The following is a 68,671-nucleotide window of genomic DNA, read 5'->3' on the forward strand; positions in this document are numbered from 1 at the left end:
CCGACTCTTGCAGCCTGAAGCTCTGACTCTGATGCTAAAGCACAATTATTTTTAAGAGATTAACCGTGATACTGCTACTCTGTGTGGCTACCAAGGCTCCTTTCACCATTAGAGATATTTGAATACAAATGTCTACAGACCCCAGCTGGGGTCTGATCTACCTAGTTATACTGCTCTAGCTATGGTAGTTAGGGGTGTGATTTCCCCCCCACCAATATAGTTATACACCACAGCCCCAATGTGGATGAAGCTGTACCAGGATAAAGGTGCCTCACACCAGTAAAACTTATTTCCCTTCCAGTGTGAAGAACAGACACACCAGCACAGGCACTTTTAAATGGGTAGAACTGTGTCTGCACCAGTATAAACTGGCAAATCTTTCTAAGCTACACCAGGCCTGTGTGGCTTTTGTGGAGATGCTGCCGAAAACTAAAGCACATCAAGCTTAAAGAATTCACATAAGCTTTAAAACTGCAATACTTTGTTTTTCGGGCATCTGGGTTTTTTGACCAAATCAAAATTTCCCACAGAAAGTAAATGGCTGAAGATAAAATTCATTTCACTGACAACCTAATTTTCCAGTCAAAAATTTTTTAGGGTGAAACTTTCTCGCCAGTCCCCATTGACACTGTTAGGCCCACAAGTTAGACCATAAGAAAAGCAAAAGGTAAGCGACAGACACGGATTAATAGAAAATGATCGCTCCCTTGCATCCCTTTAGGGGGTGTAACCTTTCCTTCATCCATGTTTTGCCATCCTTGCCCTAACAGCTGATGGCAGGATTCCAGGAGTCTGTGCCTGGAAGTCCCCCCAGTCACCAGGGCCTTGACTTGTCTGAAAAAGTTTTGTGCAGTCCAGGCACAATATGTATGTAACTAGTCCAAGTACCCATCAATCGAAGGCCTGCTTTCCAAAAACCAGTTCAACCAAGGCCTCTACGTACAGCTGTTTCTGTCAGCGTGATGGGTCAAGGAAATAAGGACGTCCTAACATTTCACGGGAACTGGCCATAGACTTTACACAATTAGCGTCTCCTGCAGTAGACTCCGTGTGGCTGAGGAGGGACTAGAACCCCAGAGTCCTGTGCCTTCACCCCAAACCTTCCTTCCCTGCTAAGGGGGGTAGACAATGGCCTTGTCAGTATTTCCATCCCCTCACCAAACTTTCTCCTTTTTCTCCGGCCACAAAAGTCCCTCTTTAGACCTGAGTCGAGGCAAGCGCTGGCCTCCAGTGGGGGACAGAGGCGCTAAGAACAGGCTCCCCCAGCCGAGACGTTTGTTGGGGTGAGAGTTTTAGATTCTGCGTTGGCTTTTCTGTGGCCCGAGCCCCTCCACCAGGGGGTGCCCTTCAGCGTCTAACAGCCTGGACTTGTTGATATCCCCCTGGGTGCAGGGAAATTCAAGTCAGGGCTCCCCTGCTACACCACACCTGCCTGTAGGGGGCACCCTGTGTCAGCCAGGAATGACGACACCCCACCAGCCAGCAAATACAAAACTTTCAAATGGGAGCTTTATTCAGTTCTCTCTCAACAGTTACAAAAAACTATTTACAGGTGTTGGGCTGGATTCTCCTGTTCCCCTCGTGTAAATCCAGAGACCCCTGGAGCCAGGGCAGGATGCTGAGCGCAGTGTCAATCCAGGGCCGCCCATCGATGGCAGTAGAGTCAGGGCTGGATTCTGATCCGGTTGGCCAGTGTGAATCCGGTCACTCCAGTTCCGTGCATAGAGTTGCCACTGGAGCAAATCAGGTGTGACTTCAATTTAGTTACTCCAGATTTACACCAGCTGAGAGGGGAATCAGCCTCACTAACGCCAGTGGGGGTATTCATTTACACCCATCGGCAAAAGCAGGGTCAGTCGCTTTGTCTCTGTCCCCTGGCCTAGGGCAGGATTGGAGCTGGTGCCCCCTAGGGGAGAAAGGCCCCAGAGAAATCTCCTCTGGCTGCTGGAAAGCATCAAGGGGTGGGGGGGCATGAGGAGCATAACCCAGCCCTGGATCCCCCCACAGACGTCAAGGTGCAGAAGACCCACACATCTTGGAAGGTGCATCCAACTCCACCCCCAGCCAGGGGTTCTGGGGTGATCAGCAAAGTAGCCCCTCAAAAACTGATGCAGAGGGATGGGACCAGTTAGCCCCCACAGGGGGGATGGGGGGCATGTCATCATGGAACCCCTTTGCTGCTGGAAAGAGATCTGCCAAAGGAGAGATCCAGTTTGGGGGAAAGGGCGTGCAGGGGTGAGGGGGAGGCACTGCAATTTAACCCCTTCTCTGCTGGAGATGCACTGAGCTTCCTGAGTTAACCACTGGACACTCAGTGCAGCAGGATCCCCCCCTGCACCAGATGTCGGGGAGCGGCAGCCCAGTCCTCAGGGCCGGGCACGGGGTCCCCTCAGGAGCTCTGCTTTTGCCTCTTCCAGAAGCGCTTGACGTCGGAGTGGCCGGCGGGTGTCACCACCATGAGGCGCTTGGCGGGGTTCTCGAAGACCAGCACGCCCAGGTCCCGGGCGTGGTTCCGCAGCAGCTCAAAGTCCACCTGGGACAGGAACTGGTTGTAAAGCACGCCTGTATGGGGGGAAAAAGAGGAAGGGATGGAAGGAAAAGTGGGAGACATGGAGAGATGGAAGGAGAGGGAACAGGGTGGAGGAGGCAGGATGGATGGATGGAAGGAAAGGTCGGAGACATGGAGAGATGGAAGGAGAGGGAATGGGGCCAAGGGGGAAGGGATGATGGAAGGAAGGAATAGTGGGAGACGTGGAAGAAGAGGGGGAGACGAGAGAGGGAATAGGGCAGAAAAGAGGAATGATGGATGGATAAAGGGGGGAAAGGGGTGGAGTGGGAGATGAGGATGGAGAGGAGGAGAGATGAATGGAGGAGGAAGAGGAGGCCGAGAGGAGGATGAGGACAGACAGATGGATAAGTAGGAGGGGAAAAAGGAGGGAGGGAAGGATGGAGGGAGAATGAGGCGGGGAAGATGAATGATGGATAAGTGGGATGGAGGAGGGAGATGAAAGGGGGAATGGGGCAGAGAGGGAGGAAAAAACCCATCAGACTCCATCAGGGCACCATCCCTTCCCCTGCTGCTGGCCCCCCCAGTGTCCAGCCCTTCCCCCACGACACTCACCCTCGGAGAAGCGCAGCCGGTCGCGCTCCAGCTCCCAGAGCCGGATCTGATCCGTGATGGTCGGGGGCAGCACGGGGGTCTGCGGGGGGAGCAGGCGAGGAGTCACTCAGCAGCTACTGGTCCCACGACCAATCCCCAGCTCCCAAGGATAGAGACCATCTAGGCACCCATAGGGCCCTGATCTCTATGGTATCTGCCCCTCCCCTCTGCCCACTATGTCTCTGGACCCTCCCCTGTCTCTAACCCCCGTCCTTCACCTGCCCTGCTCCGTCTATGACCTCTGTCTTCTAGCTCAGCCCCTTTCATCTCTGCCCTGACTAGTTCACTCCAGCCCCTAGGAGTTAGGGAAATATTGTCACCAGTGGGGACCCAGGAGTCCTGGCTCCCACCTCCCACCCCACCCTGCTCTAACCCATTAGACTCCACTCCGTTCCCCGAGCTGGGGATAGAACCCAGGAGTCCTGACTCCCAGCCCCCCAGCTCCTCACCTGTCTCAGCATCACAGGGTGTGCCCTGGTCCGTAGGAAGTGGATGATCTGCAGGCAGAGGGGACATTGTAACCGGCCGGCACCCCCTAGCAGCCACCCACAGCCTGTCCCTCCCCCCAGGGCTGGGGTACAACCCCGCCTTGGATGATCCTTCCCCGTAACCAGACTGTCTCGTCGGAGGGGTGAGCGTGGGTCCATATGATGCCTCAGAGACACCCCTCACCCTTCTCTAACTACTAAACACCACTCCCTTTCCAGAGCTGGGGACAAAACCCAGGAGTCCTGGCTCCCAGCGCCCCCTCCTCTAACCCACTAGACCCCACTCCCCTCCCAGAGCTGGGAATAGAACCCAGGAGTCCTGCCTCCCAGTGGGGGTGCAGAGAAAGGGGCTGGGCTATCCAAAGCAGGAAATGTTTGATCCGTTTCTGCCCCCAAGGGGCAAGCTGGGAGCCCCGTTGCTTGGGTTCGGGGCGATCCCGTCCCAGGTCGGAGCCCTCACCGGGTCTCTGTGATCCCATGGCCCCTGCCCCCGGCTCTCACCTGCTCGGCCGTGATGCCGTTGGCGATGGCCTGCTGGACGCTCTCGCGGGTCACGTGGGCCACCACCAGGTTGGGGAAGCGATACTGCATCTCGGAGAACAGTGCGATGAGCGCGATCTGCAGCTCCGAGTCTGGGGCGGGGCGGGGCACAGCAGCGGATAGGAGACAATCAATCAGGTTGTGGTCTTATCTAGGGAAGCCCCGCCCCTTGGAGGCATGGCCAGCACCATCCCATGGAATCAGTGCTCCCCAGGGAGTCATCACCCTTCGCAGCATATGGGGGATCCCACCCATAGATCTCCCTGCATTTACACACTGGGGTCAGGATCACTGACCCTGTGTTGGGGGGGGAACTGAGGCACGGGAAAGGGCATGTGCCCCTCAAGGTCACAGAGATCTGGGAACGGAACCCAGGAGTCCTAACTCCCAGCCCCTGTCTGCTCTGACTCATTAGACCCCACTCCCCTCAGAGCTGGAGATAGAACCCAGGAGTCCTGGCTTCCAGCCACCCCTTCTCTAACCATAAGACCCCACTCCCCTCCCAGAACTGGGGATAGAACCCAGGAGTCCTGACTTTCCCCCCTCCCCCCATGATTCTGGCCTGTGAAGCAGCAGCTGCTGTTCTCATTTACTCCCACACTCCCCTGTGCTGACCTTGGGCTCTGAAGGAAGCTGCAGTGAGGAGGGGATAGGGGGTCGGAGACTAGCCAGGTGGGTGACCCCCGGCCCTTGACCTCTGACCTGTGTACGCATAGACCCTGTAATTGGTCTCTACGACAACGAAGCCCTGGTTGTGGGTGTCCGTGGTGGTGCCGGAGATTCCTGAGGACAAGTTAATGGCCAGGCGGGTGGGGTAATAGCGCCGCGACTTCCTCTGCAAGGGGGGGAACGCAGGGTGTCTGCAGAGACTCTCAACCCTGACCCGCAGCTCCCCCCAGTGCCCTTCAACCCCGACCCACAGCCCCCAGATCTCTCCCAATTCCTCACAGCTCTGCTGGTGCCCCTCAACCCCTACCCGCAGCCCCCTGCTACCCCAGCCCCAACCTCCCCGCACCTCCCCACAGCTCTGCTGGTGCCCCTCTACTCTGACCCACAGTCCCCAGCGCCCCTCAACACCGACCCACAGCCCCCAGATCCCCCCCCCAACTCCCCACAGCTCTGCTGGTGCCCCTCAACCCCGACCCACGGCCCCTGCTAGCCCAACCCCCAGCTTCCCCTAGTGCCCCTCAACCCCGACCCACAGCCTCCAGATTCCCCCCCAGCTCCCCACAGCTCTGCTGGTGCTCCTGAACCCTGACCCGGAGCCCCTACTAGCCCAACCCCCCCCTCCCGCCAACTCCACACACCTCTGTTAGTGCCACTCAATCCCAACCCTCAACCCCCTGCTAGCCCAGCCCTGGGCTCCTCCCACAGCTCTGCTGGTGCCCCCCAATCATGACCCACAGCCCTCCACTAGCCCAGCCCCCACCTCCCCCAACCCTACCTCTGCCAGTGCCCCCCAATTCCAACCCACAGCCCCCTGCTAACCCAGCCCTGGGGTCCCCCCACCCCAGCTCTGCCGGTGCCCCTCAGTCCTTCTCCACATACCTTCCTCTGGAAGACCAGACCAAATTCCCGAAGGTGTTGAAGAAAATTGAGCAGCGAGTCGCTCATTCCCTCCACCGAGTAATCCTGGGAGGGGGCGAAAGCAAAGACCCTTTGTTTCCAGACTTAAGGAAGCCCCAGTGAGGCTCCCATATTATCAATCCCCTGAGAATCGCTCCCCACAGCTCTGCCCTGTCTGATCCTACATGTCCCAGCCAGGGGGCTCCCAGCCCTGCCCCCTTGGGGGGACGATTTCACAGCCCAACACCCATCCGGATTCTCCCCCCACAGCCTGAAATTGACCAGCAGGGTCAATTTCACGCAGCTCCCCTTAACTCCCCTCCTCTCCTCTCAGCAGCAGCAATGTCCCTGTAGATGTTTTCTACCATGTGTTGCAGGAGCAAAAGGAAGGAGGGTCTAGTGGTTCGGGCACTGCGCTGGAGCTCAGGAGATCTGGTCTCAATTCCCTGACTCCCTGCGTGACCTGGAGCAAGCTGCTTCATTGCTCTGTGCCTCAGTTTCCCCAGCTGCGCAATGGGCGCGATACCCTTTCCCTGTGAGGCTCTCCGACGCTATGATTGTAAAAGGGAACGAACAGCCAGCAGGTCTCCCATGTAGAGGTTCATGATAGAACCTACTGTGTTTTCCTTCTGCCTTGTTCAGCTGATCCAAACCCCAGTTAAATCAATTTGCTCAAGAGCAGGGGCCTGGGAGCCAGGACTCCTGGGATCTATCCCCGGCTCTGGGAGGGGAGTGGGGTGTAGTGGTTAGAGCAGGAGGTTCCCCACCTACCTTGCCAAGGGTGGAGAAGCTGAGCTGGAAGAGGAAGGACAGGATCTCCACTAGGTCCATGCCCCGGGTCTGCAGGGGAGACAACGAGGGGTTAAAACAGCCTGGGGGGGGGCACGGATGCAAGAGGCAGAGCTGCTGGGTAGTGGGGAGGTAGTTTGGGGGGGGAGGGGGATAGTGGGGGGAGAAGGGGATTACTCCCGGGGGAGGCAGTGGGGGGCTCTAGGGCCTGGGGGGAGACACAAAGGGGGCAGGCACTGGGGCAGGCAGGAGATCTCACCTCAGCGGACTGCAGGTACTGCAGCATGAAGTACCAGAGCTGGGAGGACGTGTCCAGCAGCAGGAACTGGAAGCCGGCGGAGGTGATGCAGGGGGGCTCTCCGGGTTCGCTGCTGAAGGGGGGCGGGAGAGACAGGGATCAGGACTCAGCACCCCCCGCAACTGCAGGCTGGGTCACTACAGCAGCCACTAGGGGGCAGAGGGGAGCTGGGGGGTCCCTGGCCTGTCCAGCTCTCGGCCTCCTTCCTTAAGTGGCCGGAGAAGGGGGCTGGTTGCAGGGGAAAGGCCCCGCGTCCCATTCTCCCTGCCAAGCCAGTCAGTCCCCAGCCCTGCGGCTGGATCAGAGCCGGCACCCCCGAGAGGGGAAAGACCCCATGTCCCCACTCACCTCTTCATCAGCCCGGCTTGGCTGAGGAGCTGGGCGAGATCCTGGCTGACCGCGGCGCTGGGGGAGCCCACCATGAAATGCAGGATCACCTGGGCCAGCAGGAGATGGACACATGGACGGGTCAGCAACCAGAAACGCTCCAGACACGCACCCCATTTGCAGGTGCTGCCCTTTTCTGCCACCAGAGGGCCTCTCAACCCTGTTCCACTAGGCCAGGGGTGGGCAAACTACAGCCCGCGGGCTGGATCCGGCCCCTCAGGGCTTTGGATCCGGCCTGTGGGATCGCCACCCCCATGGCACTGCTGACCTCGCGCTGCTCCCAGAAGTGGCCGCACCACCTCCCTCCCCTGAAGCTCCCATTGGCCGGGAATGGGGAACTGCGGCCAATGGGAGCTTCAGGGGAGGTACCCACAGTTAAGAGCAGCGCACGGAGCTCTCTGTCCCCCTATGCCCTCCAGGGGCCGTAGGGACATGGTGCCGGCCGCTTCCCAGCCTGCCCTGGCCCTGGCGCACGCCGCTGCTGCGCCAGGCCAGAGCCCGAACCCCTCCTGCACCCCAACCCCCTGCCCTAAGTCCCCTGCCACACCTCGCACCCCTCCTGCACCCCCAACCCCCTGCCCTGAACCCCCTCATATACCCCGCACCCTCCTCTGCCCCAACCCCTTGCCCTGAGCCCCTTCCTGCACACCGTACTCACCCCACACTCCCTCCCGCACCCCAACCCCCTGCCCCGGCCCTGCATACAATTTCCCCACCCAGATGTGGCCCTCGGGCCAAAACGTTGGCCCACCCCTGGACTAGTCAATGGCAAAAATCCCTCCTGAACCCATTGCCACGTCGCCATGCGGTTGTTCCCCAGCCGCCCCACTCCAGAAGTGGCTGCATTTCCGCACAAGGTGAGCAATCCCTGTGCAGTGCTGTGATGCGGCTGTTCTCCAGCGGCCCCACCCCAGAGGTGGCTGCATCTCAGTGTGTGGGTGAAAGGATGTGAAGTACGCAAAGTGCTTTGGGATACTTTGTACTGGCGGTGTTAGGGAAATGTTTATGGCACCCACTTGAGTCAATTGGGGTCTAGTGGTTAGTACAGGGGGGGCTTGAAGCCAGGACTCCTGGGTTCTATCCCCAGCTCTCGGAGGGGGGTGGAATCTAGCAGGTTAGAGCACAGGGATCTGGGGGTCAGAACTCCTGGGTTCTATCTCCAGCTCTCGGAGGGGGGTGGAGTTTAGTGGTTAGAACAGGGTAGTGGCTGAGAGCCTGGACTCCTGGGTTCTCTTGGGGTCAGCACAGGGGGTTTACCAGCACTCACCTCCCATCTCTCCTCGGCATATTTATCCAGCGACGGGACGTCCCGCGCGTGCTTGTCTGGCCCCAGCTGGCTGGTGTCATCGGACCAGGCCTTGCCCCTAGAATCGGGGGCGAGACACAAAATGGATTCGCCAGGGTCAGAACAGGCCACCTGATGGAGCTGTGATCAAATAGGCACCGGCTCTTTAAACCCGCGCCGCGCTGCTGGAGTTACCCAGCCTGGCATGAACACAAGCCTTCTGCTGACTTCACTCAGCAGCAGCGCCACTCAGCAGACACAGGTGTCAACTGCAGGTGACTTTTCCATGGCAACTCGCCCCAGGTTACACAGCAAGGCAGTGGTACAACTGAGGATAGAACCCAGGAGTCCTGACTCCCAGCCCCGCCTGCTCTAACCCACTAGACCCCACTACCCCCAACCTGAGGTATGCATAGAGCCCAGGAATCCTGGTTCCCCAACCCTTCCCCCCAACTCTACCTACTGGACTACACTAAATGACTCTAATTGGCATAGAGACCAGATCTAATTAAGTAACTATTCTGATCTCAGTGATCCATCAGGACTCTTGGGTTCTATCCCCAGATCTGGGAGGGCAGTGGGGTCCAGTGGGTTAGAGCAGGGGGGCTGGGAGCCAGGACTCCTGGGTTCTATTCCCAGTCCTGACAATGATTTGTATTGTAATGAGTGGATCCTGTCCCCTCTCTGTGCTTCAGTTTCCCCCTCCAGACAGCGAGGCTAGTGACTGCCCTTTGGGGGTGCTGCGCTGCTCACGGCTGGGGTTTCCAGGGGGAATCAGGTATCCAGCACTGGCAGTCCAAGGGGTCAGTCAATAGAAGGCAGGCACCTAACTCCCTTAGGAACTCCCAGCCCCACTGCGCAGGGCACCTTGGCATCCATGAGGCTACTTCCCCCCGCCCCCATCCCCAGCTTCTCACCCGCCCAGCAAGGCGATGCGCAGGTTCTCCTTGAAGATGGGGTTCAGGACCAGCCCCTGCAGACCCCCCGGCAGCAGCTGGGTGTGCCAGAGCCGCAGCCCCAGCAGCACGTCGGAGCTCTCCTCCTGCTCCCTGCGGAGGGACCAAAGCGCGAGTGAGCCGAGAGCCTGCAGCCACCTCCAGGCTGCAGGGCAGGGGCTGGGACCCCAGCAGGGGGGGGTCAGGAAGGGATCTGGCAGCATGGGGTGACCACAAACAGTGAGATGCATTATGGGAAGTTTATGACCTCCTCTGGCACTGGTCACTCGATTGGGGAACTGGCTGACCCATGGGATATGGGGCCGTTCTCCTTTAGGGGGTGCGACTCCAATCCTGTTCCAGGGCAGGGGACTGGCTGGCTCAGGGAGGTGGGGAATGGGATACGGGGCCTTTCCCCTCTAGGGGGCGCTGGCTCCATTCTAGCCCCAGGGCAGGGAACTGGCTGGCTTGGGGGGCAAGGAATAGGACACAGGCCTTTCCCCTCTAGGGGGTGTCGACTCCATTCCAGGGCAGGGGGACTGGCTGGCTCAGGGAGGTGGGGAATGGGCCTTTCCCCTCTAGGTGGCGCCAGCCCTGATCCAGCCCCTGGCCAGGGGGACTGGGGAGTGGTGACCCCAGATCAGTATTCAAAGTTCCATCTACCCCACCCAGGCCACTTCAATGGCCCTCCAGCCCCCGGACTCACTTGACGTATTCCTTCTTTACCCACAATGCCACAGCAGCCTGGGGGAGGGGCTGCTCCAGGAAGAGCATCCGCATCACATAGTTCTTGGCCAATCCCGGCAGCTCACTGCAAAATACAAAGCACAAGGACAGGCCCCCAGGGGCGCTCGACAGGACAGCTTGACTAGGGTGCACCTGGGCTAGACACGTCCACGGGTCTGACCTCATCTGGCATGGCAGGGAGGTGGCATACCGGGCTAGATGGGCCCAGGGGTCTGGTCTGGAGTGGTAGGGGAGCCGGCGGGATACTGGGCTAGATGAGCCCAGAGGTCTGGTCTGGAGTGGTAGGGGAGCCGGCGGGATACCGTGCTAGATGGGCCCAGAGGTCTAGTCTGGAGTGGTAGGGGAGCCGGCGGGATACCGTGCTAGATGGGCCCTGGGGTCTGGTCTGGAGTGGTAAGGGAGCAGGCGGGATACCGGGCTAGATGGGCCCAGAGGTCTGGTCTGGAGTGGTAAGGGAGCCGGCGGGATACCGGGCTAGATGGGCCCACAGGTTTGGTGCAGGGTGACAGGATACCAGGCTAGATCCAGGCCGACCATTCCTCCATCTCTCAGAATTAGCCAACGATTACTGATATCTGACCTAAGAAACCTCCCCAATCCCCACCCCTGTATGGGAACCCCAGGCTAGAACAGACCCCATCCAGCCCGAACTCCTCTCTCAGGGCCAAGCCACCCCCTAGTGGACAGTGCTGGAACAATCCTCCCAGTCTGCCCCTTCGCCTCCTCAGACCCAGCCATCCCGCCGGGGGGCCGGGAGGGGGTGTGTGTGAGCCCACGCACCGGAACACAGCCAGGCAGGTGGCGGGGTGGTTGTAGAGCCGATCCAGGATTCCCGGGCTCAGCCCCCGCAGGAATTCGTGCAGGTTCTTGCATTTCAGCTGCACCCTCTGCAGCTTCATCACGGAGTCCATCACCTGGAAGGCAGATCAGGCATGAGCCGAGATCCCGGAAACCCATTGGCCAGGGAAAAATGCACAACTACCCCCTTGGTTGATTTTTGAATACGCTTTAAATGGACACAACTGAACAGACTCTGAGAAACTGCTTCCGGTGTCGAGAGGTTACCCAAGGGCATACAGGGGTTCAGGTTTTAACGAAGCTCAAATGTCACTTCAGCCTCCTGACGTGAGGAATTAAAGTTATGAAAAGATGCTGAAAAATTAAAAATCCCCCTAAGGACCGTGCCACTGAGCTCGGCAAGGACAAATTTCACGGTGATGGAAACTGCAAGGCTGCAGATGGCGTTCGAAGGCAGACGATTGTAGAACACACAGAAAGCGCTGAACATAAAAGGAACAAAAACGAGGCTGAACCCGCCGGGCCATCGACAACAGGAAGGAAACTGCACTGTGAGTGGATCATTCCAGGGTTTTACAACTGTAAATATATCAATAAAACGCAGTGTTCAACGCATACCTAGATATACTGTGGCTCGGGAAACTAGAGTTCACTGTTCCACTGTAATCACAGAAAAACGCCGATTTTTAGGGGAGTTTTTTAAATCGGAGAACGTTGGTGTTTTTATTACAGAAAACTAGGATCCTTGATCATGACAAAGGGGTCTGTGCCAGGTAACCCACCTTTACCCGCCGTGTACTCCGTCTCCCTCTAGTGGCAGAACCCCAGAGAGGTTTTCCGACTTCCCCAGCACCTCTGTGGTCTGGGTTCTGCTCCCTAGCTGGGGTGTGACACTAGCTTGGCTCCACTGCCTTTGTGATTTGTGACTATAGGCTAATCAGAACCAGGCATGAATGGATATTTAGCACCGGCACTTGATGTTGGGAGCTTCAGCTGATAAGCTCCTAGGCCTGATTTCTAAAAGGAGTGTTGTTATATGCATTACGGTAGCAGCCAGATGGGCGGAGCCCAATTGCGTTAGGTGCTGTACACACACACAAGCGGCTCCAAAGAGCTGACAATCTAGGGGCACTGGTTTGTTATTATTTATTATCTGTAGTCCGGTAGCACCTAGGAGCCCAAACATAAACCAGACCCTACAGTGCCAGGTGCTGCACAAACATAGAAGAAAAAGACGGTCTCTGCCCCATGGAGCCGACAATCTAAGCATAAGAGAAGAAACAGACAGGCAGGGAGCACATGGGAACAATGAGACAGCGTCGCTCAGCAGCTGTAGCGCACCAGCAGCCAAATGATTAGAGGTGTGACAAAGTGGGCATATTCCATGGTCTTGATTAAGTCAACGTCTGTGCCTCAGTTTCCCTCTATACTTTGCACTGCTGCTGAATGGGGGCAAAAGGGTTACGTCTGCTCTTGGGGCAGAACAGGACACACAAGGAACGTGTGTCGTCTGGCTGTCTGGGGCGGACTGAAGGGGTCGTTAAAGGCTGACCCAGATCAGTGGAAAACCCAAGATGATGATGGAAGCCACGACAGGGAGGGGGATGAGGAGCCGGCTTTCGGGAGAGGCCGGGCTGCTCTCACCTGGGACCGGGAGAAGGACTGGATTGGAGTTCACAGCAGCCTGGCCAGATGGATTATGTCTTAACCTTCATTGACTAGAAGTCCTTAGGTTAGGACTGGTGCAATCACTAAACCCTGCTCCAGTTCGAAAAGGCTGCCGGGTATCCCTGCAAACATGGGCTGGAGTGCACTGGTCCCTAGAGACGGTGCAAGTCTCTACCAGGAGTCTAGCTGGGCAGAGCTCAGAGGATGAAGCAGGACGGCTGTAGCCCAGAGGTTCAGTCTCGGAGGAAGAGTTGGACCCCTTGGCGGTCTGGCCCACTGACAGGCTTCCTCCAAGGACTGGGTAAAAGCTGGGGGCGTAGCACTGACACGGTGGATCTGAGGCAGCAGGGGTCATGCCCGAGGAGAGCGTGAAGAAGGGCTATGAAGGCGGACGACAGGGGAGCTCTGTGGGCGTGGATGGGGCGCTCCTCCCCAGCGCAAGGGGCAGTGGGGGAGGAAGCACAAAGGGGCCGGTCCGAAAAATGTACCAAGCAATGGAGGCTTGGATCGAGTGCTGACCGCAGGCCAGAGCTGAGATCTCCATGGGGAATAAGAGATTAGGTGGGGCTAGGCTGGGGTTCTCACAACACATTTTTGGTGGCCTCAGAATGCGGCCACCAACTCTTGCTGGTGGCCACTCTGACAATTTTTCCTAAAATACTTAATTAACTTTAGGAAAAACAAATACATATGCACAGATACACATCCAAATCATGGTAATTTATTTATGTAGGAAATTTTTTTGCACACTCAATAATAAAAATAACGTACAGTTGGATCTATTCTCTACTGGACCTACACAGAACAGAAACACGAATAAGGTGTTTTGCACATTCTTGTCTTTTTGTGCTGTTTCTTTCGTTTTGTTTTGTTTTGGTTGCCTTTTTTTTTTTAATAAAGACTTGCTAGCTAGTAAGTCTGTTCCTATGAAAAGTGCTGTATGTTTGTTAATACCTCTCTCCATAGCAGCAGACTTGCTAGCTAGCCTGGAGGCTGTGAAAAGCGCTAACAACAAACATACAAATATCAATTCTCAAGGCAGACTTACCCAGCCCTGGATGGGGAGGGGGGCAGGGAGACAGCGGGGGCCAGGGGAGATGGATGGGGGGCTGGAAAGGCAGCAGGGGGGTGAGCCAAAGGTTGGCACCTGCTGCCCCGCAGCCAGGGTCCAGGGCTGGAGCCCGAAGCCTGAGCCTCACCACTCCTGGGCAGGTGGGGAACTCACCAGTTGCCGGCTCCCCTGGCGTTTGTGGCTCCAGAGAGGGGCAGGGCCCAACCCCTGCTGGTGGTCCCGGGGGAAGGCCCAACACTTTGCACCCGCTAGTCACCGCCCAGCAGGCTGTGGCCGCAAGAAAAGCCCTGGGGGGGGCCGCATTTGAGAAATGGGAGCTAGGCGGTGAATGGCATTGGAGGTGAGGCAGCGAGGCCTAGTGGACAGACACTCCAGAGAACTAAGTTCTAGTCCTGGCTCTGTCACGGGACCTTGGGCAGGCCACCACTTTGTGCCTCAGTTTCCCCCAACCAGAAAAATGGGGATTGTTGTAGAGCAGGGGTCGGCAACCTTACAGAAGTGGTGTGCCGAGTCTTCATTGATTCACTCCGATTTAAGGTTTTGTGTACCAGTCATACATTGTAACATTTTTAGAAGCTCTCTTTCTATAAGTCTATAATATAGAACTAAACTATTGTATGTAATGTAAATAAGGTTTTTAAAATGTTTAAGAAGCTTCATTTAAAAAATAAATTAAAATACAGAGCTCCCCCGGACCGGTGGCCAGGAGCTGGGCAGTGTGAGTGCCACTGAAAATCAGCTCGCATGCCGCCTTTGACACGCGTGCCATAAGTTGCCTACCCCTGTCGTAGAGTCATAGAAATCTAGGGCCGGAAGGGACTTCAGGAGGTCATCCAGCCTAGTCCCCTAACCTCCTTTGTACAAGGCCTTGAGATCTGCGTAAGGGATCCCTCCCCCCAATTCCCTCCTTCTACAGCAAAGTGCCCCCTCTTCCCCCCCACAAACACCTTACCAACCCCCCAATTCACCCCTGCCCCCCCAGTTTCCAAGCCATCCAAACCCCCCAACCCAACACCACAGCTGGGAAGGAGGCTGCTGCTGATCCACCCCCAGCCCCCCAGGTATCCCCCCATTACCTAGCAATGCCCCAATCCACCTCAGGGGTTCCCCATTCTGCCCCCTCACTTCCCTAGAAATCGCCCCACTGCCCCACCCTGCTACTAGAGGGGAGTCCTCTCTGCCCCCATCTATATCCCTAGGGTCCGCCCTCCTCTCCCCTCTCTGCCCTCCCCCTCCCCCCAGGGGTCCCCTCTTTGCCCCCACCCTCCCCACAAGGACTCACTCCCTGCCCCCCAACTCCCCCCCCCTCGGGGTTCCCCTCTCTCTCCCCCCAGCCCAGGGGAACCCACCTTCTCTCACGCCTGGGCAGCTGCCCCAGAGATAAAAGGCCGCGGGCTCCCTCGAGTCCCCCGCCCGCGGCTCCATGCGCAGCCACCCACCCCCGGCCAGATCAGCTCAGCCCTCCAGCTTCCCATCATGCACCTCACCCCGCCCCCCATCATGTGGCGATGGGGAGGAAATGAGCAAAGCGCCTGGGCCCCGCCTTTCTCCGCTGATTGGCGGGCGCGGGTGACGTCACAATTGCCGGGTAGAGGGTTGCGGGGCTCGAAGTTGCAACGTGAGGACAAGGGGTGAGAGCAGGAGGGGCCGGGGTCTGGTGGGTTAGAGCAGGGGGGCGGGAGCCAGGACTCCTGGGTTCTCCCCAAAGCGGGGAGGGGCTGGGAGCCAGGACTCCTGGGTTCTCTCCCCAGCGCGGGGAGGGGCGGGAGCCAGGACTCCTGGGTTCTCCCCAGCGCGGGGAGGAGAAGGGGGCGGGGCTGGGAGCCAGGACTCCTGGGTTCTCTCCCCAGCGCGGGAAGGGGAGTGGGGATCCAGGCCACTGGAGGCAGATGGCACCGGTCCCTGTGTCTCAAGTCCTGCCCCCTTAACTTTGCCCTGCAGGTCCCCTCCCCAGCACCATGTCACCCCCGTGCCAGCACCGGTGTGGGGTGTGAGCTGCCAGGAGACGGGGACTCCCCCACCATCCAGCTGGCAATCAGAACCACCCACGCCTGGACATGGCACCAAACTGGATCCGATCCGGCACCGGTCGGACTCTGAGCTCCCTCCGCCAGCTGCTGCTCCAGGCTGGGCCCCGGCACGTCCCCTGCGGGCGGAGAACCTCCTCCCAGGCTAGCAAATCCGACCCTGAGGGGCTGGGGCGGAAAATGACCCAGCTCAAGAACAAGGCAGAGAAGCGGAGGAGGCAGCGTGAGAGGTTGGAGTCCATTGAAGCCGGAGTGGCCCGGAGGCAGGAGGTAAGGGGTGCTCTCCCCTGGCAGTCAGTGCTGACCCCAATGCCCTGTCTCTAGTGAAACTAAACAGCCCCTTTTAACTCCAGGAGAGGACATTATTTTTCCTTTTCTGTGACCCTGCTTTGCAGAGTTGCTGTGCGCCATCTATGCAACTGCCCCACCCCAGAAGTGGCTGCATTTCAGCACCGTGAGAGAAATCCCTGTACACCGTTGCTGTGGACTGTTTTCCCCTAGCAGCTCCACCCCAGAGGCGGCTGCATTTCAGTGCTACAAGATCAATCCCTGTGCAGTGTTGCTGGGGGTTTTTACCCAGCTGCCTCACCCAAGAGGTGGCTGCATTTCAGTTCAGACTGACCTCCCCTATAAATCTCCTCTGTGATAAATGACACAGGTTAAATATCTATTATTCTGTAGTATGGCAGGTCTAATATGTGATTGTCCCCAGTATGGAGCCTGGTTCACATACCAGCATCTTCTTGGGTGTGTTTGGTTTTTCCCCAGGTACCTCAGGGGCAGGCTAAGGCGTGGACTCCAAAAGACGTGGTTCTGTACAACATCCCAACGGCCGCCGGTCAGAAGAAAGGTATGATGGGAAAATATAACCCCTCATGGATCCCTCTGCTCCACAGCTGGCGTGAGAGTGTTCTGTGCAGGGTCCATCCGTCCGAAGCCTCGCTGTGTCTCTCCAGCCCCTAGGCCAGGCACTGCCCCCGCCCCTATAGACACTTTGTTAGGGGCCTCTCTGTTCGTGGCTAACCGTATGCTGGGTCTCTCCCTAGACACTTCCGTGCCCCTGCCGGCCTCTTACAGCCCCCGCTACGTGGAAGCCGCGTGGTATGGGTGGTGGGAGAAGGAAGGATTCTTCAAACCTGAATATCAGGTAAAAACATCCGATGGAATCAGAGTCCTACCCTTGACATGGGTGGTGATAGGGCTCAAAGCTGCATTTGGGGGTGCTGTGTTGCAGGGAGCAGGGTGGGGGGCTCAGCAGGGGGCACACTCCCCTTACAGTGTTGACCCCAATGCCCCTAGGGGGTACTGTGCTGCAGGGAGTGGGGCGGGGAGGTCAGCAGGGGGCGCTGTGGTGCTTAAAACACCCTCTCTGTGTCTCAGAGCCGGCAGCCCCATGGGAAACCAGAAATCTTCTCCCTCTGCATCCCCCCGCCCAACGTCACGGGGTCCTTGCACCTGGGCCATGCCCTCACGGTAGCCATCGAGGACTCGCTGGTGCGATGGTGAGTAGGGGCTCGGAGGGGTGGGGAATGGGCTATGGGGCCTTTCCCCTCTGGCCCCGGGGCGGGCTGTGGCACACAGGGCCTGGCTGGTGACTCTCCGACTTGTGTTGCAGGCGTAGGATGCAGGGCTTCCAGGTGCTGTGGGTGCCGGGATCGGATCATGCCGGAATCGCCACTCAGGTGAGACCAGAGGGGAGAGGGCGCATCTACACTGCTGGGGCTCCAGCACCTCCCCGAGCAGCCGCAGAGAGGGTGACGGAAGCATTAATCCGCTGGCTTGGCTGCGTCTGCATGAGGGGTCAGATCGGCAGAGCTACAGTGCTCCGGGGCGTGGGATTTTCACACCCCTGAGTGATGGAGCTAGGTCAGCTGAAATTCTAAGTGTAGGTCGGGCTATGGTGGGTGTGTGCTGGAGGGAATCAACACTGCGCGTGGCGCTGAATTGCAGCCGCCTCTGGGCTGAGGCAGCGGGGGGGAACAGCCAACAGCAACGCTGCGCAGGGATGGCTCTTGTAGCACTGAAATGCAGCCACCTCTGGGGTAGGGCAGCTGGGGGTCTCGTGCTGCATGTGTGTGTTCCTGCTCTGTGTGTGTCTCCTTCCCTCTGGTGACTCTCCCATCTCCCCTGGCAGGCGGTGGTGGAGCGCAAGCTCTGGAAGGAGCGGGGCGCCCTGCGGCAGGACCTGACGCGAGGGGAATTCCTGGCTGAGGTCTGGAAATGGAAAGAGGAGTGAGTGCGGCTGTGGAGTCGCCTGCCTGAGTCACTGCTGGGCTTGGTGGGGGCAATAGGGGGCGCTGGGCTACAGAGAGCGAGACGGGCTCAGTGGGGGGTGCTGGTCCCTGGCAGTCAGTGCTGGCTCCAGTGCCCCTGTTTGGCGCTAGGGGGCGCTGTGCTGCAGGGAGCCAGGCTGGCACTGTCCCCTGGCAGTCAGTGCTATAAATCAATGTTTCTTTCTCTGCCCAGGAAAGGGGATGAGATTTTCCGACAGCTCAAGGCTCTGGGGGCATCTCTGGATTGGGACCGACTCTGCTTCACCATGGACGCTGTGAGTGTCTGACGTGCAAACATGTGACTGTTCGTGACCCAGGACTCCTGGGTTCTCTCCCCAGCTCTGGGAGGGGGGTGGGGTTTCTCTGGTTGGTCCTGGGATATGCCCATGCGAATGCCATTCCCTTCGCCCACACAGGGGTTCTCAGCGGCCGTGGCAGAGGCGTTCATGCGATTGCACGAGGACGGGCTGGTGTACCGCGACCGGCGCCTGGTGAATTGGTCGTGCGCCCTGCGCTCCGCCATCTCCGACGTGGAGGTGAGTGTGTGGTCTGGGGGGCAGCACTGGGGATTGGGGGTGGGTTGTATCTTGGAGGGCTGTAGTTGGAGGAAAGCAATGTGGTTCTTCTCCCCCCCACACCCCTGCTTCCCCCTGAGTCTCGTGACACAGTCTCTCTCTGGCAGGTGGAGACCCGGCAGCTCCAGGGTCGGACTGTGCTCCCTGTGCCCGGCTGCCCGGCCCCGGTGCCCTTTGGAGTGATGTTCACCTTTGCCTACAAAGTGGATGGACAGGAGGGTGAGTTCCCAAGCTCTGTACAGGTGGGGACAACAGGTGCTCCCCAGCTACCCCACCCTAGAGGTGGCTGCATCTCAGTGCTGGGTGAGCAATCCACATGCTATATTGCTGTGTGACTCTTCCCCAGCGACCCCACCCCAGAGGTGGCTGTTTTTTTGTTTGTTTTTTCATGGTAATAATTCAGCCCCATAAAGTCACCCTCTTTCTGTCTCTCCCTTGCCCTGTCTCTGTGTCGGGGGAAGACGAGGAGCTCCCTGTGGCCACCACCCGCCCGGAGACGATGCTGGGGGACATGGCTGTGGCCGTCCATCCCGACGACCCACGGTTCACAGTAAGGGACGGAGAGGAGGGGTGTCTGGGATGAAGGGGGCAGGGTGTCTCGTAGGTGAGAGGTCATCTCCATGGAGACAGGGTGGAGCCACTTTGGGGCAGAGGAGAATAAGTTGTCTCTTTGGAGAAGGGGGCAGGGTTTTGGGGGAAGGCGGCGTCCTCTCCATGATGACAGGGATTGGGTCTCATGGGGTAGAAGGGTGAAGTCATCTCCATGGAGACAGACTGGTGTCTCCTGCGAGACAGGGGAAGGGTCTCTTTGGGGGAAGAAGGGGGCTCATCGCTGTGGAGAAGGGGGTGTGGTCTCATGGGGAGGAAGGCAGAGTCATCACTATGGAGATTGTCATCTCTGGGGTCGGGGCAGGCTCTCTGCAAGAGAAGGGAGGGTCATTGCCATGGATTTGGGAGGTGGGGTATCCATGGAGTTTAAAATGGGGGATCACTGGAAGTGTCTGGGCATAATGGATCTTGGCTTTGCTTCTCCCTTTTTATTTTGACAGCACCTGCACGGCAAGCGGCTCCAGCACCCATTCACTGGGCGCCTCCTGGCCATCATCACGGACCCCCTGGTGGAGCGAGACCTGGGCACAGGTAAGCACCAGGCCCCTCAGCCCTATCAGGTCTCTGAGTCGGGCACTGGCTGGACAGTGGCTGTATTGGTGTCACTAGTGGGATCCAGGTCTTAGAGGTTCTTTCCTCTCCACCGTGCCCCCTGCAGGAGCCGTGAAGGTGACGCCGGCGCACAGCCATGCCGACTACGAACTGGGCAAGCACCATGGGCTGCCCCTGGTCTCTGTGATCGGGGAGGATGGGGCCATGACAGCTGAGTGTGGAGACTGGCTCCAGGTAATTACACCCCTCAGTCCTGACCCACAACCCCCTGCTGTCCTAGCCCTGGACTCCCTCCCCCCCCTCAGCTCTGCTTGTGCCCCTCAGTCCCAACCCACAGCCCCTCTGCTTTACTCTACTGCTCTGTTCCTTTCTAGGGCTTGAATCGCTTTGTGGCTCGTGAGAAAGTGGTGTCTGCTTTGAAGGAGAGAGGCCTGTACCGGGGTATGAAGGATCATGCCATGGCGCTGCCCCTCTGCAGGTAGTACACCCCCTTGCCAATGGAGGATGGAGCTGGGGAGTGAAGGGGGTTCAGTAGGGGGCGCTCTCCCCTTGCTGTCAGTGTTAGCCCCAATGCCCCAGTGTGGAGGAAGGGGGCGCTGTGCTGTTGGGAGCGGGTAGGAAGTTCCAGGATATTACAAATAAATCTATTTCTCTTTTCATCCTACAGTCGCTCCGGAGACGTGGTTGAGAACCTGCTGAAGAGCCAGTGGTTTCTCCGCTGTGAGGAAATGGCCCAGAGAGCCCTGGAGGTGAGGGGTCCCCTAATGGCAGCTCCCGCATGGTCACCGCTCAGCACAGGGAGTCCTGACTCCCAGCCTTCCCCTGCTTTAACCACTAGTTCACCTGACTTTGATTTAAGCCGTGATGGTGCCTCCATATTGGACTGCATAAATCCCTGAAGCATAGGCTGTAAGAGTTAATCTTCCTCTGGATGGGTCTTACATAAGAATCTCCTGATGGTGTTTGGTGGCAGGAGTGGGATACAGGATTCTCTCCTGAGAACTTCCCTAGTTCTGTGGGCTGTAGTGCAGCTTGGTCTGTCTGCCCTCTTGGAGGTTCTGCTGTCCAAGCCAGGTTTGCTTATCAGTCTCTGTCTCGCCCCTCAGGCTGTGGAGTCAGGGCGTCTGAAACTCACCCCGAAATTTCATGAGAAGAACTGGAGGACGTGGCTGTCCAACATCAGGTGAGGGGAGTTCTGCACCGCACTATCATTAGACCCTCTTCCCCTCTCCAGAGCTGCAGATAGAACTCAGGCGTCCTGGTGTCCAGCCCTACCTGCTGTAACCCACTAGACCCCGTTTCTCTCCCAGCGTGGGGATAGAACCCAGGAGTCCTGACTGCCTGACTGACTATGAGCAACCCAATAATAACAAACGGGCATGTCAACAATTCAATGGGGAAGGCTGGCTCCTTAGCTCAATCTGGAATGGCTCTCTATCGCCCCTTGTGGCTAACTGGGTAACTGGCATTAAACAAAATAATCTTATTGGCTTTATTATTTGCTTTATTGTAGCGATTGGTGCATTTCCCGACAGCTGTGGTGGGGCCATCAGATTCCAGCCTATCAGGTCTCTGTCTCAGGGTCTTGTGACTTAGGCAAGGTGAGCTATTTGCTTATCTGGAATGTTATTGGCTGTGGGGGGAAGCTCCTGGCTATGCCAGCCCCAGCCTCTCCCAGCAGGGGTCGCTGAGGGGAGTGGGGCAGGGACGCTGGCTGTTGGGGGAGCTCCTAGCTACTCAACAGGGGGCACTTTAGCTAGCTAACTTGCATCTCTTGTCACGCGTTTATTAACAGGATGGGAGTGATGCATTGTGGGTTGTGGGCAGGACAGAGGCAGAAGCCCGCAGAAAAGCATCATGGATTTTGAAGAAACCGGAAGAGGAAATGGAGCTGGTGAGAGGTAAAGAGAAGGGGTTTCTAGGGGGTGACTCTGGCAAGAAAGGAGGGGGTAAAGCCTCAAGTAAAAAATGGGGCAAAGCCCTAGAGCTTCTCACTCCCCCCGTGCACTCACTTTTCACCCCTGTCTGCTTCAGGACCTACTTTTGGTGTCTAAAGTGGGATACACAAAATGTCAACTATTTGCATAGGCTGTTACCCAGAATACTTGGCTTGTGCCAGAGCAGGCCTTGGTGTCCCCATTCTGGAATGGGGGGGGATGCCCTGTAATGTTGGGGGTGCTCCTGAGGGCAAAGAACCCCGGAGTTGTTTTCTGTAGTGACCCCAACTTGTTTCAGACCCAGGGAAATTGGGGTAGTGCCCTACTCTAAGGAAGGCAGACGAGACCATGCAGAGATAAAGGAAAATACTCAATCCTGTGGAAGTCGTTTATTATTGTAGGGTCCCCAGCATGCTGCCTCCTTGGCTAACCTACCAAGCAGCTCATCGGCCGATGCTCTGTTTGTGTCTCCAGATGCTGATGTCCTGGATACCTGGTTCTCTTCTGCTCTCTTCCCCTTCGCCGCGCTGGGCTGGCCCCGTAAGGTGAGCGACACAGAGAGCAAAGGGGACAGGCGGGATGCCGGGCTGGATGGACCCATTGCTCACTCCTTCTCTTCCTCCCGCGCAGGTTGGAGACCTCCAGGAATTCTATCCCAACAGCCTCTTGGAGACGGGCAGCGACCTGCTCTTCTTCTGGGTGGCTCGGATGGTGATGCTGGGGGAGCAGCTGACTGGAGAGCTGCCGTTCTCCCAGGTGTGCGAGGCAGGGGGAGCTCAGGGCTGAGAGAACAGGGGGCTGTAGGTTGGGATTGAGGGCGCTGGCAGAGCTGTGGTGGGGGGACCAAGGGCTGGGATAACGGGCTCTGCGGTTCTCTCTCTTTCCAGGTTTTCCTGCACTCCCTGGTACGTGATGCCCACGGCCGGAAGATGAGTAAATCTCTGGGGAATGTCATAGACCCACTGGACGTCATTCACGGGGCCTCGCTGCAGGTACCACACCCCCCTCCCTCCCCGAGAGACCCTACGACAACAAACTGGCCCCTGCAGCATTGCAAAAGAGCCCCAGACAGACCCTGCAACAATAAACTGGGCCCTGCGTCTCTTCCCCCACCCCGAGAGACCCTACAATAACAAACTGGACCCTGCATTCCCCCTCCCCCTCAAGAGAGACCCTACAATAACAAGGCCCTTCATCTCTTCCCCCCAGCCCCACCCCGAGACATCCTACTATAACAAACTGGACCCTGCATCCCACCCTCAGAGAGACCCTGCAATGACAAACAGGGCCTTGCACTTCCCCCCCCCCCCCAATCTCTTTCCCCCTCGCCCTGCCAAGAGAGACCCTACAATAACTAGCCCCTGTATATCTATCTTTGCCACCCCAGTGAAACACTACCATTCCAAAAAAAACCCCTAAACAATACAACCTCCGTGCTCCAGGCACCCCTATAATAACAAACTGGCTCGCCCAGCCCCTCCAGGAGACCCTACAATAACAAACTGGCCTGCACTCACCGGAGACCCTATGAAAACACATCCCTCCCTGTCATGCCTGCCTCTGATGAGGCTCTCTCCTTGTTGCAGGATTTGCAGGGGAGGCTGCGAGATGGGAACCTGGACCCCCAAGAGGTGGCTATCGCCATGGAGGGACAGGTGGGTCCTTCCCCTCCCTTGTCCTGCCCCACTGACCCCCTTCCCCCATTCCCTTCAGTCAGCTCCTCCCCTTCATATCATCACCCTTCCATTCCAGAGACGAGACTTCCCCCAGGGGATCCCTGAATGCGGCACCGACGCCCTGAGATTCGCGCTGTGCTCCCATCGGGTCCAAGGTGAGAGCAGGTGCCTTTCCCCTCTAGGGGGCGCTAGCTCTGATCCTGCCTCGGGTAGGGGGACTGGCTCACTCAGGGAAAGGGAGATGGGGCCTTTCCCCTCTAGAGGGTGCTAGCTCTGATCCAACCCCAGGGTGGGGGATTGGCTGGCTCAGGGGTGCAGGGAATGGGACATGGGGTCTTTCCCCTCTGGGGGGCGCTGGCTCTGATCCAGCCCCAGGGCAGGGCACTGGCTGGCTTGGGGGCTGGGATCGGGGCCTTTCCCCACTTCTCTACATTGCCCCCAGGGGACGACATTAACCTGGATGTGGCCACGGTGCTGAGCTCCCGGCACTTCTGCAACAAGGTGTGGAACGCCGTCCGATTCACTCTGGGGGCCCTGGGAGAGGGGTTTGCCCCGCAGACCCCGGAGGAGGTAATGGGGTGTTTCGGGGGTGGGGAGGAGTTATGAGCAGCATTGGTTCTCTCTGCTGGCTGTGGGTGGAACTGCAGGGGGCAGTATAATGGGGAGGAGGGGGCACTGGGTACCAATGGTTCCTTCTGCTGGGCGCCTGTGGTATTGCAGGGGGTAGTATAATGAGTGACCATGGATGTATCTGACATGCTCTGTTGGGGACAAGGTGCATAGCAGGGAAGTGGGGAAATACTGGGTCTATGTGGTGCCCTCTGCTGGGCTTGGGTGGTATTGCAGGGAGGCAGCAATGAGCCCCAGAGATTTCTGTAACTAGGCCTGGAGTCAATCCTCCATACCCCTCCAGGTCTGCCCCAGCTCCCCCATGGACCGATGGATCCTTAGTCGTCTCTACCACACTGCAGCGGACTGCGGCCAGCGGTTCGGGGAGTATGAGCTGCATTTGGTCACATCCACCATCCACCACTTCTGGCTGCACAATTTCTGCGACGTCTACTTGGTGAGTGTCAGTTCTCCTCTGGCCTGGCTGGGAATCCTGCCCTCCTGGCTCTGTGTGGGGAGTTTTGTTGAATCTCGCCCTAGCCCCTGTTTCTGCCTGTTTTATAAAAATATATGCTCAAGAAGAAGCAGATCAGGATTGAGGGGCCTGCGGGTCAGAATTGAGGGGTACAGGTAGACCTGGGGAAGGGGGGGTACCAAATGAGATATCCCAGTGACTTGGTCCCATCTACAACCCTCCTTTGTTTATCCTTCCACCCTACCTATCCAACCCATCATCCAGTCTTCCACCCAACTTTGTAACATACCCAACCCAATGTAGCCATCCAACCGTCCGCCCAACCCAATGTAGCCATCCAGCCGTCCGCCCAACCCAACATAGCCATCCAACCGTCCAACCCAGCCCAACCCAACGTAGCCGTCCAACCCAATGTAGCCATCCAACCGTCCGTCCAACCGTCAGCCCAACCCAACGGAGCCGTCCAACCGTCTGTCCAGCCCAGCCCACCCCAACGTAGCCATCCAACTGTCCGTCCAACCCAGCCCAACCCAACGTATCCATCCAACCATCCGTTCAACATAGCTCAATCCATCATGTCCAACCAGCAGGGCCAGCTCCAAGTTTTTTACCGCCCCAAGCAAAAAAAATGTCCCGCGCCCCCCAACTCTGCCCCTTCCCCGCCCCATTCCAACCACTTCCCCAAATCCCCGGCCCCACCTCCTCCCCTGGGCACGCTGCATTTCCCCTCCTACCCCTTCCTCCTGTCCCAGGCAAGCCTGGGAGGGAGGGGGGAGAAGCAGAGCGGCGGCGGCACGCTCTGGGGAGCAGGCGGCAGTGGAGCGGAGGTGAGCTGGGTGGGGAGCGGTTCCTCTGCCCCCCCCGAGTTACTTCCGGTGGCCCTCCCCGCGACCCCCACCGCCGCAGCTCACCTCTGCTCCGCCTGCTCCCCTGAGCGCGCCACCACCGCTCCACTTCTCCCCCCTCCCTCCCAGGCTTGCCGCAAAACAGCTGATTCGCGTGGGAAGCCTGGGAGGGAGGGGGGAGCGGCGGCGCGCTCAGGGGAGCAGGTGGCAGTGGAGCGGAGGTGAGGTGGGGGGGAGCGGTTCTTCTGCGCCCCCCCCCCCCCGAGTTACTTCCTGCGGCCCTCCCCGCGCCCCCCACTGCCACAGCTCACCTCCACTCAGGGCCGGCTCCCGGCTTTTTGTGCCCCAAGGAAAAAAAAAAAGGAGCCCGAGTGCCGCCCCTTGTTAAGTGCCACCCCAAGCACGTGCTTGGAGTGCTGGTGCCTAGAGCCAGCCCTGCCAGCCATCATGTCTAACCCAATGTAGCTAACCCATCCATCCAACACAACCTATCCACCTAAGCTGTCATCACCCTGCTATACGGCCTCTCCCTCCCTTGGCAGGAGTCGGTGAAGCCCGTGCTGCAGAGCAGGGATCAATCCCGGATCCTGCAGACCCGCCAGACGCTCCTCAGCTGCGCCGACCTGGGCCTGCGCCTCCTCTCGCCCTTCATGCCCTACCTGACGGAGGAGCTGTGGCAGCGGCTCCCCAAGCCGGACGCGGACTCCGCTCCCAGCATCTGCGTGGCCGGATACCCCAGTGCTGGGCAGCTGGTGGGTGAGCTCTGGGCGCCGAACGGGAAGGGGTGGCTCAGTGGAGAGGGGGTTGGGCTGGGACCTGCGGGATCTGAGTTCAGTTCCCAGCCCTGCCACTGCCTGCCTGTGTCATCGTGGGCAAGTCACTGAATCTTTCTGGGCCTCTGTGAAACAGGAATAATAATAATAATTAACTCTCCCCTTGTCTAGTAGACAGTGAGCTCTGTGGGGCAGGGACTGTTTCTCCCTGTGTGTCTGTGCAGCGCCCGGCACAACAGGGCCCTAATCTTAGCTGGGGCTTTTCTATGTTACTGTAACACAATAATGAACAACAGCATCACAAGTGAGGGGTCACTGGTTTGTTACTGTAGCTTCGATTATAAACCCATGGTCTTTGCTAGCAGTAGATTGACAGAGATGGTAGTAGGGGGTGGGGAGGTTGTTACTGTAGGGTTGATCATACACCCTGGGCTTTGCTAGCAATAGGTACAAAGAGGTTGGGGAGTTTGGGTGTGGGGGCGAAACGCTGGTTTGTTTTTGTAGGGTTGCTTAGAACACTTGATATTTACTATCAGTAGATCCACAGAGGTATGAGCTGGCCGTGGTTGGTTATTGTAAAGTTGCCCGGCATGTGTAGATCCGCAGAAGTAGAAGCCAAGGCTGGTTTGTTATTGTAGGGTTGACTATAAACTCTTAGACTTTAACAGCAGGAGAGAGCGCTTTGGGGGTGAGAGGTGCTGGTTTGTTACTGTAGGGTTGCTCATGAACAGTAGGACCTGGGGGAAGCAGCCTTAGGCAGAGCTGCTCCCTGGTGGGGCACATCAGAAACCACTGAATTCCCTTCCCTTCGCTGCAGGCCCATTGGTGTCGCCCCGCGGATGAGGACGACTTCCTGCTGGCGCAGGAAGTGGTGCGGGTGGCGCGCGCCCTGAGGGTGACCTACCGGCTGACGAGAGCCCGGCCGCCCGGTGAGCAGAGGGATCCCTGCCCATAGGGGCAGGAGGGAGTCCATGCCCCATGGCCTCTGTGCTGAGCTTGTCAATGACGGGCACTGGCTAGTGCCACCTGGACTGGGTGTTTAGGAACCCGGCTAAATTGCCTTGTCCCTACAGGACATGGGAGGGTGCAGCCCATTGGGGACTGCAATTCCCAGCACTCACTGGGAGAGCAGCCTCACCCGATTGGCTGCCACCCTGGCTCTAGCACCATCATGTCCACCTGATGTGATAGGTGTGGCCTGTGGGGGGGGACTACAGTTCCCAGAATGCACTGGGAGGGGAGCCTTTGCTCCATTGGTTCTAGCCAGATCTTGTGTGGTTGCCCCATATGGGTAAGATGGTGGCTGTGCCCCACTGGGGGAGACTACAATTCCCCAGCATGCACTGGGAGGGTAACCTTACCACATTGGCTGCCAACCTGGCTCTAGCCCTGTTTGGTCCCTCCAACATGGCGGGTATGGCCAATCAGCACTACAATTCCCAGCATATAGTGGGAGGGCTGCCCTGCCCCATTGGCTTATGGGCTCTCTCTCTCTGTCCCTGCAGTCTACCTGATGTGCTCAGAGCCAGCTGCCCACAGGGTGTACGAGGAGTACAGAGAGCCCCTGCAAACCCTGTCCCTGGCCGGCTCTCTGGAGCTCTGCCCCTCCTCCAAGGGTGCGGAGCCTCCTGTGGGCTGGGTGTGGGGGAGAGTGAACGACCACACTGAGATCTATATGGACCTGCAGGTAAGAGCCAGATGCAAACATCAGACATCAGGGCAGGTTGGGATGGAGGGCAGGGGGTCAGGAAGAACACTGGATAGTGTTGTTCAGTGAGGTGCATTGTGGGAGAGTTTATGGCTTCCTCTGGCCGCTGCAACAGGTGGGATACTGGGCTAGATGGGCCCGTGGCTCTGATCTGGGGTGGCAGAGGGCAGGGAAGGATCCCAGGCTAGACGGGTCCCTGGGACCTTGCGTATGGTGATGGGTTAGTGGAGGCAGGGGAGCAGTGTTCAGAGATCAGGGGCCCATTGGGGAGAAAGTGCAGGGCCAGTCAGGAATGTCCTCATGGGGAGGCGACTCAGGCTCCAGTTCCCATTGCCTAGAGGGTTAACTAGGCTCTTGGCTTGAGGTTGCACCACATCTCTCGAGGAAATTATTTCCCTAGCGGGACTGTGGCTCTATTGCCACAATGGGGCATACTCCGGGATTGAACCTGGGATCTGAAAACCCATCCTCGAACCCTTCGGCTAAAGGACTCCTCCCCCCACACCACTAAACTGTGTGGTGTCGGCAGCAGAATGCTATACCCAGTGTCACCTCTAGAGGGTGACATGATCACACATTTAACCAGGATGTCCGTCCTATCCCCGGAAGAGTCTGTTATACCCAGTGTCACCACTAGAGGGTGACAGGATCGCACACCTTTAACGCTTGTATTAATCTATACCTGGCTGTTTCATACCATCCTTTCCTGACAATCCCAGGGGCTGGTTGACCCCGAGGCGGAGCTCCCCAGGCTAGCGGCCCGTAAGAAGAAGCTGGAGCGGCAGATCTTGGAGCTCACGGCACGGACCCAGGCATCTGGCTACCAGGAGAAGGTCTCACCGAGAGCCCAGGCAGAGCGTCAGCAGAAGGTGATGGGCGGCAGTGGCTGGTGGGGTTTATGTCTGGTTGAAATGCTTTTAAAATATTTATTCAGTGGGGTAAAAAAGCCCTTTTCCTGCATTCACATTTTCACCTTTTTTATTATTATTTTGTGAATATTTTGGGGGGGGGGTTGAATTTTTTAAAGGAAAACATTTTTCCTGAAAATTTTGCTTATTTTTCATCAAAACTTTCTCTTTTTTTTTTTTTTCAATTTTCCCTGAGTTTCAAAAGTCACCTTTTTTTTTTTTTTTTTTTTTTTTTTTGAAAACCATTTGTTTTTAAATATTTCCAGTGAATTTTTTTTAACCCCACCCTGTGATTTCAACTGACTCGGATTAATAAAAGAAACCAGTGGAGACATTTCTTAGGAAATGAGAAACGAACACATTCGATTTTAAACCAGGCAACAAGGGCAAGAAAAACCTTTTTTGATTTTTTTCAAAATTTCTTGGGGAAACGTTTTTCTTTTGTATGTATGAGAGAGAGAGAGAGAGAGAGGGGCTTGGTCCAGCTGCTAGGGTGTGTGTGTGTGTGTGTGTGTGTGTGTGTACATACACATATTTTCCCATGTGTATGTGTGAATATGTAAGTGTATTTTCCCTTACAGCACTAGAGGGGAGTGTATGATGCCCATTTTAGCCACTGGGGGTGACATTGAGAGAGAATTTGGAGGGGTGTCCATGTGCCCATGTACAAATGATAGGTGAATTTGGAGGTGGGGGGATATGTGTGTGTATTGATCCCCGTGACGGGTGAATTTGGAGGTGCGGTGAATATGGGGGGGGGGGGTTGTATTGATCCCTGTGACGGGTGAATTTGGAGGTGCGGTGAATATGGGCAGGGTTGTATTGATCCCCGTGACGGGTGAATTTGGAGGTGGGGGGATGTCCGGGTTGGGAGGGGGCATGTCGGCGATGGAGGACGTGACTACGTTGATCAGATCTGGATTCCCCTCTCCCTCCCCCCGGTAGATTTCCTCTCTCTGGACGGAGCTGGAGCAGCTGAATCAGGCCCTGGAGAGCTTCGGCCTCATGTCAGCAGGGCTGGGAACGCCTCCGTCAGCCGATGAGTGAGTCACCTCTGGGCAAACTGGATCCGTCGCTGCTGGATGTGGAAGGGACCCAGGCGATCGGGCAGCCAGAGGCCGGGCTCTAATGCTGAGGATCGATGTGACTGAGATGCGAAGAGTCTTGAAGGCCTGTAGGGGGCCAGCTGCAGGGGGTCACTCGTGCTGCAGAGCACCAGAGCGCAGGTGCAGACTGCTCTGCCCTGGCCACCAGGGGTCACACTCGCGCCACGGATGGCGCAAACAAGCCAATTTCTAAGGGGCAGAGGAAACTGCCCTGTCTGGGTGCATGGCACACCCCTTGTCCCCCTCTAACCTCAGGGCAGGGCTCACTTACCTCCAGGGGGCGCCGTGACCCTCAGGCTCTGCCCTGCCCTCATGAGGGCAATTCAGACTGAACGGCCTCTGGACTTGGATTTCCCGCAGGAACCAGCTTCTGTTTGTCAAACCAGGCGCATCCCGGTGGGCAGATGTCACAGACCTGTCGCCCGTTCATCTCTAATGGCGCTGGCTTTTATGGAAATGAGGCGGGGCCCCGCAGCCTTCTGGGAAAACGAGCCAGTGGGTCTGTGGGGAAGGTGGGTCACCCATTAAAACTGATGGGGAACTAACCTGCTCTGTGACGTCAGAGCTGCTTTTATAGCGTCGCCTGAAGACAAGCCTGTGTGTGTGTGTGTGTGTGTGTTGTGGTTGTTGCCTGGGCTCTTGATTGTGTATGTATTATATTGAGGACTTAAGAATTCCCAGTTAACACTCTGAAGTTTGGTAGGTTCTCGGCCCTGGGTCAGTAGAATTGCTGTTCACGTGGGAACCCTGCCGTGCAGGGCTGGAACACTCATGCTTAGAAAAAAACCTTCTGTATTTGGAATCGTTTTAACACACTTCACCAAGTGACAAACATTCTCGCCCAGCAAGGGCGACGGAGATTAAACCGAATGTGCGGCTGAGCGTCTATCTACTCTCACCAATCTGGCAGAACAACCTGAAATATTAGTCATTATCGTCCTCCTCATCATCATCATCAGCGGTCGGCATGCCGGCATCTCCCACCCGCTGCTTATGCTAAGGCGTTTTGGGTCTTATGCCTTCATTGGTTGAGCTAAGCTATTGTCTGACAGGCCTTGAGGTGCATTGGTTCATGGTTGTTCTGCCTTAACTTACACGGATGCCTGACTAGCAAATGCCTCTATCATATTGCCCCTATCTAAATCCATGGTGCTCCCACAGCTTGAATACCGAGGGCAGATGTAGTCGCCCCATTTCAAAAACGGTATCTTGGAATTGGAAAAGGTTCAGAAAAGGGCAACAAAAATGATTTGGGATATGGAACAGCTTCCGTATGCGGCGAAATTGATAAGACTGGGACTTTTCAGCTTGGAAAAGAGACGACTAAGGGGGGATATGATAGAGATCTATAAAATCAGAACTGGTGTGGAGAAAGTAAATAAGGACTTGTTATTTACTCCTTCACAGAATACAGGAACCAGGGGTCATCCAATGAAATTAATAGGCAGCAGGTTTAAAACAAACAAAAGGCAGTATTTCTTCACACAACGCCCACTCAACCTGTGGAACTCCTTTGCAGAGGATGTTGTGAAGGCCAAGACTATCACAGGGTTCAAAAAAGAACTAGATAAATTCATGGAGGATAGGTTCATCAATGGCTGTTAGCCAGGATGGGCAGGGATGGTGTCCCTAGCCTCTGTTTGCCAGAAGCTGGGAATGGGCGACAGGGGATGGATCACTTGATGATTCCCTGTTCTGTTCATTCCCTCTGGGGCACCATTGTCAGAAGACAGGACACTGGGCTAGATGGACCTTTGGTCTGACCCAGTGTGGATGTTCTTATGCCTAGACCTGCAGGCTACAGTGTGCGTGGAGCGGGGGGCTACCTCTTCAGACAGCATGATATAACTATTGTAGTGTGTGAACGGGGGGGGGGGGGAAGATGTCTCTGTGTTGCCACCTAGCAATTGCCCCTGTGTACAGTATACTAGACCTACCACTAGGAGAGGATCCCCATTAGGTCAAATAGATGCGGGAGTTCGGGCTTGGAAGAATCAGGATTCTAATCCTGGCTCCCCAGTGGGTGACCAGATGTCCCAATTTTATAGGGACAGTCCTGATTTTTGGGTCTTTTTCTTGTATAGGCTCCTATTACCCCCCACCCCCGTCCTGATTTTTCACACTTGCTGTCTGGTCAGCCTAAGTCCAAGGTTGTTACAGATGGGGAAAGTGAGGCACAGAGCGGCTAAGGGATGTGCCCACGGTCACACGGAGTCGGTGGAAGAGCTGGGGCTTGAAGCTGGATCTCTGGAGTCTCAGCCTAGCAGAGGAATTGAATTGCACTCGGTAAACAGGTGTGAGCTGGAGAAGTAATATTAAGTGTTAGTGGGCTAATAGGACAGGGATGGGTTTGGAGTTAAGGCACTGGAGTGGGATTCAGGAGATCTAGGTTCAATTCCTACCTCTGATACTGTGAGTCTGTCACTGCAAGTCACTGCATTGCTCTGGCCTCAATTTCCCCTCCCACCCTGCCTCTTTGTGGCAGGGACTGTCTCTCCCTGTGTCTATGCAGTGCCTGGCACAATGGGGCCCTGATCTCAGCTGGGGCCTCTGGGTGCTACCGTAATACACATAAGAATATTGGATGAAACTGATCCCTCTTTCGACACAGTATATCCTCCTGGCGATGGTCTTTCCAGACCAGCTCCAAGGCCCCTTGGCAGGGAGTGTTGTGGGGGCAGTGCCCAGGCTGACTCAACTCTGGGAATATACTCGGCGGTGCTCATCTGGGGGTCGGCTCTTGGCACTTACAGAGAGGCAATGAGTTAATTAGAAATGCAACAGCCAGATTCACGAGAGCGGATTCAGGACTCCTGGGTTCTGGGCTCCACTTTGGGAGGGGAGAGGGGATCTACTGGGTGAGGGCAGGGGATTTGAGGGCTATGAGATCCGGCCACTGGCTTATGACGTGGCGGGAAGCAGAGTTGCTAATGATCGTGTTTGAAACTCTGATCAGTAGACTGGAGAAATTGACCTGGATATCTATTGTGGAGCAGTTCCCTGAATCGACAGTAATCTGGAACAAAAATCACTTTATACTGGAATAATTACAGTGCTCAAACTCCTACTAATCCAACCATTAGAATACCCCCCACCACACACACACACACACACACACACACACCACTGATGCGCTAACCCAGTGGTTCTCAACCTATTTATCATTGTGGGCCGCATGTGTTACCTGGGCCACAGGTTGAGAACCACAGCGCGCCCCCCTCAACCTCCCCCACAGATCCCTATGCCCAGCACCTCCCTCCCAGAGACCCCTCCACAGCGTGGGGCCAGGAGCAGAGCCCTGGGCGGGGGATTGGGTGGCAGGGACCCTGGAACCTGCTGTGTGGGGCCGAGCAGCAGTCCAGATCCCTGGGCCCGCTGGCAGCCTTTAGCACACAGCTGGGCTGCAGCTGTGTGCTAATTGGGAGAACCGCTGCTCTAACCACTCCCCTCCCAGAGCTGGACACCTCTCCCCCCATCCTGCTCTTGGTTTATCCCTATTAATTTAAACAGGCTGATTTGCAGACACCTCCTCCACCTGCCAGATTCCAGGAAGTGGGTGGGCCTGAAGGAGCTCAGCCCTCTTGTAAGTTTCTGTTTCTCTTACCAGCCATGGCCGCTGTTCACCCCGGGAAAGCTCTGGAAGATGACCTGGCCTGTCCCATCTGCTTGGATTCCTTCCAAGACCCCATACTCTTGAACTGTGGGCACAATTTCTGCCAGGCCTGCATCACCCGGGTCTGGGACGGACTGGAAGAAAACTTTTCCTGTCCCAAGTGCGGGAAGAGATTCCAGGAGAGGCATTTGCACCCAAACCCCCTGCTGGGGAAGGTGGTGGAGAGAGCCAGGCAGCTGGGGTGGGGGGCAGAGGGCAGCATGTGCCAGAAGCACAAGGAGAGGCTCATTCTGTTCTGCAAGGAGGATCAGGCCCTGATCTGCGTGGTGTGTGACAGATCCAAGGAGCACCGAGCTCACAGGGTGGTTCCCGTCGAGGAGGCTGCCCAGGAGTACAAGGTAACTGGCTCTAACGCAGGGCACTTGGAGCAGAGCGGTGGGGCTGGGAGGGGAGAGGCCTCCATGGATGGCGAGGAGGGGCAGTGCGGGGGTAGAACCCAGGAGTCCTGGCTCCCACCGCCTGGAACCAGTAATAGAACCAAGGAGCTGTCCTAGTTGTGCTCTAAGCACATACCCCCCTGTCAAGGAGCTGGGGCTAGAACCCAGGAGTCCTGACTCCCAGCACCCCCCTGCGCTAACCACTGGGCCCCACTCCTCTCCCAGAGCTGGGCACAGAACCCAGGAGTCCTGAATCCTCTCTCTGTGAGCCAAACCCTGATTTCCTACTCCCAGTTCAGCCTTCCACCACAAGCCATCCTTCCACCGTTGTTGACAGGGCCAATTTCAAAGGCACCTGCAGATTCTGAAAAATGAGAGCACCAGCCAGGAGGCCTTCACCGTCAGCGAAGGGAGGAGGCTGGAGACGCTGCTGGTAAGTTCTCTTTCCCCATCCCTTGGGGTTCCCCTGCACTTTGCCAATGCAACACCCTTGCAGAGTGTCTCTCACATCCCCCTCTAATGGCTGGTCCCCATAGAAGGCAATAGCCTACTACTGCCAGAGCTACAGAGTCAGTCTCTCTCTCTGGCCCAATAACTATTTATGACAGAGGTTCTCAAACTGTGGTCCACGAGCACCATTCAGGTGGTCCGCAGATAGTTCCCTCTAAGGTGCGTGCCTGGGCGGCCGCACACAAGTGAATGAAGGGCCACCCACCTAATTAGTATAGCCATGCAGGCGTGGTGGCTCCACTAATTAGGTGCCTGGACCCTGGAGAAGACGCACATGTAAGATGAGGTGGTTTCCTTGGGCGGAATAGGGGATAGGTGGGAGGGAACAGTGGATTGAGAAGAGGGGGTGGGGGGAATTTGGGACGTGCTGGGCTGCGGCGGCTAGAGAAAGAGGCGACTTTCCCCAGCTCCAGGGCTGCGGCTTCCGGGGAGAGAACCCGCTCCTTCCCAGCCCCAGCTCGAGGGCTGCTGCAGTGGGGGAGAGAGGGAGAGGCCCCCCCCTTCTTCCCAGCCCCAGCTCAGGGACTGCCATGGCGGGAGAGAGAGATGTCCATTTAACATCTGGGCTACTGGTTCTTCTGGGAGTGTAGACCTCTCACTTGGACCAGAAGTTCCTGCACCTGCGGAAGTTTAGTCAAAACAGAAGTTCCCACAGAACATTTCGGGTGTGACAAATCAGTATTTTCTGATGGAAAAACAGGGTTGTTGAAAAATTTCTGAGCAGCTCTACTCTAGGGGCTGGTCCTGCTAAAGGATAACAGTTCTACTACTGCTGCTAGGTAATGGAGTTACTCCCTGCGCTCATGTGATCCGCGCAGTGGGATCCCAGTTTTGAAGATAGGTCATTATAAAGACTGGATATCTCAATGGGTCCCACCCTCTAGTGGCTGGTCCTTTGTAGAGGAGAACAGCTCTACTACTGCTGCCAGTTAACCCAGTTTTCTATCAAAAAACACGTTGGATGCTTGCACACCTCTGTCCATCTGCTCCTCCCTCCCTTGTATATTACCATGTCCTGCTCCCACACATCCCATGCTGCCCCTTCACATGGGAATACCACGCCCTCGCTCTCTGTGGTTCCCAAAGCTGCGCGTCCCACGCCCCAACCTGCCCCCTCTCTCCCTGCCCGCCACAGGCTCACACCAAGGCCGAGAAGCAGCGAGTGGTGTCCACCTTCCAGCATCTGTATCGGCGGCTGCAGGAAAAGGAGCGCCTCCTGCTGAAGGGGCTGGGTAACGTGGCCCAGGATGTGAAGCAGCTGCGGCAGGAGAACATGAGCCGGCTCCACCAGAGGGCGACTCTGCTGCATGGACTGGTAGCCGAGCTAGAGGGGAAGTGCCGGCTGCCGGATGATGAGCTCCTCAAGGTGAGGGGGAGAGAGAGAGGCCGCCAACTTGCCACCCCTCTCCACCATCCCATGCTGCCAGCGCTCCCCTTGCTCGCTGGACTTATCAGAGAATCGCCCTCTGCTCCCAGCAGTGAAGGGGCTCTGACACGCGGCCGAGCAGTGCTAGTTTACATCCGACAGGGGGTGGCCTGGGAATCACTGACTCCTTCCTAACCATAATCCACAATACTCCTGCTCCCACTCCAGAAATACACCCCCTGCCTTCCCTTCCAGCCCCTGGGCCACCAAGCCCCAGTTCGTGGCTGGAGAGCTGATGGTCTCTTCTTTCTCTCCCACCTAGGACGCCGAAAGCACCTTGAACAAGTAGGAGCCTCCTTCGTGTGCCCTCTGTTATCGGGGAGGGGGCGGGGGGAGAGGCCTCCCCATCCCAGCTGCAGAATATTGCTGCTTCTGCATCAGCGGCAGAGTGGCCTAGAAGCCCCATTTGGTTTTAGCTTGTGCACCCACGTATAGAAGGGCATGGGTGGGGGCTGCACCGGTGGCAGTAGCAGAAGGGGATGGGGGTTGTGTTTGGGGTCCCAGGGGAGCCTGGGGAACTCACCGAGGGAAAGGAGGGGCATGCAAGGAGGCATTGAGGGGTGGGGAGGAAGGGGATGGGGGGCCACATGGGGATCACCCAGGGCAAAGCAGGAAGGGGACAGGGGGCCACAGTGGGAATGGGGGGCATATGGGGTCTGCCAGGTGTGGGGCAGAAATGGGGGGAGCTGTGCTGGGGTCACTCAAGAGTGGGAACAGGGTCACACGGGGGTCACCAAGGGGCAGGAAAGGGATGGGAGGGCTGTATGGGGGGTGGCTGCGTGGGGGTCACCGAGGGGCAGAGCGGGGAAGGGACAGGGGCCACGTGGGGGGCTGCACAGGTGTAACCGAGGGGCGGGGAGAGGAGGGACAGGAGCTGCACAGGTGCCTGTTTGTCCCTGCCAAACTTTTCTCCTTGGTCAGTGGCTAGATGCCAAGGACCCAGCTTGACTCTCAGATCTCAGGGGAAGTTTTGGGCGTTGGCAAATAGACGCAGCGTCCTACTGCAAGTCAGCTATGCCCGCTGGATCCAGCGTTGCTGAGAGATGCTCCCCCTGGCACACCTAACATGCACACGGTGCCCTTAATACAGAATCCCTCCGGTGCGTGCCTGTTTGTTTCCCGTAGGTATAAAAAGATGACGCTGCCCGAATTGGCGTCTGCGCCCATGGCTGAACTCGAGGAGAGCCTCAGGCATCACTCCCGCAAGAGGAGAGCTCTCCAGGACGAGATGTGGGAGAGTCAGGGTAAGCAGTGGCACTGTTGTTGTTGTTACTTTTATTTATGTAGGGTCACTCCGGGGTAGGACGTGTAAGGACGTCCCTGCCCCAAGGTGCTTCCAATCTAAATGATTAATTATTTGTAGTGTAATTGAGTCTCTGCTGAGCAGTAGGAGATTTGGGGGGCTTCCTGTCATAGGCACATTGGTTCTGCCAGTGGGTGCCCCACACCAGCTCTGCCCCCTCCCCCAAGGCCCTGCCCCCACTCCACCTCTTCCTGCCCTTGCTCCACCCCCTCCCCCCAGACTCCTTCCCCTGAGCACCTCATGCCCGTTGCTGGCTCCTTTCTGCCCCCTCCTGCCTTAAGGGCAGTGAAGGGGGGAGAGGCAGAGGGGAGCATGGGGTGGGGCAGCCCCCCTCAACAGCTGATTGGCAGTGCAGCTGCTGGAGAGCTGATGGGGGTGCAGGGCCAGATGTTGAACAGCTGATTGTACTCCTGGGGGAACTCTGCGCCAAAAAATTACAAATTCTGCGCACAGTATTTTAAAATTCTGCATATTTTGTTTGTCAAAATAACACAATATCATCATGCCAGTTTCAATCCTTTGTGCTCATTTATTTCAAAATACCAGTCTGCAGGTATGTCTGTAACAATACAGAGAACAAAAAGATTCAGAAAATGTATTTTTGACAAATAGATTCCTTACTAGGCGTATTAATACAGAACTCGGAGTAATAATTCATTTACACTACAATAGAGAACAGTATTTCCCGCACCCCTCAGATCTAGTGCAAAGGCTTGGGGGAGTTAGGGCTAACGGAGGAGCTGAGGGAGAGAGAAGTAAATTGCTGTGAAGGAGCCTGGGTGTGAACTTGGAGAGTTTGAGGGTGTGGGTGGGAAAAGTATGGAATAGGTTTTTTGGGAGGGCTGGGGAGGGATTGTTGGGGAGCTTCCCCCAAGCAAACCCTGGCTGACCCATAGCCTCTGCCATTGAGTCAGGCACATCTGCCCCTGTCCCCATGTGTCCCTGTCCCCCCCGTGTCTCTGTGCCCAGGTGTGCTGGAACAATTTGTACAGTGCGGGGTGCTGGGAGCCACTGAATCAAACTAAAAAGCAACAGAGGGTCCTGTGGCACCTTCAAGACTAACCGATGTATTGGAGCATAAGCTTTCATGGGTGAATGCCCACTTTGTCAGACGCAAGTAATGGAAATTTCCAGAGGCAGGTATAAATCAGTATGGAGATAACGAGGTTAGTTCAATCAGGGAGGGTGAGGTGCTCTGCTAGCAGTTGAGGTGTGAACACCAAGGGAGGAGAAACTGCTTCTGTAGTTGGATAGCCATTCACAGTCTTTGTTTAATCCTGATCTGATGCTGTCAAATTTGCAAATGAACTGGAGCTCAGCAGTTTCTCTTTGGAGTCTGGTCCTGAAGTTTTTTTTTGCTGTAAGATGGCTACCTTTACATCTGCTATTGTGTGGTCAGGGAGGTTGAAGTGTTCTCCTACAGGTTTTTGTATATTGCCATTCCTGATATCTGACTCTTGTCCATTTATCCTATTGCGTAGTGACTGTCCAGTTTGGCCAATGTATATAGCAGAGGGGCATTGCCGGTACATGATGGCATATATAACATTGGTGGATGTGCAGGTGAATGAACTGGTGATGTTGTAGCTGATCTGGTTTAAGCTGAGGACTGTAGGTGATGGCCAGTGGAGTTCTGTTGGTTTCTTTCTTGGGCTTGTCTTGTAACAGGAGGTTTCTGGGTACACGTCTGGCTCTGTTGATTTGTTTCCTTATTTCCTTGTGTGGGTATCGTAGTTTTGAGACTGCTTGGTGAAGATCTTGTAGGTGTTGGTCTCTGTCTGAGGGGTTGGAGCAGATGCGGTTGTACCTCAGCGCTTGGCTGTAGACGATGGATCATGTGGTGTGTCCGGGGTGGAAGCTGGAGGCATGAAGGTAGGTGTAGCGGTCGGTGGGTTTTCGGTATAGGGTGGTGTTAACGTGACCATCGCTTATTTGTACTGTGGTGTCTAGGAAGTGGACCTCCTGTGTAGATTGGTCCAGGCTGAGGTTGATGGTGGGGTGGAAGCTGTTGAAATCATGGTGGAATTCTTCCAGGGTCTCCTTCCCATGGGTCCAGATGATGAAGATGTCATCAATGCAGCGTAGGTAGAGAAGGGGTGTGAGTGGACAAGAGCTGAAGAAGCGTTGTTCCAGGTCAGCCAAAAAATGTTGGCATATTGTGGGGCCATGCGGGTGCCCATGGTGGTGCCACTGGTCTGGAGGTATATATTGTCACCAAATTTGAAATAATTGTGCGTGAAGATAGTCACAGAGCTCAGCAACAAGTTGTGCTGTGTCATCATCAGGGATACTGTTCCTGACAGCTTGTATTCCATCTGTGTGTGGGTGTCACGGAGTATTGGGGAACTCAGGGCCCTGCACCCCCGGCTTCCTGCGATTCACCATGACTCTCAGCCAGCCAGTAAAGCAGAAGGTTTATTTGGATGACAGGAATACAGTCCAAGACAGGTCTTGCAGGCACAGACAACAGGATACCTTTCAGTTAGGTCCAGCTTGGGGTCCCAGGGCATCCCAGCCCACCCCCCTTTGGGGGGTCAGAGCCATCTCTCCTCCCAGCCATCTCCTCAGCTCGCTTCCCACACTCTCCCTTCAGCGACCCCTCCCACAGCCTTTGTTCAGTTTTCCGGGCCCCGGAGTCACCTGGCCTCCAACCCCTTCCTGGGTTCTCATGTTACAAGCTCAGGTATGTTCCCTCGGGCAGACTCCCATCCCCCGATGCAGACCATCCTAGCCACACTTGCCTGTCAGCATTCACACACCCCAGCAAGAACAGTCCCAGTTCGTCACATCTCTCCCCCCTTCGAGACCGAACTGAGCAGGGTCACTTTAGCCAGTGACCCGGGGAAGTTCGAACCTACCCCCGTTCCCATGGATGCCCCCGCATCCCTCTCATTCCTTGGTGAGAATTACACCAGGCCCCTTCAGTTTTACGCCCCCCCTTAGGTTGGGGGTGCTTGATGGCACTCGCAGTTCGCATGTGGGAAGGTTTATGCGGCCTGTGCCCTTTTCCCACCCCCATACCTCTGGGGCTCCAACTGGGCTGTGGTTTTTTCCCAGCGCTCCAGTCTGGAGGTTTGTGCTTTGGGCTTTCTTGGTTTAGAGCCGCCCTTTTAACCTTGGCCACCCTCCGGAAAGGCTCCTCTATGCTGGGCAAGGGTTCTAAAGCTGTTTTCCCCTTGTCCCAGGCCTTCCTCCCCCTCTGACAGGGGTCACAGGATTCGCAGTACTGTTGGACAGTAACAAAGACCCCAGGCCAGTAAAAGCTTCGTAGCAGCCTCTGCTGGGTACGCCAGGTTCCCTGGTGCCTTGAGAGGGGAATGTCATGGGCCCGGCACAGCAGCTGGCGGCGATACTTCTGGGGTACCACCAGCTGCCTCCTGATCCCCCCTGACTCCATTTTCCCTGGGGGAGCCCATTCTCGGTACAGGAACCCCTTCTCCCACAGGAACCTTTTCCGGCCACCTCGTCCTATGGTCTGTACCGCATTGAGGTCGGCCAGGTCCCTTATCTTCCGCAAGGAGGGATCTCTTTGTAACTTGGCCTGGAACTTAGCAGCTGGGACAGGGATGGCCACCTGCTTTTTTTTGCCCGCTGGGTCCGAAGCTGCAGCCTTCCTGAGCCGTGTCCCTGGGCGTTCCCTTCCCACCAGGTTAGGGTCCTGCGCCTCAGGCAAGGCACCCGCCCCAAGGCCAGGGCGCAGTGCCCCTCGCCGGCTCTGACTGCGGGTCACAACTAAGGCGGTCTGGGGGCTGCTTGGCCAGTTCTCTAGGTCCCCCCCCCCATCAACACCTTAGTGGGCAAATGGTGGTGCACTTCCACGTTCTTGGGGCCCTTCTTGGCCCCCCATTTCAGGTGTACCCTCGCTACGGGAACCTTGAATGGGGTCCCGCCCACCCCGGTTAGGGTCAGGAAGGTGTTGGGCACCACCCGATCTGGGGCCACCACCTCGGGCCGGGCCAGTGTCACCTCTGCGCCCGTGTCCCAGTATCCATAAACTTTCTTCCCATCCATCTCCAGGGGAACAAGGCACTCGCTCCGCAGGGACAGCCCCGCGCCGACCCTGTAAACGGAGAACTTTGAATTCGGAGCATCTGGCCCCCCAGAGAAGCTGGCCTGGGGCCCTTCTCTCTCTTGAGCCGTTGATAAGCTGCCAGCCCCTCTTGCGTGAGAAGCCTGCCCCTCGTCCGTCTGGGCCTCTACCAAGTTAACCCGGTGCGGGTTCGGTCTGCTCAGTCTGTCCTTGAGCTTGGGGCACTGGGCCCGAACGTGGCCTCTTTGGCCGCAGTAATAGCAGCTCATGTCCCGTGGGTCCCCTCGAGCCGGTTGGTTGTTCCTGACGCTGGGCATTCCCCGTGGGAGGGGATTCCCCATATTCCCCCTTTGGGAGGTCCCAGGGTGACTCTCTCTCTGCATCGCGGCGGGCCTGTTCCTTTGGGGCTCCTCCCTGCCACCCCCTGACCGGCTCTTTACAAACTCATTAGCCAGCTGCCCTGCGTGTCGCGGGTTCTCTGGCTTTCCGTCCACCAACCACAGCCTTAGGTTGGATGGGCACCGCTCATACAGTTGCTCCAGTACCAGCAGTTTAATCAGGTCCTCCTTCGTCTGGGCCCCACCAGCCCACTTGCTGGCGTATCTTTCCATGCGGACGGCTAGTTGCAGATATGAGATCTCAGGGGTTTTATCCTGACTCCGGAACCTTTCCCGGTACATCTCAGGAGTCAGCCCAAACTCTCGTAGCAGGGCCTTTTTGAATAGTTCGTAGTCCCCTTTTTCTGCCTCTCCCAGTTGGCGGTACAATGCCACGGATTTGGGGTCCAGTAAGGGGGTAAGGACCCGGAGTCTGTCCGCAGGATCAACCCGGTGCAGCTCGCAGGCCGTCTCAAAGGCCTCCAGGAAGTCATCCATGTCCTCCCCCTCCTTGCGTGGGGCCAGGATGCACTTATCAAAGCTCCGTGCAGTCCTGGGTCCCCCCTCAGTCACCGCAGCCGGGGGTTCGCTGCCCTTCAATCTCGCCAGTTCCAGGTCATGCTGACGCTGTCTCTCATTCTCCTCCTGTTCATGCTGTCTCTGTCTCTCTTTCTCCTCCCGTTTATGCTGATGCTGTCTTTCTTTCTCCTTCCGTTCACGCTGATGCTGTCTCTCTTTCTCCTCCCGTTCATGCTGTCTCTGTTGTTCACGATCCTCCAGCTCTCTCAGTTTTAGCTCTTTCTCCCATTCCAGCCAATTCCGCTCCACGGATGCCGAACGTCGCCGGGAGGGTCCTCTGCTGGCCGGCGAGCTTCGCCGGGAGGATCCCCTGCTGGCCGGGGGGGTCACGGCGCCTTCGGTATTTGCTGGGCTCCTCCCCACCCTTCCCCTAGGCATAGGAAGGAGGGGTCTCGGGAAGCCCTCAGCAGCCGGCTGACCACTCCCAGCTGGGACAGACACTGGTGCCTGCGCTGCATTTGCCAGGCTGCTTCCCTGAGACACAGGGATCAGTTCATTCGCGCGATCTTCCGCCTCCAGCTGGGCAATGAGCTGTTCTTTGGTGAACCTCCCAATGCGCAGCCCCCTCTGCTTGCACAGCTCCACCAGGTCGCTCTTAAGCCGCTTGGCATACATCTTCCTGCTGGCCACTCACCGGCCTGTGTGCTCACAGCTCCCCACAGTTCCCAGGGAGACCCCTAGTGTGCCAGCCTTTCTCGAGGTCACCACCTCTCTGCCAGGGTCGAGCTGCAGACTCCTCCGCCCCTGGGACCACTCGCTGCGATCCCCCCGGGGGACCCTGTTACTGCAAAAGTCCTTCTCGCTGGTCACACACTCCCAGGGGTAATAACCGTCTCTCTCTCACTCTTCAGCACGCCTGGTCCCCGTCAATCCCCCTTCGTTTTACTGCTCCCCAGTCACTTACTGCAGGAAGCGCCGTCCACGGGGTGCAGTAGATCCCACCGCTGCCACCAGTTGTCACGGAGTATTGGGGAAGTCAGGGCCCTGCATCCCCGGCTTCCTGCGATTCACCATGACTCTCAGCCAGCCAGTAAAGCAGAAGGTTTATTTGGATGACAGGAATACAGTCCAAGACAGGTCTTGCAGGCACAGACAACAGGATACCTTTCAGTTAGGTCCAGCTTGGGGTCCCAGGGCATCCCAGCCCACCCCCCTTTGGGGGGTCAGAGCCATCTCTCCTCCCAGCCATCTCCTCAGCTCGCTTCCCACACTCTCCCTTCAGCGACCCCTCCCACAGCCTTTGTTCAGTTTTCCGGGCCCCGGAGTCACCTGGCCTCCAACCCCTTCCTGGGTTCTCATGTTACAAGCTCAGGTATGTTCCCTCGGGCAGACTCCCATCCCCCGATGCAGACCATCCTAGCCACACTCGCCTGTCAGCATTCACACACCCCAGCAAGAACAGGCCCAGTTCGTCACAGTGGGATGTTTGTGTAGAGAGCCTCTACATCCATGGTGGCTAGGATGGTGTTTTCTGGGAGGTCACCAATGCATTGTAGTTTTCTCAGGAAATCAGTGGTGTCACGGAGATAGCTGGGTGTGCTGGTGGCGTAGGGTCTGAGCAGAGAGTCCACATATCCGGATAGTCCTTAAGGGTATGTCTACACTACGGGATTAATCCGAATTTAGATAATTCGGATTTGAGAAACAGGTTGTATAAAGTCGAAATGAATGCGGCCACACTAGCACATTAATTCGGTGGTGTGCGTCCAAGTACTGGGGCTAGCGTCGATTTCTGCACCGTTGCACTGTGGGTAGCAATTCCATAGCTATCCCATAGTTCCCGCAGTCTCCCGCGCCCATTGGGATTGTGGGTTAAGATCCCAGTGCCTGATGGGACAAAAAACATCGTCGCAGGTGGTTCTGGGTACAGCCTCACTTCCTCCCTCCCTCCCTGCATGAAAGCAACGGACGGCAGACAACCATTTTCGCGCCTTTTTTCCTGGGTGGGTGAACACTGCAGACTCCATACCACGGCAAGCATGGAGCCCGCTGAGCTCAAGACAGCACTCATGAATATTGTAAACACCTCGCGCGTTCTCGTGGAGTTTATGCTCAGCCAGGACCAGAAAAACGAGGAGAGGAGGCAGCGGCAGCGGCAGCGCAGCGACAAGCATGATGAGGACATGGACACGGACACGGATACAGAATTCAGTGAAACCACAGGCTTTGGAGATCATGTTGTTAATGGGGCAGATTCTAAACATGGAACGCCGATTCTGGGCAAGGGAAACAAGCACAGACTGGTGGGACCGCATAGTGTTGCAGGTCTGGGACGATTCCCAGTGGCTGCGGAACTTTCGCATGCGTAAGGGCACTTTCATGGAACTTTGTGACTTGCTGTCCCCTGCCTTGAAACGCCAGAATACCAAGATGAGAGCAGCCCTCACAGTTGAGAAGCGCGTGGCGATAGCCCTGTGGAAGCTTGCAACGCCAGACAGCTACCGGTCAGTCGGGAATCAATTTGGAGTGGGAAAATCTACTGTGGGGGCTGCTGTGATGCAAGTAGCCAAAGCAATCACTCAGGTGCTGCTACGAAAGTTTGTGACTCTGGGAAATGTGCAGGCTATAGTGGATGGTTTTGCTGCAATGGGATTCCCTAACTGTGGTGGGGCGATAGACGGAACCCATATCCCTATCTTGGCACCGGAGCACCAAGCCACCGAGTACATAAACCGCAAGGGATACTTTTCAATGGTGCTGCAAGCACTTGTGGATCACAAGGGACGTTTCACCAACATCAATGCGGGCTGGGCGGGAAGGGTTCATGACGCTCGCGTCTTCAGGAACACAACTCTGTTTAAAGGGCTGCAGCAAGGGACTTACTTTCCGGACCAGAAAATAACCGTTGGGGATGTTGAAATGCCCATAGTTATTCTTGGGGACCCAGCCTACCCCTTAATGCCATGGCTCATGAAGCCATACACAGGCAGCCTGGACAGGAGTCAGGAGCTGTTTAACTACAGGCTAAGCAAGTGCAGAATGGTGGTAGAATGTGCATTTGGCCGTTTAAAAGGTCGCTGGCGTTCATTATTGACTCGCTCTGACCTCAGCCAAAGAAATCTCCCCATTGTTATTTCTGCTTGCTGCGTGCTCCACAATCTCTGTGAAAGTAAGGGGGAGACCTTTATGGCGGGGTGGGAGGCTGAGGCAAATCGCCTGGCTGCTGATTACGCGCAGCCAGACACCAGGGCGATTAGAAGAGCACACCATGAAGCGGTGTGCATCAGAGAAGCTTTAAAAACCAGTTTCATGGCTGGCCAGGCTACAGTGTGAAATATCTGTTTGTTTCTCCTTCATGAAAACCCTCCCCCTTTACTGACTGATTTTCTGTAAGGAACCCACCCTGCCCCTTCCCCCAGCTTTCTTTCAAACCAAATAAAGTCACTATAATTTAAAAATCATTTATTCTTTATTAATAGATTAGAAAAAGAGGGAGGGAACCCGGGTGGTATTTGGGAGGAGGATTACTGGGAAGGAAAAAGCCACAAAGAAAAGGTTAAAAAAATGACAGCCTTTTGCTTGGGCTGTCTACTGGGGTGGAATGGGAAGGTGTACGGAGCCTCCCCCCCCGCGTTCTTACACGTCTGGGTGAGGAGGATACGGAACATGGGGAGGGGGAAGGGTGGAACAGGGGCTGAAGCGGCGGTCTGTTTTCCAGCAGCCGTTCCTGAACCTCCACCAGACGCTGGAGCAGCCCCAGCGTTGCTTCCTTCATCCTCTGGTCTTCCTGACGCCACCTCTCATCTCGAGCGTCTCTCCTCTCCTCACGTTGGTCTCTCCTCTCCTCACGTTGGTCCCTCATGTCCTCACGTTGGTCCCTCCTCTCCTCACGTTCACTGACTTCTTTCCTATACTTTGAAACTGTTTCCTTCCACTCATTCAGATGAGCTCTGTCACTTCTGCTGGATTCCATAATTTCCGAAAACATCTCTTCTCGCGTCTTCTTCTTACGACGCCTTATCTGTGATAACCTTCGGGATGGAGGAGGGAGGCTTGAGGAATTTGCAGCTGCTGTAGGGAGGGGAAAAAAGAGAGAATTGTTTTAAAAGCTACATTTTGCAGAACAATGCTTATACTCTTTCACGGTGACCAACACTGTTCACATTACATAGCACATGTGATTTCTGTGCAAGGTCGCATTTTGCCTCTTAATGCTGAGTGCCTGTGGCTTTGCTGCTAGAGATCACAGGTCTGGGCAACAGAATTCTGCTTGCATGCGGCCATGGTAAGCCATTCTCTTACAGCTTCTGCGCCCTACTTTCCCACATACCAAGCATAGCTTGTAGAGTGCTGCAGAAGCCTGGCCAATCTCAGCCAGTTGGGGGGGGGCAGTGTGGTGGGGCTTGTCTGGGCCCCTTCAGGCAAGTAGAGTGCTGCGGTTTTTCTGTTAACATTCAGCAGCACCAGAAAACAAACTAACCACGGTACCCCTCCCCCCCACCGCGTGGCTGGTATCAGGGAAGATCCCTACAGGCACCAAACTAACCCCCCCCCACCGCCGCCCCCCCTCCCTCGCCATGAATTCTCTGGGATGATCACGGTACCCCTCCCCCCACCGCGTGGCTGGTATCAGGGAAGATCCCTACAGGCACCAAACTAACCCCCCCCCCCACCGCCGCCCCCCCCCTCGCCATGAATTATCTGGGATGATCACAGTACCCCTCCCCCCACCGCGTGGCTGGTAACAGGGAAGATCCCTGCTAGCCAAACGCGAAAAACTCAGGGCCAATTTCCCATCTGCGCTTGGCTAACTGCAGGGAAGGATTTATTTTCCGCCACAGGCAAACAGCCCAGTAGGAACGGCCACCTCTGTCCCCTTAATTAAGTTCCCGTATTTCAACCAGGTTACCAGGAGTGATATCACTCTCCTGAGGATTACACAACAAGATAAAGAACGGATGTTGCTTGAATGCCAGCAAACACCGGGACCATACGCTGCCAGGCTTTGTCAGGCAATGATACCAGATTACTTGCTGCAAGCATGGCGTGGTCAAGTGTCCTACCATGGAGGAGGGAATAAAGATGCACTGCCCAGAAACCTTCTGGCAAGGCTTTCGGAGTACCTCCAGGAGAGCTTCATTGAGATGTCCCTGGAGGATTTCCGCTCCATCCCCAGACACGTTAACAGACTTTTCCAGTAGCTACAGACTTTTCCAGTAGCTGAACTGACCGCGAATGCAAAGTCAGGCAAAGTAATCATTAAAAACCGTTTGCTTTTAAAACAAGTTTTATATTTTAAAAGGTAAACTCACCTGAGGTGCCTTCCATGGGGTCAGAGTCTTGGGTACTGGCTTGGGAGGGTACTTCAGTCGGGGTGATAAAAAGATCCTGGCTGTTGGGGAGAATGGAGTGCTGTGTGCTCTCTGCAAGCTCATCCTCCTCCTCCTCCTCCTCTACCCCATCGGCAGAATCCTCAGGCGTCGAGACTATCCCCGACCCAGAATCCACGAACAAAGGTGGGTTAGTGGTGGCAGCCCCCCCTAGAATTGCATGCAGCTCGGCGTAGTAGCGGCATGTCCGCGGCTCTGACCCAGAGCGACCGTTTGCCTCCTTTGTTTTCTGATAGGCTTGTCTGAGCTCCTTGACTTTCACGCAGCACTGATCTGAGTCCCTATTGTGGCCTCTCTCCATCATGCCCTTGGAGATTTTTTTCAAAAATTTTTGCATTTCGTCTTTTAGAACGAAGTTCTGCTAGCACTGAATCCTCTCCCCATACAGCGATCAGATCCAGTACCTCCCTCACGGTCCATGCTGGTGCTCTTTTTCGATTATCAGCCTGCATGGTTACCTGTGCTGATGAGGTATCTGTGGTCACCTGTGCTCTCCATGCTGTGCAAACAGGAAATGAAATTCAAATGTTCGTGGGGCTTTTCCTGTCTACCTGGCCAGTGCATCCGAGTTCAGATTGCTGTCCAGAGCGGTCACAATGATGCACTGTGGGATAGCTCCCGGAGGCCAATACCATCGAATTGCGGCCACACTAACCCTAATTCGAATTGTTAAAATCGATTTTGGCACTACTCCGCTCGTTGGGGTGGAGTACAGAAATCGATTTAAAGGGCCCTTTACATCGAATTAACTAGCGTCGTTGTGTGGACGGTTACAGGGTTAATTCGAATTAAAGTCGTAGTGTAGACCAGGCCTTAGTGAGTGTGCCAATTCCAGAGATGATGAGGCATCCAGGATTTCCAGTTTTGTGGATATTGGGTAGTAGATAGAATAACCCCGGTCGGGGCTCTAAGGGTATGTTAATTTGTTCCTGTGTTAGTGTAGGGAGTGTCCTGAGTAGATAGTGCAGTTTCTTAGTATATTCCTCAGTGGGATCTGAGGAAAGTGGCCTGTGGAATTTGGTATTGGAGAGTTGTCTGGCAGCCTCCTTCTGGTAGTCAGACCTGTTCATGATGACAACAGCACTGGCCCTGAAAGGAAAGGGGGGGTGTTGTGTTGTATATGGACTGTTTCTGAATGGCATGAGGGCTGCTATGCTCTATATGGACTAGCTCTGAAGGAGGAGGGGCTGTTATGCTGTATAAGGACTGGCTCTGAAGGGAAGGGGACTGTTGTTCTGTATATAGACTGGCTCTGAAAGGAAAGGGGGCTGTTGTGTTGTATATGGACTTACTCCAATTCTCTCCTGCCCTTCCAGAGATCCTGACCCTGGATGCCGCCTCCGCTCACCCTGGCCTGGTGGTGTCCCCAGACCGGCACAGCGTGTGGCATGGGAACAGCGGGGGCTGCCTGCCCAGCAACCACCGCAGATTCTTCCCGGCCTCCTGCATCCTGGGCTCTGAGGGCTTCTCCTCGGGCCGGCACCGCTGGGAGGTGGAGGTGGGGGACAAGGACGGCTGGGCAGTGGGGGTGGCGCGGGAGTCCGTGAGCAGGAGGGACCCCAGGGAGCTGCAGCCCCAGCACGGAGTGTGGGCTGTGGAGCTGGGCCAGTACCAGCTCCCTCCCGTGTACCCATGGTCACCAGCGGCAGCCCTGAGCCGAAGGCCCCACAGGATCCAGGTTTGTCTGGACTACGAAGGGGGACGGGTGTCGTTCTACGACGCCGAGAACCTGACCCCACTGTTCACTTTCACGGCCTCCTTCACCGAGACACTCTTCCCCTTCTTCTGGCTCTGGGCTCCCAGCGCCCGCATCACGCTGTGCCCCTGAGGGAGACAGAAAACCCACCCTGCCAGGACCATGGCCTGATTGCTAGGTAACAGGGATGCATCCCATACACCCGGCCCCACCAGTCAGGTTGCTAGACGATGGGCTAGGAACTCTTCAGAGCATGGTTTTGTATCCCTGCCCATCCTGGCTCATAGCCATCGATGGACCTGTCCTCCATGAACTTAACTAGTTCTTAATTGAACCCTGTGATAGTCTTGGCCTTCACAACATCCTCTGGCAAAGAGTTCCAAGGTTGACTGGGCGTTGTGTGAAGAAATACTGCCTTTTGTTTGTTTTTAAAACTGCTGGTGTCTGTTAATTTCATGGGGTGACCCCTCATTCTTCTGTGATGTACATATGCATATTTATCACTCCTAAATCCTAATCAAACTTTTATTTCTGTGACCCTACAACTTAAATCTACTTAGCATACATCAATTATATGTAACAGTGTATGAATCATAACATCACGCAGCACAATAAATGGAAAATAAAAGGAACTAAGGGGCTACAAACCCCCCATACCTGACCCCACCCGGTAACAGGGACACAGCCCATAACCCCAGCCCTATCTGTGACCCATGTGTGGCAGAGGGCAGGAGGGGGTAGGAGTTCCTGGGCCGCTGTGGGTCTGTTCTCTGCATCCTAGCTCACCAGAAGATGCCGTGTAAGGTCTCTACAGAAATCCGGCGTTACACTGCTCCTCGTAAGCACTGCGAGATGCCTGAACGGCTGACGCGGCAGGAGCTGTGGGTGCAACCTGGACATCCCCCCATGGGCAGCGGGTGTTGCAGGCCAGGGGATGCAGAGCCTCCCCAAACAGCCAGGCGTGGCCCTACCCACTCTCCACCCCGAACCCCGCTCCTGCTTCCCACTCTTCCCCTGTCGCCCCAGCCCAGGCTGTTTCTCTTTCCCAAAGCAGGCGGGGGCTGGGGCTAGGGTGGGCCAGCCAGCCGCCCGGGACTTGGAGCGGCTGGGCTAGTGATTGGGCTGCCCGGCGCTGAGGCCGCCCGGCACTCCAGGGCTGCGTGTGGTCGGGTGGCCCAGCTGGGGCGGGGAGGCTGGTGGCTGGGGCCATCCGGGACTCTGGGCGGCTGGGGCAAGGCTCCTCCGGCCGCAATGGGTGGGGAGGGGCTCCAGCAGGGGGGAGGCCTCAGGCAGAAGGGGCAGGGCCAGGGGCTAGCCTCCCCAAACAGGAGGTTCATGCGCCCCATTCTCTAGGGCTGTGAGGTGGGGCGGGCGGCCACCAGAAGCTGACAAACGCCGCCCGCCTGAGAGAAATTGGTTTGGCTGTCGGTCTGTCTATGTGTGAACTGCAGGTGGCTCCCAGCGAGAGGGACCGGACGGGAAGAAAGACAGACGCAAGGAGGACAGAGACACACACTGCATCCTCACCGCCCAAGGGAGGGTCCCAGCCGGCCTGGCTGTTAAACGCTGGGAGAACTTGGGGGGAGACGACCGTCCTGCCTAATGCAGTTGAAGTCTAGGCTTCAGGTGGCGGAGTCTGGCTTGGTTTTATATGGATCCCTTTCCATCTGCTATTTCCCCCTTCGAACCTCCCCTCAGTCTTCAAGACACCTTGCTTCCACTGTGACCAAGCTCAACACTTATATGGACCTAACCCCTGGTGTAGACAGCGCTATGTTGAGGGAAGGGCTTCTCTGGGGGAGAGGTGCCTCTCGCAGAGGTGGCGGGAGAAGCCTTCCCAGCGGGGTAGGTAGAGTCTTCACTAAGCACTGCAGCGGTGCAGCTGCAGAAATCTGTGTGTCAAGTCCCTAGAGATATCCTAGTTCTTCCACCTCGATGCCTGTCACTGTAGTAATTGATCACCTCTTTATTATTACTGTTTATGTTACCGTGGCACCTAGATGACCTATCAGTAATCAGGGCCCCGTTGGGCCGGGCACTGCACAGACACACAGCGAGAGACAGCCCCTGCCCCAGCTGAGATCAGGGCCCCGTTGTGCCGGGCACTGCACAGACAGACAGGGAGAGACAGTTCCTGTCCCCAGCTGAGATCAGGGTCCCGTTGTGCCAGGCGCTGCACAGACACACAGCGAGAGACAGTCCCTTCTCCAAACTACTCACAGTGTAAATAGACAAATGATGGATTAACACCACCATTTTTAGGTGGGGAAGCAGGCCCGGAGAGATCCAGTGACTTGCCCATGGTCACAGAGGGAGTCTGTGGCAAATTTGGGATTGGATTTCAGGGATCCTGAGTCCTAGAGCTGTGAGATAACTCTCCACACCCAGCTGTGGGGAGAGAACCCAGGAGTCCTGACTCTCAGCCCCTCCTCACCCTGCTGTAACCTGGAGACCCCCCTCCCCTTCCTGAGCCTACACCAGAACCCAGGAATTCTGTCTCCCAGCCTTCATTTTCCAAAGACACTTGCATTAAGCGGGAAGCCCCACCTCTGCTGTTTGCAGTATAGAGCCTATGACAAACAGCTGTGTACATTTCCCATTCTATCCTGCAGGTGGCAGCACTAAGCAAAGTGTTTCAACTGTCTTGGGGCTGGGACGTCAATGGAAATCCTGCGGTGCCAGCATTAGGAGGTGGTAATGCCCTCTAGAGGGCAGATGGACGTATGGCAGGGAATTTAGCCCCTTATGTATGAACAGGGAGTGGGCCAGTTTGGTGGGTGGCAGCAGGGAACTGGGAACGGTTATTCCACGCTGCAAAGTCCATTAATATCAAAGGCAGCTTGATCTGGGTTAAATGAGCCCTGGGCAAGGAGAAGAGCCCGTGGCAAGGAACTCGCGGCTTTCCTGTATTACAAGCTTGTTGCCAAAGAGGCCCTGACCCACAGCAGGATGGGCTGAGTAGAGCTTTACAGGACTCATTTGCCCAGTGCTCAGATGCAGCCACCTCTGGGCTGGGGCAACTGGCTGCCAGCCACACAGGGATTGCTCACCCAGTGCTGAGATGCAGCCACCTCTGGGCTGGGGCAACTGGGTAACAGCTGCACAGAACGCGCTGTTCTGGCAATGAAATGCAGCTGCCCCTGCGGGTGGCTTAGCTGGGTAACAGCCGCATAGCGATGCTGCTGAGGGATCGCTCAGGCAGGGCTGAAATGCAGCCACCTCTGGGGAAAGAGTCACACAGCAACACAGCGCAGTCAGCCAGCCCTGATATGGAACCACCTCTGGAATGGGGCAGGCGGACAGCAGCCGCACAGCAACACCGCATGGGGATCACTTACCCAGCACTGAGAGGCAGCCACCTCTGGGGTGTGGCAGCTGGATAACGGCCACACAGCAGCATGGATTGTAGTCTTGGTAACAAAGTGCAGCTGCTTCTAGGGCAGGACACGACAGCATTATGTTAATGCACTTGGGACCGTGTCTGCACACATACAGTACGTTCACCAGCAGGATTCGAACCTTCGACCTATTGCTTGAGCCACAGGCATATAATAAGGGCCGGATTTCCAAAGCTATTTAGGTACCTAAAGATGCAGATGTCCCCCAGCGCAGTGGTTTTCAAACTGCGGGTTGCGACCCAGTAGTGGGTCGCGGAAGGTCAGGCACTGGGTCGCAGCGGCTCTGGCCATTAAAAGTCCCGTCGGTGCTGCCAGGCTAAGACAGGCTAGTCCCTGTCTGTTCTGACACCGCACTGCGCCCCGGAAGCAGCCAGCAGCAGGTCCGGCTCCTAGGTGGGGGGGCCATGAGGCTCCACGCGCTGCCCCCACCCCGAGCACCGGTCCGCACTCCCATTGGCTGGGAAGGCTGCCTTAGCACCCCTGCTGTGCCGCTCACCGGGAGCCGCTGGAGGTAAGCCATCGCCCCAATCCTGTGCCCCAATCCCCTGTCCCAGCCCTGAACCCCCCAATCCAGAACCCCTTCCTGCACCCAAACCCGTCATCCCCAACCCCATCCCAGAGCCTGCACCCGCAGCCCAGAGCCCTGACCCCCTCCCATCCCAGCCCAGAGTCCCCTCCCACATCTTGAACCCCTCATTGCCAGCCCCACCCCACAGCCCTCACCCCTGCACCCCAAACCTCTGCCCAGCCCTGAGCCCCTCCCACACCCCAAACCTCTCATCCCCAGCTCCGTTGGGTCACGGGCATCAACCATTTTCTTCACTGCCCTAGAGAGGGCGTTTCAAAAGCAGTGTTGTAATTGCTGGGGACCACCACCAGGGGGCGACCCGCTCTCACAGGTGTGTCACAGCCATGCCGCAGTTACTCCTGTAGCCATCAGAGCCAGTATGTGGCCAGGAGACCCGAGCTAAAAGCAGGGGGGGCTGGAACAATTTGTACAGTGGGGGGTGCTGAGCGCCACTGAACCAAACTGCAAACCCTGTGTGTGATGGACACTACTTAAAGCCAGGGGGTGCAGCAGCCCCCCTTGATCCAGCACCTATGGCAGGGACATGCGCAAGGGGGCGTGGAACTCCAATCAGTGGGGGCACAGAACTGTGCACACCCCTGACCTGTGGTTAAAAGCAGCAGGCCAGCAATGCCCCTCCCCGCGCATGTAGCTGATCTGTGACTGCTAGCCGCAAACATCCCCCAGCGCTCCGTGATGGGACACTAGCTGGGGAGGGCTCTGAGTTACTACACACAATTCTTTCCCAGGCGTCTGGCTGGTGGGTCTCGCCCACATGCTCAGGGACTAACTGATCGCCAGATTTGGGCTAAAGAAGGAATTTTCCCCAAGTCAGATTGGCAAGGACCCTGGGTTTTTTTTTGCCTCCCTCTGCAGTATTGGGCACGGGTCCCTCGCAGGTTTAAACCAGTGTCAGTGGTGGATTCTCTGTAACCTGAAGTCTTTAAATCATGATTCAAGGACCAGTAACTCAGCCAGAGGTTAGGGTGGGCGTGATTCGGTGACCTGGGATGGGCCGGAGGTTCGACTGGATGATCACGATGGTCTCTTCTGGCCTTAAAGTCTGTGAGTCTTTTTTTAATAGACTATCAGGGTTAGAAGGGACCTCAGGAGGGGCTCACAGCAACTGGGGAGCTGCTCTGAAATGAACACGACACCCCAGCCCCACACGCTGTAACCCCCTGGATCTCCCATCCAAGCTTCAAGCAGGCCTGGTAGTGCTTAGCTGAGAGGAAGCAATTGCAACTGAGGGAAGGAGAGGCCACCTTTGTTAATAAATACCTTGATGATGATGGTAATTGGCTAATTAAGGGATTAGTCAGGGCAGTTCTAGCCTGGGTTTATGTCATTTTTACTGCTACAGGAAGATTAATGCCAATGGCAACCACAAATATCCTGGATAACAGCGTGATGATGGACTTTGCTGGGGGGTAGGGAATGGGTTATGCGGCTTTCCCCTCCAGGGGGCACCGGCTCTGCTCCTGCCCCAAATGGGTATTGGCTGGCTCAGGAGAGTGGGGAATGAGATACAGGGTCTTCAGCCTTGCGAGCGTGCGAACTCTGATCTAGCCCCATATCACAGGGCCTGGAGAGCTCAGGGGGGTGGGGAAGGAGAGATGGGTCTTTTCTCTTCTAGAGGGCGCCAGTTCCAATTTGGCCCATGGACACTAGCAGTCAGTCATTGCTGTGGCCGGAAGGTTCGGTGACCTGTGTGACATGAGCTGCAAGTTCTCAGCACCGACAGGACGAGAGCAGCATTTCTGTGCAACTAGTACATAGCTGTTGCAACACATGCCACAAGTGGCTGGATGAGCCATACTTTTGCTGCGCAGCTATGAAATACGTGCTGTGCCCCACCCCAGAAGTGGCTGCATCTCAGGGTCCAGTGAGGGATTCCTCTGTAGTGTAGCTGTGCGGCTGTTATCCAGCTGCCCCGCCCTCAGAGGTGGCTGCATTTCAATGATTGGCAGATGACCCTGTGCAGCATTGCTGTGCGGCTGCTAAACCGCTGTCCCACCCCAGAGATGGCTGCATCTCAGTGCCGGCTGAGCGATCTCTGTGTAGTGCGGCTGTTCAACAGCGGCTGCGTCCTACCCCAAAGGTGGCTGCCCCTCAGCAGTGGGCGAGTGATCTCTGTGTAGTGCGGCTGTTAAGCAGCGCCACACCCCAGAGACAGCTGCATTTCTGCTATGAGATGACAGAAGGAGCATTGATTCAAACCTGAAACTATAAAAAGCCAACAGACAAGCACCTGCTTATTCTACCTTCGTGTCCAGGCAGGTTTCCACCCCACAGGGAGGGAAATGGCATTTTAATTTGTTTGCTTTGTTGGGGACATTTTGCTCGCCTTCCAGCATCACCTGGTTGGTTTATGTGTAACTACCCCAGTATAACAATTTTTAGCAGGGACACACCTGTGTGGCGTGGCCGAATGTTCCTCCATCCTATACAATCTCTAGTCAAGTCGTTCTCTCTCCAAGAGTCAGCAGCTGGTGAAAAGTACAGCGAGCCGCACAGTGGAATTCCCCTGCTGGTACTGCGCCGCCGAGAGACAGCGAGTCCCCTGTGCTAAGTGCCTGGAAGGGCTGGCCCTGACCCAAAGCCCAAAAACTCAGTAGAAAGGCCCCCATTGGTGTGCAGGGGCCAGGGATCCAGCCGGGTCTGGGGCAGCCGCTCTTGCTTTCCCCACCCGTGAATGGGGAGAAGGGTGTCGAATTGCTCCCCTGCAGGGCTGTTGGGTGGGGACGCCATTCATTGGGGTTTGCGTAGACAGACAGGGGGATTCTCCTCTCGCGCTGTCTGGTGCAACACCATTGAATCTGCCATGAAGCACAGCTCTAGCCATCCAGCCAGAGCGCCCTCTGTCTATCTATCCACGCCATGACTTCCTTTAGCTATAGCTCCCTCCATCCGTCTATCCATCACTCTTCCATCCATTCATCCCTCTATCCATCCATCCCTCTGCCCATAGCTCCTCCCTCTATCCACCCATCCATCCATAGCTCCCTCCATCCGTCTATCCATCACTCTTCCATCCATTCATCCCTCTATCCATCCATCCATCTGCCCATAGCTCCTCCCTCTATCCATCCATCCATAGCTCCCTCCATCCGTCTACCCATCGCTCTTCCATCCATTCATCCATCTATCCATCCATCTGCCCATAGCTCCTCCCTCTATCCACCCATCCATCCATAGCTCCCTCCATCCGTCTACCATAGCTCAGTCCCTCCCTCCAGCCATCCACAGCTCCCTCAATCCATAGCTCTATCTATCCATCCATCTCTCCACAGGTCCCTTTCCAGAGCACCTTATCCATCCACCCATCCATCCATAGTTCCCTCCATCCATCTACCCATAGATCCTCCCTCTATCCATCGATCCATTCCTCCCTCTGTCTATCCCCTCCCTCCTTCCCTCTATCTAGCCAACCATCTACTCTTAGATCCCCCCAGTCCTCTATCTATCCATCCATCCACAGCTCCTGCTATCTATCTATCCCCTTCATGGCTCTCTCTCCCTCCATCTTTCCATCCATCTCTCCACAGCAACGCTATCCATCCATCCAGAATTCATTCTCTCTCTCTCTCTCTCTCCCCATATACCCCATCTATCTATCTATCTATCTATCTATCTATCTATCCCCATACACCCCCTCTATCTATCTATCTATCTATCTAGGCCCTTCATAGTTCCCTCTATCTATAGCTCCCTCTATCCACCCATAGCTCTCTCCTTCCCTAGATCTCTCTCCCCTGTCCCCTGCATGCTGGGTTGTCTGTCTGCTCGTTTTTCTCTAGCACCCATCACTGTACTCTCTGTTGTTGGCATTGTGGTAGGGGCCGGGGGGAAAGCAGCCACGCACGGTGTGTTGACTGAGAAGAGAAGGGTGCTAGCTTTCTCCCCTGGCCTGGAGGAGCAGGTTGGGGCCTGAACCGTAGACTACCCCGAGGGATAACATACCCAGCTCAGCCCATGCTAAAAGCCCAGTTTGCCCAGCACTCCAGAAAGGTGCTCGTGAGCTCCAAGGTGTTCACACAAACAAATCCCTGTGTCCACACAGCGTCTGAGGCTGGAGCACAGGCCTGGGAGTGAGGGGTTCTGGAGTCGCACACCCCAGCGACTCACTACATGGCCTCAGGGGAGGGATCCTGACTCCCAGCCCCCCCGCTCTAACTATTAGACCCCACTCTCCTCCCAGAGCCAGGGATAGAACCCAGGAGTCCCGAGTCCCAGCTCCCCGTGGTCTAACCACTAGACCCCACTTCCCTCCCAGAGCTGGGGATAGAGCCCAGGAGTCCTAAGTCCCAGCTCCCCGTGCTCCAACCACTAGACCCCACTCCCCTCCCAGAGTTGGGGAATAGAACCCAGGAATCCTGGCTCCTAGCCCCCCTGCTCTAACCCACTAGACCATACTCCTCTCCCAGATCTGGGGAGAGAACCCAGGAGTCCTGACTCTGAGCCCCCACCCCATCACCTACTCCCTCTCCTTGCCAGGTACCGACAGTGCCCGGGGCTGGCTGTCAGTTCAGCTGGCCCCATCACCGATATCATTCACTCCAAAAAGGAGAGGGTTATTTCTTCCGTCCTTGACGGGGACATTGGGACAAAAAGCAGGATCCTGGAGATAATTGGTTTAACGTCCCCCTGACGAGCAAGTTTGATTTAAATAGTAACGAGGCAGGCACAATCGACTGGCTTCTAGTGACACAGCGCATAGACTGCCCTACTTCCCCAGCTCCGCTGGACTGAACGCCGGAGGGAAACGGAAAGTATCTATCTCCAGATCTTAATGTTAGCTGTCACTGTCCCTCCATCTATGTATCCCCTCTGTTCCTATCCATCTGTCTGTCTGTCCAAGCCCCCTAGGCCCTGCTAGACTCCTGGCTGTCTGTCTAATCACCCTGGATCCAAATATACTTTTGTCTGTCTGATTCCCCCCTAGAGCTGAGTATATTTTGTCTGGTTGTCTGTCCCCCTAGATCCTAATATACTTTGGTCTGTCTGTCTAAGCCCCCTTTCTTCCCCCCGATCCTAATATACTTGTGTCTGTCTGTCCGTTCCCCCTGGATCCTAATTTAACCGAGCTAGCTATCCATCTTTTCATTCCACTTAGATCCCATCTATCTATCTATCTATCTATCTATCTATCCCCATACACCTCATCTATCTATCTATCTATCTATCTATCTATCTATCTATCTATCTATCTATCTATCTATCCCCATATACCCCCCTCTATCTATCTATCTATCTATCTATCTATCTATCTATCTATCTATCTATCTATCTATCCCCATGTACCCCCCTCTATCTATCTATCTATCTATCTATCTATCTATCTATCTATCTATCTATCTATCTATCTATCTATCCCCATGTACCCCCCTCTATCTTTCTATCTATCACACACCCCATCTATCTTATCCTAACTTTTTTATCTATCTTATCTTCCTTATCTAACTTCCTTATCTATCTTATCTTAACTTCCTTATTATTTAAAATTAAAAATTGAGTATATAATCCAACTCTTCCATTCTGTATTTGTGTATGCACACAGGCTCTTAAGACGCACTGTTATGGGGCGAAACTTTCCCCTTTTCTGGGATTCACCATCATTGCTAATTTAAATAACAAATACAATATAAATCTCCTCCCATTTACTGGCATTGTCTGTTCCTGGGCTTTTATTTATTTTTCCCTGCTGGGCCACTATGCCACTGCCCCTAGATTTCTCTCTGCCAGAGAGAGTCCTTCCAATCCTGTTATTATACTCCTGCTTGGAGATAATGAATTGATAATTAATAGAACCCCCCTGGTCTGATAGCAGGGTGAATCAGCGAGAAAGAGCTACGCAGCTCTATGAAGAGTTCTGTATGACCCAGGCATTTTGCCCTTCATACGTTCCTACAGCTCTTCATTATTGGTGGTTTGAAATTAGTAGGACCAGTTAAAATATTTCATATACAAAGAAGTTTTTATGATCTAAAGATTGCTCCTTTTGTAAACAAATTTTTTCAAGCAAAATCTTCAACACTTTTTGTTTTTTACTAGAAAAAAATTCACTTTTTTAAAAATCAAAAATGTTTTCTCCTAACATTTGAAAGAAAACAGCATCAGTAATCACATCAGTAATCAGCTATCAGTAATAGCCCTTTTAAAGCCAGTGATCAACTTAAAAAGTGGTCTATTTTGAAACCATTTAATAATGTGCTAAAAGGAAAAATTGGTCCATTTTGAAACTTTTTCAATGACAACTTCAGGACATCAAAATGGTAATGAAAGTTATTTTTTATTTTTATTTGTTTACTAGCCCTAGAAGTTAGTAGCATGTTAATTCAATTCCTGGTCACAAATTTTCCGTCGGAACTGTTTTTTAAATAGAAAATTGAGTTTTAACTTTTTATTACATTTGATATATATATATATTTATAAACAAATGCAAACAAACTTTACCTAAACCTCTCATAATATATAAACTTCTCCTAATGTGTTAACTGTTTGCTGCCTAACCTTCACTGTATTTGAAATGGTTGATTAAATACAATGTGAATGGTTTGAGACTATTTCTGTTACAGTATACAATTCTTTCCCTGGTGGTTAAGCTCAAGATGTCTATGCTCCAATTTGTGACTGTTGGTTGCTTTTTGGATTTCCATTTTTGTAGCACGAGTCCTTTAGCAATTATTAGTGTTCTGCTGAGACAACGTTTTGAAAATTGAGTTTTCGATTAAAAGACTTTTTTTTTTTTTGCCAAAAGTGTCTTTTTTCTGCAGATTTCGGATTTTTCACCAAAAATACCCAACTCCTGAAAATGGAAAGATTTTGGCCCAAAACTGTAATATTTCTGTATTTGAATTTGTGCCGAAAAGTGGGTATTTTCCATGTAAAAATGTTTCCTAACCAGCTCTAGAGCTGAGGCCAACCCCAACGCTGGCAGGACTAATCAGCACCCATGGCTGGGATATGGTACAAGAATGTTTCCCACCGTGACCTGACTTCTTCTGGATTTTGTTGTTGTTCTGCTGCAGCCCCATCACTTCTGAGCAAGGTCTGACTCACAGGACGATGGACACAGCCAGTAGATTGGAGAGATATGTCCATGCTGGGAGAGACAGCCTTCCTCATGGTGTGAACATGGCAGTGAGCTTTGGGGATGGCGCTACGGCTGATGGGACCACTGCCTTTGGGGACCTCACTGCTAAGCCCAGGGAGACCACCTCCCATGGGGACCCCACAGCCCCTGGGGATGGTACAATCATACTGGGAGATGCAGACACTGCCATGCTCCAACCAGAAGACAATGATGCTTCCAGCGTCACTGTAAACACTGCCACCATCACCATCACCCCCGGAGACGATGACAGCGCCAGCACAGTCGGATGCATCAGCTCCATCCCTGGAGACGATAACTCTGCCCCTGGAGATGGAGACATCAGCACTGTCCTTGGAGACGGAGATGCCACCATCGCCCCCGGAGACGATGACAGCTCCAGCACCAACAGAAGCATCAGTCCCATCCCTAGAGATGATGCTGCCGCCCCCACCAATGGAGACCCAGCCATCACCCTCGGAGACACAGCCATCGTCCCTAGAGACGCCACTGTTGCCCCTGGAGACACAGCCATCGTCCCTGGAGATGCCACTGTCACCCCCGGAGACACAGCCATCACCCCCGGAGACACAGCCATTGCCTCTGGAGATGCAACCATTGTTCCTGAAGACTCCACCCTCACCCCTGGAGACTCCACCATCACCCCTGGAGACACCACTGTCGCCCCTGGAGATGGCACCATCGCCCCCAGAGACGCTACTGTCACCCCTGGAGACACAGCCATTGCTCCTGGTGGTGATGATGTCACCGTCCCCGGAGACACCAGCCCCAGCCCCAGATACGCTGCCCCTGTAGATGTCACCACCGCTGAAAGGGAAACCACCGCTGGAGACCTCACCAGCACTGCAGCTCCTGGAGACACCATCACCTCTCCCTCTGGGGCCACCCCTACACCTGGAGAGACGGTTATCTCTAGAGAGACTACCGTCCCCGGTGAGACCAGCATCCTTATCCAGGCAGCCACCCCTGGTATGGCTGACCTCTTTTGCAGCAGCAATATCCCAGCTGAGCCGACCACTCCCAGCCAGCCCAGCCCTCCGGGGCAGCCTGGCACCCCTAGGGACAGCGGCATCCCCAGGGAGACCACCACCTCTGCTGTGGCCATCTGCCCTGCAGCCAGTGTGACCCAGGGTTGGATCACTCCCTTTGGGGGCACAGAGACCCCAGGCTGGGGCACCACCCCAGCAGCCGAGGGCACTCAAGGGAGCCCCACTGTTCCCAGAGAGACCAGCACAGCCCCTGGAGATGCCACCGGCACCGGAGACACCACGGCTGTCACCATTATCTTGAGAGACACCACTGCTTCCACCGCCCTTGGCGACAACACCACCGTTCCTGGAGGAGATGCCGACACCATCATTGCCTGCCCTGGAGATGCTGCTAATGCCCCCGGAGATGCTGCCAATGCTCCCCGAGACTCCAACACCTCCAATCCCACCCCTCAGGACACCACCGCCTCTGGAGACGCTGGTGCTTCTGCCCCTGGAGATGCCAGCACCACCGCCACTGAAGCTGGAGACACAGGAGCTACCACCACTGCCCCTGGAGACAACACCACCACTGCCATCCTCGGAGACACCACAGCCCCTGGAGACACCACTACCCCTAGAGACACCATCATCCCTGAAGACAGCATAGTCCCTGGAGATTTCACGATCAACACCACAAACCCTGGAGATGCTACCATCCCTAGAGACCCCATCACCAACATCAGCACTGCCCCTGGAGATGCTACAGTCTCTGGAGATACCATCACCACCACCACTGCCACCCCTGGAGATGCTGAAGTCCCTGAAGACTTCAAAATCCCTGGAGAAACCACCACCACCATCACCACCTGTGGAGACACCATAAACCCTGGAGATACCACCACCACTGCTGCTTCCCCCGCAGATACCACACACCCTGGGGACACCACCACCACCACCATCCCTGGAGACACCACACACCCTGGGGACACCACCACTGCTGCCCCTGGAGATGTGGCAGTCCCTGGAGACACCACCACTGCCGCCCTTGGAGATGTGGCAGTCCCTAGAGATGCCACCACCATCACTGCCACTTCTGAAGATGCGGCAGTCTCTGGAGACTCCATCATCACCACCAACACTGCCCCTGGAGACACCATCACCGCTGCCCCTGGAGACATCATCACCATCACCATCACTGCTGCCCCTGGAGATGCTGAAGTCCCTGGAGACACCACCACCTCCTTCCCTGGAAACACCACCACCATCACCACCACTGCCGAATATGCGGCAGTCTTTGGAGACCCCATCACCACTGCCAACACCACCCCTGGAGACACCATCACTGCTGCCCCTGGAGATGTGGCAGTCCCTGAAGACACCACCACTGCCCCTGGAGACGCTGAAATCCCTGGAGACACCACCACTGCTGCTGCCCCTGGAGATGCTGCAATCCCTGAAGACACCATCACCACCCCTGGAGACGCTGAAATCACTGGAGACACCGCCACCACTATCACCTCTGGAGATGCTGCAATCCCTGCAGACACCACCACCGCCCCTGGAGACGCTGAAATCACTGGAGACACCACCACCACTATCACCTCTGGAGATGCTGCAATCCCTGCAGATACCATCACTGCCCCTGGAGACGCTGCAATCCCTGGAGACACCACCACCACTATCACCCCTGGAGATGCTGTAATTCCTGGAGACACCACCACCACCACTGCCCCTGTAGATTCTGTAATTCCTGGAGACACCACCACTGCCCCTGGAGATGCTGCAATCCCTGAAGACACCATCACCACCCCTGGAGACGCTGAAATCACTGGAGACACCGCCACCACTATCACCCCTGGAGATGCTGCAATCCCTGCAGATACCACCACTGCCCCTAGAGACGCTGCAATCCCTGGAGACACCACCACCACCACCGCTGCCCCTGTAGATGCTGTAATTCCTGGAGACACCACCACCACCACTGCCCTTGGAGATGCTGCAATCCTTGAAGACACCACCACCACCACTGCCCCTAGAGACACTGAAATCCCTGGAGACACCACCACTGTCGCTGCCCCCGGAGATGCTGCAGTCCCTGAAGACACCATCACCGCCCCTGGAGATGCTGAAATCACTGGAGATACCACCACTGCCCCTGGAGATGCTGCAATCCCTGGAGACACCACCACTGCTGCCCCTGTAGACGCCACCTCCATCACCGCCACCGCTGGAGATGCAGCAGTCCCTGGAGACACCACCACTACCACTGCCACCCCTCGAGACAGCACAGGCTCTGAAGATGCTGCCACCACTGCTGCTTCCAGAGACCCTGTGGTTCCTAGAGTTGTCACCACCACCACTGACCCTGGAGACATCATCACCACTACCATATCTGGAGACACTGATGCCCCTGGATATGACAATGACTCTGCTGACACACTTGAAGACACCACCATCACCTCCACCTCTGTAGATACCACAGTTCCTAGAGTCATCGGCACCACTGCTGCCCATGGAGACACCCCCATGGATCCCAGAGACACCACCACCGCCATGCCTGGAGATGCTACAGTCCCTGGAGACACCACCAGCGCCACCCCTGTAGATAGCACAGTCCCTGAAGACACCATCACCGCCCCTGGAGACGCTGAAATCACTGGAGATACCACCACTGCCCCTGGAGATGCTGCAATCCCTGGAGAAACCACCAGCACCACTGCCCCAGGAGATGCTGCAATCCCTGGAGACACCACCACCACCGCTGCCCCAGGAGATGCTGCAATCCCTGGAGACACCATCACTGCTGCCCCTGTAGACGCCACCTCCATCACCACCACCGCTGGAGATGCAGCAGTCCCTGGAGACACCACCACTACCACTGCCACCCCTCGAGACAGCACAGGCTCTGAAGATGCTGCCACCACTGCTGCTTCCAGAGACCCTGTGGTTCCTAGAGTTGTCACCACCACCACTGACCCTGGAGACATCATCACCACTACCATATCTGGAGACACTGATGCCCCTGGATATGACAATGACTCTGCTGACACACTTGAAGACACCACCATCACCACCACCTCTGTAGATACCACAGTTCCTAGAGTCATCGGCACCACTGCTGCCCATGGAGACACCCCCATGGATCCCAGAGACACCACCACCGCCATGCCTGGAGATGCTACAGTCCCTGGAGACACCACCAGCGCCGCCCCTGTAGATAGCACAGTCCCTGAAGACATCAGCACCACTGCTGCCCATGGAGACACCCACACAGTCCCTGGAGACACCACCACCGATGGCCCTGGAGGTGCCACCGTCTCTGGAGATGCGACTGCCACCACAGATGATGCTGGTGATGCAACCATCCCTGGAGATGTCCCAATCCCTGGAGATGTTCCTGCCACCACAGACGGCACCAGAGATGCCACTGATACCCGTGGAGACACTGCTGCTGCTGCCCTTGGCAATTATGGGGATACTGCCCGTGGAGACGACATTGCGGCCACCATCCCTGGAGATGACCATGATGCCCCACGAGACACCAGGGCCCCTGGAGAGTTCACCACCTCCGGTAAGCAGCAGCTCCCTAGGGGGAGAGAGGGAGGGAAATCAATTGCCCTCTGCCCCAGTGCCACGATAGCTACTGTCTCCCAGGAGATGCCCTGTTGCTATGGTGACGGGCACCACTGTAGGGATTTAACTGGGTGGGGAAGCCACGCATGAGCCCGAGGGCAGCCCAGCCCCTGGCCAGAGCACTGGTAGCTCGGCTTCCACCCATCTGGGGAAGGAGCCTCTCACCCATTCTGCTGTCTCCTTCTGCAGCCCCCCGGACCCCCTGGCCGTACCAGTCCATGGGGCTCATCAGCTTGCTCTGTCTCTTCATCACCGTGGGCCTGCTCACCGGGATTGTCGCGGTAAGGGCCACGCGGGGCCACTGGATGCTTCGGAAGCCAGCCTGGCCCTCAGTGTCTGGATCTGGGGAATGCCCCGTCTGGCTACCCCAGCTCCCAAGCTTCCAGCTGACTCCTGGGTTCTGTTCCCAGCTCTGGGAGGGGAGTGGGGTCTGTTGGTTAAAGCAGGGGGGTGCTGGGAGTCAGGACACCTGGGTTCTATCCCCAGCTCTAGGAGGAGAATGGGGTCTGGTGGTTAAAGCAGGGGGGTGCTGGGAATCAGGACACCTGGGTTCTATCCCCAGCTCTAGGAGGAGAATGGGGTCTGGTGGTTAAAGCAGGGGGGTGCTGGGAATCAGGACACCTGGGTTCTATCCCCAGCTCTAGGAGGAGAATGGGGTCTGGTGGTTAAAGCAGAGGGGTGCTGGGAATCAGGACACCTGGATTCTATCCCCAGCTCTGGGAGGGAAGTGGGATCTAGTGGTTAGAGCAGCGGGGTGCTGGGAGTCAGGACACCTGCGTTCTATCCCCAGTTCTGGGCAGGGAGTAGAGTCTAGTCTTGGTTACCCAGGCTGTACCACTGACATCCTTGTGTCTCTTGCAGGTTGTCTGCTATGTGACAGTCATTACCATCAGCTCTGCCACCTTAACGGAGTCAGTGGCGAGTTCATTCCCTTGAGGTCCTTCTCTGTGGTGGGTACTCCCAAGATCCCCAATGTGCCATCTCGGGAGGGCGGCGGGGGACTTGGGGTGAGATGCCCACATGGGCTGTAATGGAATATGAGGAAGACACTCATCTAGCCGCTCCCTCTTTAATAGCATAGGGAATCAGTTTCCAGAGAGCATTGTCCTAGGGAAGACTGCAGCATCGTGGTGTGTCAGGAACTGGACGAAGGAGACTGGAAAGTATATGGGACCGGTCCATCTAATCGCAAATGCCACCTCTGGTCCCTACAGAATCGGAGCAATGGTCCATTTAATCTGGGGTCCCACCATCTGCCCTTGCCTGTTTAGATTAATGGCCCAGCTAATGCACCTCTGGCGCATATGGGAGCAGACCGATGGGTTCATCCTTCATTGGATCGGAACAACAGGTCCCCTCTAGCCCAATACTGCGTCCTGCCTCTGCCAGAGCAGACTATCAGTGCAACTAGTCGTATACCTGATGTGTAGCATTGCTTTGCGGCTGTTAAGTGACTTCCACGAACCCATCCCAGAGGTGGCTGCAGTTAAGCGCCGGGCGAGCGAGCCACGTCGCTGTGCGGGTTTTACCCAGCTGTCCCACCCCAGAAGCAGCCGCAATTCCGCGCTAGGCGTGCGGGCTTCATAGCAGTTTGTTTGTCAAACTTTTGAGCTGAACCCCTCGTTGTAAATAATCAGTAATAAGAAGTTCTTTTCTTACCAGTTCCCCTAGGGAACTACGGTTCTGTTAGCTGGCTGCTTCTTGCATAATACAAACCATCACAGCGCTCAAAAACCCCTCGCCTCTCTGTTCTCTTAATGCTTAGAATAAAGAGGTTTCCTCTGGGCTGCCAAGGTTTAAGGCTAAAGGCGTTCCAAGTCAGCGTATGAGTTTTATGCCCACTTCTGCCCACTAGAAGGAGGGTGCCTCTGAGATCCCCTGAAGCAAGTTCTGCAAAATTAGGTTAGCATGAGACCGGCTGGAACCCCACAAGCAGCTCCAGGGTTTTCAGTGTATTTGCACAGACACTGGGAACAAGGCTGGCCAGAATGAGGACTAGTGGTTAGAGGGGGCGGGGGCTAGGAGCCAGGACTCCTGCGTTCTATCCCCAGCTCTGGGAGGGGAGTGGGGACTAGTGGTTAGAGCGGGGGGGCTGGGAGCCAGGACTCCTGCATTCTATCCCCAGCTCTGGGAGGGGAGTGGGGACTAGTGGTTAGAGGGGGGGGCTGGGAGCCAGGACTCCTGGGTTCTATCCCCAGCTCTGGGAGGGGAGCAGGGTCTAGTGGTTAGAGCAGGTGGGGGCTAGGAGGCAGATTCCACTCCCTGGTTTATTGCCGAGTTTAAAAATCACACACGGCGCGAAAGGAAAACGAACTCAAGCAGCTGTGAATGGCCAGTCTTGGAACGATCCCCACAGAGTCCTGATGAAAGCGTCGCTCCTGCGCGACTCCCTCCAGAAGCCGGACTCTATGCATCCGAAGAAGTGGGCTGTAGTCCACGAAAGCTTATGCTCTAATAAATTTGTTAGTCTCTAAGGTGCCACAAGTACTCCTGTTCTTCTTTCTGTTTAGAAATGCACTCGAACCGTCAAGATTTTTGCTTCCGCTCCGGCTGAGCTCACAAAGGGGTTATAAAAAGCGTGCGGTTCCCTTTGCAAGTTACCCGGCCTGGCCTGTAATTAAACCAGTCACTGTGTCTGGCAGGACCCAGCATCATTAACTCCTAAGGGACAATGTGTCCTTACTTGGTCTGACTCTGTGTGTATGTGTAGCGGGGGAGAGGTTAGCACTGACTGCCAGGGCAGAGCGCCCCCTACTGAGCCTGTTCCATGCAGCACAGAGCCCCCCCCCCGACTCTGCTCCCTGCAGCACAGCGCCCCCTAGCGCTGTACTGGGGCATTGGGGTCAGCGCTGATTGCCGGGGAGAGTGCCCCATAATGAGCCCACTCCATGCAGGACAGCGCCCCCTAGCACCACAATGGAGCACTGGGGTCAGCACTGACTGTGAGGGGAAAGTGCCACCTCTAGGCCCATCCATCCTGCCCCCTAGAGCTGTACTAGGACACTGCAAGAAGCACCAACTGTGAGGGAAGAGCGCCCCCTGCTGAGCCCCACCCTGCTCCCTGCAGCACAGCGCCCCCAGTGCTGCACTGGGGCATTGGGGTCAATGCTGACTGCCAGGGTAGAGCGAGCCCCTTGCTGGGCCATCCCCACCCCACTTCTTGCAGCACAGTGCCCCCTAGCACTGCACTGAGGCACTGCGGCCAGTACTGGCTGCCAGGGGAGAGCAACCCCCCTGCTGAGCCCCACCCCTGCCCCACTCCCTGCAGCACAGGTAGCACAACCGTCCTCCCGGGGGATAGCATGCAGGAGGGAGAGGGCAGATGCATGTGCGGTAGCCTGCGATGCGCTGGCCATTGCACTGGGCGTGGTAGCCACGCTGGGTGTCCTGGGGCCATTGGTGGAGAACGCGGGAGGCGGGGACGGAGCATCACCCACTCCCTAGTTGTCTCGCGCCCTGTGTGACTTTCATAGCAAGCCCCAGACGGGATCAGACCCATGGTCCAAGTAGCCCAATCACCTCTCCGATAGCTTGCCAGTGTCAGCTGCTTAAACGGAAGGGGCACTGCACGCCCCCTTGTGGTAATTTGTGGAATCATCAGCTCATAAGGGAGACGTTTCCTCCTGACCCCTAATAACTAGCAGCTGAGGGAGTTAATTCATTATTATCATTTCATATGATTCATTTTTTTTATTTTTGTAGCCACACATAATTGTCTTTGTTCTCATTCTCTGTGTCAATGTCCACGTTTACTGTTGTCTCCTGCAAAGCGCTTGGCCCCAGTGCGATCATGTAACAGTGAGTTCCACAGGTTCATCAGGACGTCTGCGAACAAAGAATTTCCCATGCCGGTGGCCTCTTGCATGCAGGGAATCTCAAA

At 55.8% G+C, this 68,671-nt stretch overlaps 3 protein-coding genes across 7 annotated transcripts; 2 read left to right on the top strand and 1 right to left on the bottom strand.

The window, feature by feature from the left end:
* Positions 1–1,487: 1,487 nt before the first annotated feature.
* GTF2H4 (general transcription factor IIH subunit 4) lies at positions 1,488–15,241 on the bottom strand. Of its 2 annotated transcripts, none has more exons than XM_024113303.3 (14): positions 15,083–15,241; positions 10,976–11,109; positions 10,155–10,259; positions 9,431–9,562; positions 8,496–8,592; positions 7,190–7,278; positions 6,803–6,911; positions 6,526–6,594; positions 5,737–5,820; positions 4,891–5,023; positions 4,150–4,280; positions 3,610–3,657; positions 3,122–3,200; positions 1,488–2,562 (listed from the first exon to the last, which is right to left on the bottom strand). In XM_024113303.3, exons 2-14 carry the CDS (start codon positions 11,104–11,106, stop codon positions 2,390–2,392), a joined length of 1,380 nt encoding a protein of 459 aa, XP_023969071.2. In that variant the 5' UTR covers positions 11,107–11,109; positions 15,083–15,241; the 3' UTR covers positions 1,488–2,389. The 2 variants fall into 2 exon arrangements, with proteins under 2 accessions (XP_023969071.2, XP_005313140.3); XM_005313083.4 differs by having other exon boundaries at positions 6,803–6,914.
* On the top strand, positions 15,235–30,356 carry VARS2 (valyl-tRNA synthetase 2, mitochondrial). 4 transcript variants are annotated; one of them, XM_008176875.4, is made up of 30 exons: positions 15,235–15,364; positions 15,675–16,030; positions 16,529–16,610; positions 16,807–16,907; positions 17,141–17,262; positions 17,376–17,442; positions 17,895–17,992; positions 18,227–18,308; positions 18,450–18,569; positions 18,716–18,827; positions 19,070–19,158; positions 19,658–19,748; positions 19,876–20,003; positions 20,144–20,247; positions 20,437–20,518; positions 20,876–20,952; positions 21,283–21,370; positions 21,565–21,670; positions 22,181–22,251; positions 22,337–22,462; positions 22,594–22,698; positions 23,293–23,361; positions 23,459–23,537; positions 23,825–23,952; positions 24,296–24,448; positions 25,854–26,063; positions 26,902–27,013; positions 27,590–27,771; positions 28,512–28,661; positions 29,646–30,356. In XM_008176875.4, exons 2-30 carry the CDS (start codon positions 15,791–15,793, stop codon positions 29,745–29,747), a joined length of 3,276 nt encoding a protein of 1,091 aa, XP_008175097.3. In that variant the 5' UTR covers positions 15,235–15,364; positions 15,675–15,790; the 3' UTR covers positions 29,748–30,356. The 4 variants fall into 4 exon arrangements, 3 of the variants coding, with proteins under 3 accessions (XP_008175097.3, XP_023969070.2, XP_042703830.2); XM_024113302.3 differs by having other exon boundaries at positions 15,291–15,351; XM_042847896.2 differs by lacking the exon at positions 15,235–15,364 and adding an exon at positions 15,366–15,390.
* A 1,379-nt stretch (positions 30,357–31,735) lies between these two features.
* LOC101941365 (E3 ubiquitin-protein ligase TRIM39-like) lies at positions 31,736–49,730 on the top strand. Its single transcript, XM_024113298.3, has 6 exons — positions 31,736–33,817; positions 34,194–34,289; positions 35,502–35,732; positions 36,055–36,077; positions 36,918–37,036; positions 48,728–49,730. Exons 1-6 carry the CDS (start codon positions 33,416–33,418, stop codon positions 49,237–49,239), a joined length of 1,383 nt encoding a protein of 460 aa, XP_023969066.2. The 5' UTR covers positions 31,736–33,415; the 3' UTR covers positions 49,240–49,730.
* The last annotated feature ends 18,941 nt before the right edge of the window (positions 49,731–68,671 follow it).

The sequence above is a fragment of the Chrysemys picta genome, chromosome 12, assembly GCF_011386835.1.
Source record: "Chrysemys picta bellii isolate R12L10 chromosome 12, ASM1138683v2, whole genome shotgun sequence".
Classification (NCBI taxonomy): Eukaryota; Metazoa; Chordata; order Testudines; family Emydidae; genus Chrysemys; species Chrysemys picta.

Excerpts from the sequence above, each read along its gene's own strand:
- VARS2 (XM_008176875.4), top strand. The coding sequence starts at position 15,791 with ATGGCACCAAACTGGATCCGATCCGGCACCGGTCGGACTCTGAGCTCC. Across the intron at positions 20,004-20,143 it reads AGTGTGGAGACTGGCTCCAG|GGCTTGAATCGCTTTGTGGC; the intron begins GTAATTACACCC and ends GTTCCTTTCTAG. Across the intron at positions 20,953-21,282 it reads ACGTGGCTGTCCAACATCAG|CGATTGGTGCATTTCCCGAC; the intron begins GTGAGGGGAGTT and ends GCTTTATTGTAG.
- GTF2H4 (XM_005313083.4), bottom strand. The coding sequence starts at position 11,106 with ATGGACTCCGTGATGAAGCTGCAGAGGGTGCAGCTGAAATGCAAGAAC. Across the intron at positions 8,593-9,430 it reads CGCATCGCCTTGCTGGGCGG|GGGCAAGGCCTGGTCCGATG; the intron begins GTGAGAAGCTGG and ends CCCCGATTCTAG. Across the intron at positions 6,915-7,189 it reads CAAGCCGGGCTGATGAAGAG|CAGCGAACCCGGAGAGCCCC; the intron begins GTGAGTGGGGAC and ends GCCCCCCTTCAG.
- LOC101941365 (XM_024113298.3), top strand. The coding sequence starts at position 33,416 with ATGGCCGCTGTTCACCCCGGGAAAGCTCTGGAAGATGACCTGGCCTGT. Across the intron at positions 34,290-35,501 it reads GGAGGCTGGAGACGCTGCTG|GCTCACACCAAGGCCGAGAA; the intron begins GTAAGTTCTCTT and ends TGCCCGCCACAG. Across the intron at positions 37,037-48,727 it reads CGAGATGTGGGAGAGTCAGG|AGATCCTGACCCTGGATGCC; the intron begins GTAAGCAGTGGC and ends CTGCCCTTCCAG.